Source organism: Lotus japonicus, chromosome 5, assembly GCF_012489685.1.
Source record: "Lotus japonicus ecotype B-129 chromosome 5, LjGifu_v1.2".
Lineage (NCBI taxonomy): Eukaryota > Viridiplantae > Streptophyta > Magnoliopsida > Fabales > Fabaceae > Lotus > Lotus japonicus.
In genome coordinates this window covers 49,618,935-49,689,221 of record NC_080045.1, presented here as the reverse complement: position 1 = coordinate 49,689,221, position 70,287 = coordinate 49,618,935, and the positions used below count along the sequence as shown (strand labels likewise).

At 35.2% G+C, this 70,287-nt stretch overlaps 5 protein-coding genes, 1 long non-coding RNA gene and 1 other non-coding gene across 9 annotated transcripts; 3 read left to right on the top strand and 4 right to left on the bottom strand.

Moving 5' to 3' along the window:
• Positions 1-5,263: 5,263 nt before the first annotated feature.
• LOC130721422 (transcription factor bHLH157) lies at positions 5,264-10,151 on the bottom strand. The gene is made up of 10 exons (XM_057572223.1): positions 9,799-10,151; positions 9,456-9,545; positions 8,887-8,983; positions 8,736-8,777; positions 8,483-8,542; positions 6,751-8,244; positions 6,478-6,579; positions 6,120-6,251; positions 5,910-6,035; positions 5,264-5,782 (listed from the first exon to the last, which is right to left on the bottom strand). The coding sequence occupies exons 1-10, from the start codon at positions 9,915-9,917 to the stop codon at positions 5,654-5,656; spliced, it is 2,391 nt and encodes a 796-aa protein (XP_057428206.1). The 5' UTR covers positions 9,918-10,151; the 3' UTR covers positions 5,264-5,653.
• A 14,672-nt stretch (positions 10,152-24,823) lies between these two features.
• LOC130720180 (dof zinc finger protein DOF4.6-like) lies at positions 24,824-26,701 on the bottom strand. Of its 2 annotated transcripts, none has more exons than XM_057570803.1 (2): positions 26,482-26,701; positions 24,824-25,991 (listed from the first exon to the last, which is right to left on the bottom strand). In XM_057570803.1, the coding sequence occupies exons 1-2, from the start codon at positions 26,503-26,505 to the stop codon at positions 25,155-25,157; spliced, it is 861 nt and encodes a 286-aa protein (XP_057426786.1). In that variant the 5' UTR covers positions 26,506-26,701; the 3' UTR covers positions 24,824-25,154. The 2 variants fall into 2 exon arrangements, with proteins under 2 accessions (XP_057426786.1, XP_057426787.1); XM_057570804.1 differs by lacking the exon at positions 26,482-26,701 and adding an exon at positions 26,117-26,390.
• A 2,338-nt stretch (positions 26,702-29,039) lies between these two features.
• TRNAF-GAA (transfer RNA phenylalanine (anticodon GAA)) lies at positions 29,040-29,112 on the bottom strand. The gene has a single exon. It is a non-coding gene; the product is annotated as a tRNA-Phe (tRNA).
• An 18,534-nt stretch (positions 29,113-47,646) lies between these two features.
• On the top strand, positions 47,647-56,625 carry LOC130718085 (uncharacterized). 2 transcript variants are annotated; one of them, XM_057568547.1, is made up of 13 exons: positions 47,647-47,889; positions 48,699-48,756; positions 49,195-49,466; positions 49,548-49,622; positions 49,707-49,765; positions 49,899-50,034; positions 50,748-50,844; positions 50,946-51,012; positions 52,528-52,626; positions 53,375-53,464; positions 54,593-54,747; positions 55,796-55,897; positions 56,041-56,625. In XM_057568547.1, the coding sequence occupies exons 3-13, from the start codon at positions 49,214-49,216 to the stop codon at positions 56,180-56,182; spliced, it is 1,275 nt and encodes a 424-aa protein (XP_057424530.1). In that variant the 5' UTR covers positions 47,647-47,889; positions 48,699-48,756; positions 49,195-49,213; the 3' UTR covers positions 56,183-56,625. The 2 variants fall into 2 exon arrangements, with proteins under 2 accessions (XP_057424530.1, XP_057424528.1); XM_057568545.1 differs by having other exon boundaries at positions 47,648-47,889; positions 49,198-49,466.
• Positions 56,626-57,826: 1,201 nt separating this feature from the next.
• Positions 57,827-60,041, top strand: LOC130719159 (probable pectinesterase/pectinesterase inhibitor 21). Its single transcript, XM_057569800.1, has 2 exons — positions 57,827-59,008; positions 59,205-60,041. Exons 1-2 carry the CDS (start codon positions 57,994-57,996, stop codon positions 59,942-59,944), a joined length of 1,755 nt encoding a protein of 584 aa, XP_057425783.1. The 5' UTR covers positions 57,827-57,993; the 3' UTR covers positions 59,945-60,041.
• A 526-nt stretch (positions 60,042-60,567) lies between these two features.
• LOC130721256 (uncharacterized) lies at positions 60,568-62,534 on the bottom strand. Its single transcript, XM_057572024.1, has 4 exons — positions 62,287-62,534; positions 62,074-62,206; positions 61,878-61,992; positions 60,568-60,922 (listed from the first exon to the last, which is right to left on the bottom strand). Exons 1-4 carry the CDS (start codon positions 62,457-62,459, stop codon positions 60,861-60,863), a joined length of 483 nt encoding a protein of 160 aa, XP_057428007.1. The 5' UTR covers positions 62,460-62,534; the 3' UTR covers positions 60,568-60,860.
• Positions 62,535-66,851: 4,317 nt separating this feature from the next.
• Positions 66,852-68,336, top strand: LOC130718683 (uncharacterized). Its single transcript, XR_009012761.1, has 3 exons — positions 66,852-67,604; positions 67,833-67,863; positions 67,992-68,336. It is a non-coding gene; the product is annotated as an uncharacterized LOC130718683 (long non-coding RNA).
• The last annotated feature ends 1,951 nt before the right edge of the window (positions 68,337-70,287 follow it).

Genomic DNA, 70,287 nt, shown 5'->3' with positions numbered 1-70,287 from the left:
GCCTCATGGCATTATCGTTTGCCTGTGCTGTTACCGCTTGGGCTTGCGCTGTTACCGCTTGGGCCATAGTGGCCATCATCTCAGCTAGCTGGTTATTATTCACCATATTCTGTTAAAGGAAGCAAACAGTCAGTACTTATCATAAGATAGCATCTAGCATCACTATACAATATGAGTAAGCAATAACTTCAATCAATTTTTAAGCGAAAAATCGCTTGCAGACAATCAATTTTCACTCTTTGCAGAGTCACACAACCTAGCACAGAAGACCTATTCCCCAACAACTCCCGAAAGACTCGACCGTGCTCTGATACCACAATGTAACACCCCGATTTCGGTGGCGTCACTTTAGTAACCAAAAGTAAACTTAATGCGGAAAAAACGTGAATATTTTTTTTTGATAATAACTAAGACGAGACTGAATTAAATAAAACCCAACAATAACAAAATCAGAACTAATATATAATACATAAACAGCCCCCGCTGTAGTACTAACCTCGTCACGAGTAAACCTCCAGTGACGGAAAGAAAAGTGTAGCGCCCGAAGGCAATATGTACAGACTGAAAATAAAGGTGAAGTGTCCGCAACACCATCCCTCAAAACTGAAAATCAGCTGGCCCATCGGCCTGAAGCAAGACCTCCTAAGTCCAACCAACTCTCTGTGGTTCCTGTTAAGAAACCACACAAAAGCTATAGGTGGGAAGCTACCCTGTCCCAAAAGAAACAAATGATGTTCAGAGCTAAGACTCTACTCCTACACTAATCCCATCTTGAGGAGCTCACACCAGCACCAAAACCTACATGCTAGCATGATCGTCGTCCGAATTCGAAATCCAGAACGACCTAGTCTATGTACACCATCCGTCATCCTCTCGCTACCGCGACGCGCTCCTGTTCCAGCATCCCAACCTAGTTTCCCCCGAAGGGTAAACCATGGTGAACCAGTCCGCAATACTCATCTGACAAAAGGCGTTGTCCGCCAAAACACACACAGAAGACGCGAGGGTCAACTCTAAAGAACTATGTAGATAATAAACCCAATAGGTACAAATAATATATAGCCACTTAGGCTTATAACTAGAGATATCATTCCTAGGGTTGCATGTTCCACCAAATCATAATGACAATAATAACATTTAGCATGTTCCAAGTAAGTTTATCAAATAGCAACCACACTCATCAACTAAGTCAGTATGCATGTTGCGTGATATGTATGCAGGTTAACCCAGTCAACCAATATGCAATCCGGAAACGGATGGGCATCAAAACGGATCAATCCTAGCACCAGCAACGGTGGGACCATTTCTGCCCGCGTGCCTCTTACACCAAGCAAAGGTATGGACAACAACGAGTCAATCCTAGCACCAGCAACGGTGGGACCATTTCCGCTCGCGTGCCTCTGGGATGGACATCAACGGATCAATCCTAGCACCAGCAACGGTGGGACCATTTCCGCCCGCGTGTCTCTTACACCAAACCAAGGTAGCCAGATCAGCCGTAACCCGTAGGTCTGCCATTTCGGTCTGCTACAAGAGACGTCTACAAACGCTCTTTCACGGCATTCCGGGTCTTATGACCATTTTGGAAACCGACGAGGTCCAGAGTACGTCCTGTGTTAATACCTCATTAATGTTGCATGTATGCAAAATGATTAGTCAAACAACGTCTCCGTCCTCACTCGACACGTCGCCACGTGTTCTAGGGAAGTTAAAGTCTCTAAAAGCTTACCCTAAGGTAAAGTCGATTCTGCGACAAAAGACACACTTCACAACACACATCGCTGCTCCAACAGCACAAGAGTATCACATACTCGGGAACTAACGGTTCCCCGGACTTATCCCCAGGATAGCCCAACAACATCGCTGCTCCAACAGCACAACAACCAACGCTGCTCCAACAGCACAACAACAACAGACTCAACACTTGGATCCGACGACACTTCTCGTTTTCCAAACTATGATTTTCATCCAAAGCCTCCTTTCGAGATTATTACCCTTACTTAAAGATTTAGAGGTTGTTTAATGTCTTATGAATTTTCTTTTCAAAATAATATCATTTTTAGTCTTATCGCAATTCCTATAAGTTCTCGGGATCTTCGAATCCCCAAATGACTCCAGAGAATGTCTCGATCCATAAACCCTATACAAGGCCCGAACCTCGTTCGTCCTATCAAACTTTCTCAAAACTCTCAAAATAAAATCGGCATGACCTGCCCGCTATTCTCACCATTCAGAATCTCAGATTTTCAGTGTAAAGCATATTTAAATCATCACAATCAACAACATGTCATATATCAATAAATCGCATCATAAACACTTAGCACTTAGCATATAAAGCATGCACCACACATCCTAGATTACCCACATAGCACATAGCATGTAAGTCAATCTTCAAAAGCATTCAGTAGATGAATCATCTACATTGTCAGCCGAAGCCTCAGAAAACATTTTCAATCACACACAATCTCAGTGCATAAACAGTAAACAATGTCGAAATATCGACCCTAAGCATTAACTAGAGATTCAGTGAGAAGCCCTCACCTGAAAGTTCTCCAGAATGATCAACTAGTGCTTCCTCGCACTCAAAGTGTTGCTCCTCGGGAAATTCCTCAAAAGTTCCTTTAAAACAAAATCACAGAAATACTATCAGAATCTATCGAAAACTAAGTTATCGATACGTACTAAGGTTACCCGAAGTAATCTATACTCTAAGGTACGATAATCTAGCGCGAAAAACAAGTTTTCGGAAAAAGGAAATTTCTTCCTCCCCCTTAATAGGGCTCGGCCACTTTGGCTAATTATGGGGCTCGATTTTTCTTCGATCAAACTTGGTTCCTATGCTTTCATAAGCCGTAACTAAGGGTATTCTGAACTCGGAAAAATTATCGGATCAAAAACTGTCGCAGGGGTATTTTGGTCATGATTTTTAACTTAGGATTTTCAAAACTGAAATCCCAAAAATAAAATTTTGCAGGGACGTTACTAACGACGTTTATGACAACTAATCCTACTAACACTAAGCTAAGGCGATAGTTTACAGCCTAAAGGTTGGAACTTTACTCAAAAACTACATAAATGGGTATTTTAGGTTCAAATTGATTCCGGCGGAATTCCGGCGACATAACGGAAAATCTAATCCGGCAGAAGTGATCTTGGGCATACATAGAAGAGGTTTAGAATCAGAAATGAAAGATTCAGGATAGTTTTGCAAAAACCCATAAACTATCCACTCAGAAAACTCTACAGAAAAGCTATGGAAAAAGCGATCGGAGGTAAGGATTAGCGACTATACCTCGAAACCTTGAAGTAGCAACTGATTGATCGACGATCAAGCAAACGATGAAGAAAAACTCTTCTTCCTTCTTCCTTGTTCTTGGCCGCGGTTTAGAGGAGAGAAAATGGAGGAAAATTGTGTTTTTTCTTCCTTTATTTGCTATATATAGAAGGTGGAAATTCGCGGGAAAATGAAAGTTTCGCGAATCCGATTTTTCCGGCGTCATTCTCCATGAATTGTAAGATAGGTTTTGGCAAAGGAATTCCTAAGCTAAGAAGATGTCTCCTTGTATTTTTGGCAACTAATGCAAAGTCGGTGCAAAGTCGGTGTAAAACTATTTTACCCGATAAGTTGCTTTTTGCATCGAATGTCGGAATGGAAAACTTCCTTCTGAAGAAAGATTGAAATCATCAAGAGAAATGGGTGTACGCGTGTGGAATATTCATTTGAAGCTCTGAATAGATAAAGTCCTCAAAGTCGGGAAATTCTAGGGTTTTGAAATACCAGGGATTCGGTTTCGGCAAACTTCCGATGATTGGAATCGGACGTTCGTAGATCCTAGAGTTTCGCCTCGAAACGATTGTTATATATGGAAGAAGAGAAATTCTAACATTTCTCTGAAGATTTTTGGAATTAACTGCCAGCGTGCCTAAAAGTGAAAATTAGCTATATACTAGGGTTTCTGACCTAGGTTTAAGCGTATAACGATCGTGCTATAACTTTTATCGACTTCGATACGATCCTTTGACTTTTCCTGAACTTCCTCCTTCATAAATTTATTTCATTTAATAAACTTTCGTTCAGGTTTCCCTTCACATTACATCAACCCTAATCGTGAATAAGAAGTTTATTCACTTAACATAAGCCTAAAACTCGGGCCTTACAGTGTTCGTCCCACTTTGTGCAGCAGTTAGGCTTCGCGTCAGCGTCGTTGTTGCTGCTAATTGCCGAACATGGAGAAGAGACGTTCAGCTCTCTCTTTGTATATCTTCTATCATGTGACAAGTAGGTATTTAACATATTTAATTTTCTAATCTCTTCTTCTTTGTGCATCCAAGTAAGATATTTACTTATTTGACTTATTAGTACATATAATGTACTAATTAGTAGTACAAAAGTAACAGTAGTCATGATTTTCATGTAACCACCCCAATATAAATTTGAAGTGAAAGTTAGGGTATTTTGTGAATGTTAGCCGAAGTGATATGATTAATTTCGCGTAGCGGATGGGAAGGGTTAAGCGTGAAGGGGACAGGGTTCAAAACTTGTGGATGTGAGTAAGTTATTTGTAAAGCTAGATTATCATTTTGAACTTATTAGATTTAAATAGTTCAACTATTATTTTTAAGTATATTTTTGATTCACTTTGAAGATTGATATATATTTCCTACTATATGTCTTAGTATTTTAGAGTTCATATTATTTAGATTTGGAGTTAAATAAATTAATTGAATAAATGTGATAAATTGAATAACTGCTCGTCCGTGCATCGCACGGAGACGGGCTAAAGTCCTAGTATATAATTAAAAATACTTTGTTATGTTCTAATGACAAGGAATTACAAACCTCATGTACATATATAAATAATATTCTTTATCAACAAAGTCTAGCATAATTGGTAGATATGTGAATTTCTTATACATTAGTACAAAGTTCAATCCCGTATTAGAAAAATTTGTTGGAAGATATCAACTCACTTAATATGATCTCCGAAACTGAAGAAGATTAATCTTATGGCGCCATGAGCTATCTTAGGAAATCAAAGATAAATAATATTTCTTTCCACACATATGATGGCGCGAGCGATTCTCAAATGTTAACTTTTCCCTATAACCTTGTCAAAATCCTTGACTTGGTTCGTCAATTTGTCAACCACTATCTATAGCTGGTTTCAGAGATTTTTATGGATTTCTTCAGTACACCCGGGAAAGCAAAACCCCTTCGTGGATTTGCTAGTATTTGTCCAACTATTCTATTCAATCATTCATGTCCAAACCAATCTTCTATTTGGAAATATTATTATTATAAAATGAAACAAAGTGAACATTGGAGCTATTAATAGTTAGCCCAATTGAATTATCTGGTTCACTCCATTAACATGTCTTGCATTTCACAAGCATTCACCCAACACTGATCATCAGCAATTTCATAATGATTTTGCACCTAACTTAGGCAGTAACTTAGACACAACATCATCTATAGTTTTTGCTAATTAGGTGTATCCTAATCTAGTATCATCTATGTACAATCGGATCCTGTTTCTAAAACCTGAAGAAATGGGTGGTGATCTTCTTTTACACTTCCAGAACATCCATTACATGCTCAAGATATCTCTGAAATCAATCAAGAGCCTCTGTCATAACCGTGTCCGGTACCGGGTTAAGAAAAGATTGTACCAATAACATTACTATGCTGATTAGCAGAATCAACACCAGAGCTGTTTGTTTGCTGTAGAAGATGGAGAAGGGACCAAAATACATCTATCCTTGACACATTATGACTGTTTGCCTGTTGCACAAAATAACCAGAAGAATTATTGGAAAAAGAGTAGAAAAATGAAAAGAGAGAAAATTGCATTTTCATATGCACCATTTAAATGTTATACATGAATATTGTAGTCAAATATTCGATTTACCTCGACAATAAAGCGTGACCATTGTTTGTTCTTCTTCAATTCCATCTTTCCCTTCAAGATATTGAGCCCAAATCCCTTAATTATGTCAACAATCTCAAGGAAGAAACCCTGCTCCTCACAAAGCATCTGCAACAGAACAATTTCAATGAATTTCTCAGTGCCAATATGTGTAAAGATGCAATTTTTTTAATTATGTTCTTAGTTTCTTACCTCTATAAGCATATGCCCAGGTTGGCTCATGTCCTCAACTATGATTGGGCACACCATAGTTTGATTTGCCACTTCAAATACACATGTAACACCACTATCATTTGGAACCTCTTCATTTTCCTGGTTAATGAGCTAAACATCCAAACAAGTCCAATCATTTCTGGTACTGACTACTGATGACGATTTTAAGAATGTTTCAATTGAAGAAAAAAAATTGTGCAAAAATTGTTGTGAAGTCAAAATTATGGTGGACAGAAGCAACTTCTTTTATCTTTTGCTTCTGTCCACCGTGGCACCGTGATGTTGACTTTATCGTGATTTTCAAACGAGTTTCCAAACATGCAGTTCGATTAGGTACCTTTGGCTCATGGGGTTCTTGTAGCTTGTCTGCATAATTGATGACACTTCTTAAGAAAACCATGTATCTAATGGTGCGGTCTAGCAACGAATCAATGCTGCACTGTTAAATCAAGAAAACATTTTTCAATGTCTTATTCTCAAAACTGTCTCTTAAGCAAACAAATTTGCAGCTAAGGTTGTGCATGAAACTATGTCACATAAATAGAGGAAATATTAGTTTGTGCTTATAATGACCATTCCCCTAGAAAGACATTAATGGTTTTATTCTTACCTTTCCACCACTGGGGATGATTCCTCTCAGCTCTTTGATACAGTCTTGGATCTGCTGGCGATCTTTTGGTCGTGGCCGAGTACTCTCCTTTGGCCTAGCCCCTCTCCTAGTGGGCTTCGTGTGTTCCTTCGGCTTTTGGAGGGAGACAGGAACATCTTTCCCAATATGAATGCTATGCCTATCATCACTCAACATGCCTACTTGTGATTTTAGGAATGTATCTTTCTTGCCTAAAAGACTGCTGCTTGAATTTTCCAAGTCAGAAACTGGCTGCATCAAGTTTGCTCTAACCTCATTCCCAGCAAGATTTGCAAAACTCATTGGATTTCTATTCATTGCTGAAAGTTCTACTAACTGCCTCTTATTGGATGATAATCCATACCCAAAATCTGAACTGTTATAAGGATTGGAACTTGATTCACCCCTCAAAAGCTCTTCAATTCCTAACTCTGAGAATAATCTCTTCCCGTTGCTACTCATTGTACCTATGTTCATTTCTGATAGGCATTGAGAAAAGCTAGAATCAGGAGCAGCATTGACCATTGGTGTTATTATATTTCCCCACCATTGATCAGCTTGATCAAAGCTCAAATCAAGTTCCATGTTATCCAAGAGGTTATTTTCAGAACTATGTGTAACCGCAGATGTTTCTTTCCCGATCGAGTTGATTGTAGAGGCGAAGGAATTATTCCCAGTTAGGCATGCCACTGGAATATCACTTGAACTACTTCCAACCATAGAAGAAGACGGGTTAAATTCTATTGATTCAGAAAGGGTTGCAGAAGGAGCAAACCACTGGAAAAGATCATCCATGGAACTGAACTTCAAAAACTCTTCTGACATATCAACTGGCTCTAAATTCTCAGAGAATTCATGTAAGGTATCAGAACTCAATGGGAAATTAACATCAGCCACAACAATAGATTTAGAAGAATGTTGGTTATTCAGTGAGGTCAATGCTGAATCTTGAACTGGAAGTTGGATACTAGAAAATGCATTTTCTTCTGCAAAACACACATCTATAACTTCTTGTGGTCCTATTTCAGGTGCCAATTGTTGCTCCAACAAATCAAAAGAGGATATTTCACCACTCCATGAATCAAAACAAGGGTTTTTGTCAATTAAGCTGTTCAAAAGCACATCATTAATCTCTTCAATGGGATCATTCAATAGGTCACTAAGATAAGAAGAATCTCCTTGCCATGAAGTCATCATCCCTTCTTCCCCAATCTTCAATTGGGAAGTGAAAGGGTCATTGGAACTTGCAGAAGAATAAACTTTGCTCAATTCATTGAAGTGTTCATCATGAGGATATTGGAGATTCCAATCATGTGAATTTTCAGTTGAAATGGAATCAAGCAAACCATGTAGATCAAAATTTTCAAATTCCAGTGATAAAACTTCATTTCCTAACATATCATCAGGCACATCCTTATCATCTATCTCCATTAGCAGGCTTTGTGTTTGCTCCAAAAAATCCACTGTCTCAAAAATCTGTAGAAATGAAAGTATTTTGATCCTTTAGCACATTACCATATAATTAAGTATGTAAATAATTGAAATCTAAGATTTTCTCCAAACATTATTTTTTTAGCGCATGTGTTGTATTGTGATTAGAGAACAATAAAACTGCATATATAGAACTGCACCTAATTTTTCTCCTAAAAAAATGTAAATAGCACAAAGCTATTTTTGCATGATGTCATAAATTATGTTCTTTGTCAATACAAACCTTCTTTTTGGATCCAAACTGTACCACCCCACATGCTTTTACAGGTATGACCACAATTGTCTGCAAATCAGAACCGTTCATCAATATACATTGCTCAAGCTTTGAAGAAGAAAGAGAATAAAAAAAAACACACTTTATATGGTCCTATAGACACTTATTACGCGTGATCTCAGTGACTTTAACCAAAATAATTATTTTAGAGCATATGAATAAATGTTGGAACCTCAAATATGAAATACCATTATAGTAGTACCTTTATCCCATTGGAGAATTGTTGATGCAATCCAGAATCATCCTAAAGAAAGAAAGAAAAATGGTTCTTAAGTGATAAGTGGACTTTCACAAGAGGAGTTGAAAATTGAAATTAAGGGACCAACTCAACAGTTTAAATGTTAAAGCAATACCTCAGTAGTATTCTGCCCAGTAAAATTCCATTCTTGGGTTTGACTATCTGAGTGCACCCAACTGTGCTTGCCACTAAAAGCTGCTTCACCAACAATTCTAGATAGGACATTATAATTAGTGTCTTATACTCAATTCTACTTGATTAAAATCAATTCTAATTTCTAACTAGTAAAACGATGTATGGATGTACCACTAAAGGGTCAAAAATCAATTATACTTGCCTCAATAAATAGTGATTTCTGTGTGAAACATAATGAAATCTAAGAATTTAGGATTTTACAATTGAATTTCGTAGAATTACCCTGAAAACCCACTTTTTCCAAAGGTATCCGAACATAAAACGCATCATTTTAACTCACGTTTAATATGCAGTTTTAGCATAATCAATTTTGTCCGGAATTATTTCAATGCTGATCAAATGCACACTTAATCCCTTTCCCTTTCATTTAAATTTTGCACACTTGAAATTAATCCATTGGGTGAAAGAAGCATTTGGCAAAATCTTAAAAACTCTCTTTATCTGACAGGTTTAGTAAAAACAACAAGAAGTTAGTTTGAGCATGCATACCCTTCACCCAGCAAATGCATTTGTGGAAGCACGTGTGCAATATCTTCTCCCAATTCCTCTTCATAGTATGCTTCTTCCATGATCAGCATCCTGTGGGAATTTCAAACATGTAATCTAAGGTGAGAAAGATCAAATGAGGGAAGAAAAAAGGTTCCCACTTTCCAGAAATGTGATTCTTTGATTCTCATAATAGCATGTTTGGATCAACTTCTTAAGCAATCAATTATGAAACTTAGAAGTTACTCACACAACGGACTCCAGAATCAATTGTAGAAGGTTTTCCAATCATGCACTAAAAAGAGATTGATACAATTGAAGAAGAAAAGGAAAAACATAAGCTTACAAAGAATTCCGCGGATGAAAACGCCAGAAAACTGCATAAGACCAGCCATGTTCATAAGAACAAAGAGTCTTTAGCTTATTCCTTAGAGTACTATGAGACACTTCCATTGTCATTGTCATTTTAACACCAACTAAATGGTTATCTATACATCAATGAGAAAACAGTGTTGTTCAACTACACTCAATATATCTTGAGTACAGAAAATAATTGGTGAATTGAAACAAGCTATGAGAAATGTCAAGTGTGAAAGCAGAACAGAACAGAACACAAATGGTGTCTAAGGAAGAAAAAGGAAAGACAAGTTCTGACTGAACAGAAATGTTGTAAGGTTTTGGCCTCTTCTCACTTCCAATCAAATCTAAATGCACTTAGTATTTATTTACTATTGGCCTTTCCTTCTTTAAGGACAAAAATACCAAAATCCACTACTCTTTGCACTTCCCTAGCTTCCAATTCCCAACACAGCTTACGACATCAACTTCCCCACCACTGGTCCCACTACCACATAGAACAATCACTGCCTTCAAATATTCGGGAGCTTCACTTTTATTCCTTGTGTCAGCCCTAATTATTGTCCATAATTTCAAAATATTCACATTCATTGCAGAAAGATATAATAATAGTAATTATAAAAAAAAGATATAATAATAAATAAGTAAATATAACTGATTTGTTTTCTCCTTCGTAATATACCAATATAAATGGGATTATTAATGTAGTATGAATTTAAGATTTACTTATATGATGATAAGAAAGTGAGGCTCTAGCAGCTTTTCACTGCATCATGTTATTGTTATCAATTATCATTTTCTTATCGATCAGTATACTGATTATTTTCATCAGACTTCATAATACTCAGCTCTTAATTAATAAGTTATTAATAAATATGTGAATAAAATGGAAAAGTTTTTTTATACGGAAACTAAATGCAGAAAAAGGCGTGGTTATCAATTTATTTATGATTTATTAAGCAAATTCGCATGTATGGGAGCATTGAAAGTTCAGATGAGAAGAAATATTTTCTAATTTATGCTAATGATTCTGTTATAATTCTTCATAACTTATAAGTTATAACAATTGATGGTAATAGTTAAAAAATTATGACCATTGAGCTTGAGTATCCAATATATTCTCACATGGTTAAATGTGGTGTATAAATGTTGTTATGTATGTATTGTTGTTATGTCGGTGAAAATATAAAGAATTAAGTCTTGAAAAAAAAAACTTGCAAAATTGAAGTCTTTATATTTTCACCGACATAAGATATACTCCCATTTCATAACAATATCCTAGAAAGAAATAAAATATGAAACGTAATTCATTAAAGAATATTTACTTATCCATATATATGCATCAGCACAAAAGAGACTACAACTACAAGAAACAAAATTAATTATGAGTAACAGAGTGCCTCTCTTGACAAAATTACCCCAAGAACAAACCAAGTTGAGAGCCCTAAACATTTATAGAAACTGCAAGACGTGAATGACACTAAACTTTAAGAAAAATAAGGAAATACTAATTTAATCATTCATTATCATATATATATATATATAAACACCAAAAATTCATCATGATTTCTGTATATTGGGTGGGTTCGGGTATCACTATATACAGAACCCAAACTCAAATCTATAGTTTTAAACATCTGGTAAACTCAAACCAAACCTAATCAAAAGCGGGTTTCACTTGTGAAATTAGGTTTGAGTTCAAGCGGGCACCTATGGGTACAGATTAAATAGCCATGGCCTAGTAAATCAGAAAAGCAACATCAGACCCGGTGAGAGAAAGATAGTGCAAGGACCCTACTAGGTTGCGATACAAATACAATGAGACATCATAGTCAGAAGAGTCAGGTTGAGGAGCCGATGAAAAATTAAGGGGGCATAGGAGTTGAAACTGACTTAAAATCAGTCATGTTGGCTCAATCAAGAAGTTGTCTTAGGTAGTGATGATATTGTGTAAGTAACATACCATTAGATGTAGGAAAATGGTTAGGAAAGCTAAAACCCCTAAGAGTTAAGTGAAAATAGCAGCAAGTGAGGACTTAAATTTGTTAAGAAAAGGAATATAAATATGATTACTCGTAAGAAGAAAAACATCTACATATGTTCATAAAAAAGTAAGCAACAACCATTTTTGTATATGGACAATGAACAGTCAGAATTTAATGTAATGTGAAAGTGCCATATCTCTCTGTTATATTTAGCGATACCATTTAAATTAGTATAGTAGAATTAATTTAAAGGTTTCATTTGTTACTTACTACTAGTATTAATCAAGACTAGTGGCAATTGTATATTACTTGGAATCCTACTCATGTTTGCGGCCTATCGAAATTAATTTTCTACTACAACAATTGTCAACGACAGTCAAAAAGAATATTGGTGCGGAAGAGTGCAAATGATCCGCACCAATTTGGAGGAACTAAACATATATATTGATATTAGAATTTGGGACCATAACTGTACTCAACTCAAAAACTAACTCAAAAGTTGAGGATTATTCTATCATTTATAAACACTTGTTTGACTATATCTCTAGCAAATGTGAGACTTTTAACACACTTCTCACACACCAGGCTGGATATCTAGAGCATGGAAAACATCAACGGGTAACCCAAATTTGGGAGGTCTCTACAACAAATAGATCTAGGATAGACTCTGATACCACATTAAAACTAGAGGGACCTAACTCAACCCAATTGCTAGCTCAAGAGTTGAGGGTTGCTCTACCATTTATAACACTTGTTTGGTTATATCTCTAGCCAATTGAGACTTCTAACACACTCCTCACACCTAGGGCTGTACATCTGGAGCGTGGAATGAACATTAACGGGTGCCGAAATTTGAGAGCTCTCCAGACCAAATGGATCTAAGATAGACTCTGATACCATATTAGAATTAGGGCGCCTAACTAGACTCAAAAGCTAGCTCAAAAGTTGAAGGTTGTTCTACCCTTTATAAACACTTGTTTGGTCATATCTCTAGTCAATGTGGACTTCTAACATATTGGGTGGCTCCTAATTATAATTATCAACCCACCAATTATTTCAAAAGCTTAAGATGTTAGCAAGGATTAATGAATGATTTTATATTATATTTCTAACACGCCCCTCACGCAAGAGCTTTTTGAGCTTGAAGTGTGGATAAATTCATTGACTCACCTACCATGTGCTGAAATTCAACTTTTATTAAGAATTGAGGGCCGCAAGAATCAAACTCTAGACCTTTTAGTCATAGAGGCTATGATCTATGTTAAATAATCAATTGTTCCAAAAACTTGAGTTGTTAGGTAAGAGTCATGAATGATTTTATAGCATTATATTTCTAACAATAATGATCAATGCTCAAATGTTTACCCTTTAGGTGGAAATTTCAACGATTGACTAAGAAGACATGAATCACAGCTGGAAAAGTGTCTGGTTAGGACAAATAAAAAATTTGTTGACTTTGTAAAGAAGGGTCTCCATGATTAATTCACGAAATGCTAATCATAAAAAGAAATTAGAATCAATCTACAAATGTCTGGAGAGACATTGGAGAAGCATTTATGGTTAATTACTGTTCATGTTATTTTGTCTACGTACCTTTTGATTTATTTGTTAATCGATCGAGTTTAAGTGAGTTACATGCATAACATATTAGCCCAACTTTATGTTCTTTGTTTTTTTACTAAAGTAGAAAAGTCAGTAATTTAGTTTTAGATTTGGCTTCAGCAAAATAAAATGTACCTTTTTTTTTATGCCATGGTTCAATATATGATTAATTTGCTCAGAACTTTTCAAGTCAATTTGATGGTGGTTGTCCAAGATTATTAGAGTAGAGTCTCAGTGACAACAGGATGATGAATGCCCACATATATGGAGAATCTTGAGTAGCCATGTATTATAATGGTATGATGCAGATAATTTACAGTATATATATATATATATATATATATATGTGTGTGTGTGTGTGTATGTTACATTAACATAAGTATAACAATTGCTTAACAAAAAAAAACATAAGTATATCAATTCCTATTATAAGATATTCAGAATCCTTCATAGTACTAATTAATTAACTAGTAAATAGGAAAAGAAAATGGATTGACCAGTTGCAAGCTAGTGTTCAATCTTGAGTGAGGAGTGATGGGAAAAGAGAAATGCTTCTTGTTTGGGTGAAACAAAGCAGCATCAGGACTTGGAAGTTGCGGTGGGAAAGTGGGGGAGGTAAGCTTTTGTGTCTCACTTTTGTGGACAATATTATGAAGAGATGTAAATCACTAAAGCCTGTGTTTATGTCGTGAAGGAGCAGGGTAGGGTGGACCTGTCATTCTCAGCTTTGGCTCCTACCTCAGTGAAACTGTGAGATTCCCTTCTTCCACTATAGGATTTAGTTTTTCTTGAAAATAATTTATTACTAGTATTGTGTTGTGTCATGCATGATTGGTATTATAAAAGACACGATTCAAGAAATTAAATTTACAAAATTGCTTACAAAAATAATGATAGAAAAAAAATAGCATCAAAATTATTTAATTTTTAATATCTTATTTAGCACGATCGTTCCGAAACTATTTTCACTAGCTATCTTTCACAAACAATTATCCTGTGTAGTTTTAACTCACAAATTAACAATAATAATTAATCAAATTAAATTTAAAATTGTCTTTAATTATAAGGGAGATTGAATGTTAAGAAACTTACTTATTGCAATGACAAGATTTTATGATCAAATTTTATCAAGTTTTTATAATAATAGAGATTGAGATAATGATTTTGAAATTGTATCAAATTGTTGTTGTCAAAATTTACCATCATTATAAAAATTTGAAATATTTATGACCTAAAATGATATCCTGAATTATCATTTTACTAAAATTATTTTTGAAATGAATAAAATGAGTAAAATTATTTTTGACATTATCAAATTACTAATTTTAGTAAGAAAAATGAGTAAAGTTAAACCAAACAAAGACTAGTAAAGTGCCACCTATATGTAGAGCTTGCCACATTTTGAGTTTGATTTATTATTATAATAGTTATTTTCGGTGTGGTAGTGTTTGACCCAGCTTCTTTTTTACTTTTAAGTTACTTTTAACATAAGTTGGGCCAAACACAATTTTAAAAAAACTCTAAAATTTTAAGTAACTTATTTTTTATAACACAAAATAGAAAAAAGTAACTTTTTAGAAAAAAGTTATGGAGAGGAACTTTTAACTTATAAGCAGCTTATCTCTCATCTAGGGTTGGCAATGGGCCCCGTGGGTGCGGGTTTAGCCATTCTCACACCCGAACTTAACACCTAAACCCAAACCCAAACTCAAACCCAAACCTAATATGGGTGCAAAAGTTAAACTCAAACCCAAAACCTGATGTGAGCACCGAACTCGCAAAAAACTCAAATACCCGATCCGGAAACAACATGAACATAAGCTGATTAAACCTTATCATCTTTCCAATAAAAATGAAAAATTATAGTTCATAAACATAACCTGATAAATAACATAATCCATGGATTTATAAACATCTCAATTCTAAATGTCTAATTAAACTTCGTTCTTCAATATTCTTCTAATTAAACCTCCCAGTCGAAGTCTTCAACAAACAACAACAACCACAAATAATATAACAAAATAACAAAAACAACCACAAATTCGGGTTTTGGTGCGGGTTTAATCAATCACACACCCAAACCCAAACAAGTTTTAAAATCCGGGTGAAACCCAAACCCACCCAAACCCTAAAAAAATCGAGTTTCGTCCGAAATTTCGGGTTGAGTTTGGGTTGGGCCCCATGAGTTTGGGTTTTCTTGCCATCTCTACTCTCATCTGTCTTATTTCCTATATTTCGTGATTTTCTCAAGTCTGCATCTTCTTCGTTCCAGAAAAAAGGAAGGTCGCCATGGACGGCAACGTCAAGGTCGCCCATGACTACTCGAGATGAAGTCATCATCTTCTCAAGGATGAGCGATCTTCTCCTTGTCCCAGGTTGAGGAACGCACAGGGGCATCAAAAGTGTTATGCATCTGCAATCTCAGAGAGGAGATCATGTCCCCTCCATATATACACTCCAGATCAGAATCTAATATCTCCGGAATCTAATTTAATTTCACATTCGATGGAGCAAACTACCATGAAGCAAATTAAAGAAATTGGGTTTTCTGCATATTTTGACAAAAACTAACTATGCTTATTCTCTATCAATCCTCCTTGGTGTAAATTGCATTTTATGGGGTTTTTTCGGATTTTACACTCTGTGTCTTTCTGGGTATTGTAGACTCACTGTATGATAAAATGTTTCAACCACTTGTGTTGTAAGGTGGGATATAATCCTGGGCACTAAACTCTTGAATGGCTTCTATTTATGGTTTGGGTGACAACTGTAACACTAGGACGTGGTTGGATGTTGTCCTCACTGGGTTGTTTATCCCTGTGATGGTATATTGTGTTGTTTCTTCCTTTTTTATGAAGTCCAATTTGTATCAGCTTTGATAGGCTAGAGATGGGAATACGTGGAGCGGTGGGTGAATTCATGTTGGATCTATTAATTTTGGCTTCATCTTATAGATTCTGGCTTGAAATCATTCTCCAAGAAAGCACCACCTCGCAGCAAAGATTTATTCACTGGAAGTGTTGTATGAACAATTCTCCAATGGAAATGAAGAAATCTTTGTGCATATGCCTTGTTTTAATAAGTTCCTTTTCCTTAAAACAATCCCAGAGTAAAGAATCAAAGTATAAAATCAATTTCTTAAACAAAAGTTTCACCAAACAGATTTTAACTTAAAAGTAACTTTTATGGAATTTTTAAACAAACAACTTATACTTTTTTTTAAAGCTCTTATTTTAAACTTTTACTGAAAAGTAACTTTTAAGTCATAAAAAAGCTGGGCCAAACGCTAGGGGCTATTATACTACCATCTTTATATTCACTTACGATTGGTGTTTTTAAACAATTTAATTAAATATTTATTCAATATACGCCTATTGTATAAAAGAGTAAAATACGTTTATGTTAAAACACTAAGAAAACATAGTTGTGGACTTGTGGTTGTTTTAGTGTTTAGGGTTGATTATAACCACCGTTAAAAATACTTAGTGTGACGCTAATGATTAGTATTAGTTAATTGCCAACTGTCAATATAACCGCTACTAAACTTAAAGTCGATTATATTGCAACTCCATTTAGTGGAGCCACTCGCTGTAAATCCAAATCTTATAGATTTCCTTTTTTAAACATTACTAGCGGTTGAAACCGCAGCTATTGTAAACCATTTTTTTTTAGATATAGCAGCGGTTTAATGAGCTGCTAACTACGAGCTCTTTTATTAGTTAAACAAACGTTTAGAAGCACGAACCAAATTACACAATGTCAATTTTTCGTAAAATTTTAGTATGCAATTCATGTTACTGAGCATGTAATTAATTTAATTTTGATATATTATATCTGTGGTTTTAGCTTCTCGGTTGTCAGACATAGTGTACTCTTAGGTGAAGTTTATTGTGCTCATTTCCACTTTATTTGTGAAGATTGCATCTGCTTTGTTGATCTAGTGATTTCATGAGAACTTATGATTTATCTACTAATTTATTAGTGGAGAATTTTATTAGACTAGGTCTCGTGGTTTCTTTCAGCGTTTTTCCACATTAATAATTTCGATATCTTTTGCTTTGATTTTCTATGCTTCTGTGCGTATTGATGTTACCTAAACTATTTGAACCTATTTTAACTGCGGAGGAGGGAAATAGATCTAAGTTCTTCCGCTCTTTGTTGTTATTATTGTTGTTTACAATCTTTCCCCAACATAAACTCTCCCACCGTGGAACTAGATGCGGAGGGATCGGGGTGGCTCACCGGTGTCCCCGCGCCCCTCATCTTTTCGATTTTCATTTGGATATTATGCATATTTTTCTTATGGCACCGGTCATAATATTAATATATTATCATGTAATACAATTCGAATAGCACCAGGTGGCCCAGCGGTAGACACACGAATAATTTTCCTACCAGTCCCAAGTTTGAATCTTATGCCATTCAATTTTCATTTTTGAAAACAAAAAACACTGTCAAAATTTAAAAACGCTACTTGTAGGAATGAACCCCCAACACCTAGGGCTTCCTCAATTTGTCTCACCACTAAGCTAGGCATGGCTACATAGTTTCAATTGACGATATATTATATTTATACCTATAAATAATATCATAAAGAAACCTGCCTTCTCTTTTAATATTTATTCTCACTTTCAGTTTTAACAAACTTATAATTGGTTACTATTTATTATAGTCAAACTAATTATATATTTCTTCTACTAACGATGTGTTTGTTTGTGATGTATGACTCATCCTAATTACTTTTGCCCAGCTGGTGGTTTTTTTTTTGTCGAACCAGCTGGTGGCTATAAAAATAAGGAAGATACAGTTTGTTTTTTTTTTGGTAAGAAGAGTAGTTTCGTTCATTCATTCAAATGAGTAAACAAACAAACAAAACAAAGGTGTTGAGCCAAGCCCACACACAAGGAGCGTCCACATAGTTGTTTTATTTGATTTTAAAATCTGATGTATGGAAATGACCCGCATCGGCCTAGTAAGGCAATTGAAAGAGTTGAGGATCTTAGCCCAGCAGCTCAGAAGAAAAGAAAAATAAAAATGTTCAATATTTCATGTGACAACATTTTTTTTTAGGTAAGCAAAAATGGTATAAATAATGAAGTACAATGGACACATGAATGAACCGATCTCGCACCCGAACAAGAGGTATTCCGAGGCTGTATAGGTATGGGACTATACAGTCAAGGAGGGCATAAAGGATTTGATTGGCAAGATGATCTTATATTTCTATTACCCAGTGCTCATCGCCCATGATTATGGCTTTGGTTTGTGGTGGTTGATTTCGTGTATCTGCTTTTGACTGCATTTCCCATATTTATAGAGATAAATTAGAGATTTATTAACCACATATCGACATTGACTTATGAAAAATACTAGCAATAATTATTCAACCGATGTAAAGCTTAAAATTCATGTGAAGTCCACTAAAAATATAAACAAGCTCACCTAAAAATTAAGTAGAACTCACATGGATTTTTACTAATAAATTAAAGAATATTAGAAAAAGTATGTTAAAATGAATGATGCTAGCATTTCTATGGATTGATTTATTAAGTCCGGATTCTTTCTCCACAAGATCTGTATAGAAAAATACAACTTTAGCTGACATTATGTTAAAGTTGTATAAATAAATCATTGATACGAATACGACTTTTCTTTGAAATATTAGGATAAATTAAGGTCCCGTTTGGAAGAGCTTATTTGAGCTTATCTGATAGCATAGACTCTTATGTCAGTGTTTGGGAGAGCTTATGCAAACAGCTTATGACCTATCATAAGCTGTTTTGAGCTTATTTTTATAAGCTACTCAGGATAGCTTATGAAAAAGAGTTTATGCTTATATATAGCTTATTTACGATTTATTTCAAAAAAAATTAAAATAACTTATGAATAAGCGTTTATGACCATAAGAGTTTAATTAAGCTGTGTTTCCAAACGGGGCCTAATTTCAAACTATACAAAAAAGTTTTTTCAAAGTAATATTGGAGGGGACTATGCTCACTTCGTTGAGTTGTGTTTGCACTATCGATCATTCCATATAATAAAACTTCTGCTTTCTGAAAACAAAATTCGTTTAGTAATGTGGATGAAGTACTCCGTGCATATATTTCCATCTTCTCGCATTTAGTAATTAGGTTGTCGGTATTGATGGTGGGTACCTGCAAAAAACTCTCACATTCAAGTCAACAAATTAAAGTTAAGGCCTTAAGGGAGAAATAAAAAATTAGGGTTATAGAAGCTAACTAATGTACTTGAAGAGTGTTTGTGACACCTAGGACCAACGAGGGCAGGGTGTGAGATTGTCAGTGCAATGAGATGGCACAGACAATGACGGCGCCTGACAAGGCTTCTATGCGAAGGGACACATGAATAATTGATCTCGCACCCAAATGAGAAGTATTTTGTTTTAAGGTTGTATAGATATGAGACTATACAGCTAAGGAGGGCATAAAAGATTTGATTGATATTATTCATGACAAAACAATGAATCTTCTTTTTGGGAGCCCAACTCATAAAAACTCTAAAAGTGTGCTTTCCTTGAACAATATTGGAATGGGTGACCTTCTGGAAAGTTTTTTCGATGTAGCACGACTGACCCATCTGAATCCGTTTCAGACCCCAAAAAAAATAATATTTTAGTATTTCAGTAATTTTATTTATTTTCGTTCAGGTTTATCTATTTTAACTAGGATCTTATCTATTTTCGATTACGATCTTATTTATTTTCGTTTAGGATTTTATCTATTTTGGTTAGGATCTTATTTAATTTCGGTTAGTATCTTTTTATTTCGATAGGATTTTATTTATTTTAGTAGTAGGATTTATTTATTTTCTTATTTAAGCAATTGTAAGGTATAGCCATAATCAGTTTATGAATTATAATAAAACTTGAGAGTTTTTTCTTTTATGGTGGATTCAAGAGTTTAGCGCTTGCTAATCCTTATTATTCTTAGAATTAGCGCTTGCATGCAGCCGGAAGCACAATAAGGATTAGCAAGCGCTAATCCTAAGAATAATATAAGGATTAGCAAGCGTTGATAAACTCTGAAATCCACCAGAAAAGGAGAAAAACTCTGGAATTCACCGAAAATTAGAAAACTCTCAAGTTTTATTATAATTCATAAACTGATTATGATTATACCTTAGAATTGCTTAAATAGGAAAATAAAGAAATCTTAATACTAAAATAAATAAAATTACTATCGAAATAAAAAGATCCTAACCGAAATTTAATAAGATCCAAAACAAAATAAATAAGATCCTAATCGAAAATAGATAAGATCCTAACTAAAATAGATAAAATCCTAAACAAAAATAAATAAAATTACTAAAATACTAAGATATTGTTTTTGGGTCAAAAACAAATTTGGATGGGCCAACCGTGCTACATCATTTCCTCAGAAAACACGTGAGTGAGGAAAAAAGTGTTAGAAAAACACATGAGACACTTGCAGCAATTACAATCTTTCCATGATCAGACCATGAAATTAGCAAACAAGTCATCTTAAGATTAACAACTTACGCCTCTATGCTCTGTTCCTCACATAGTTGCGAAATGCAATAAATGCAATGCAGGCATTTTTTACCTTTTGTGCATCACTAGAAACCTAAATTTGTTTTGAAACTTCAATTATTTAACCTATACCTGAGCTACAAGGCAAGCTTTGAAATTTTTTATATAAACGAGAATGGGGGACGTTACCAATTTCATGGAATAACATAGTGATTGAACTAGAGTTGCAGCAATCAATGACGAAGAACAAGTTCTAGCGCTCACCAAGAGATTAGAAGAAGCGAAGGTCTACCAGAGAAGTGTTAAGGCTCACGAACAAAGGGGATGAAATGGTGGGGAGAGGGAGGTTGTGAGAAGCTATTATTGAAATTGTGACTCATGAGTGCAGAGAGAAAAACGACTATTTTTTGGTTAAAAGAGAGAAAAACGACTTGTGTGAATGAATTCATTGTGTCTCCGTATGATAGCTCAAGTGGTAGGAGCTGAGGGACATATGGTTCAATTTATCTTTCCAATGTATAAAAAAAAAAATTCATTGTAACTAAAGATAATTAAGAATGAATACAATGATTGTTTTTTGGTTGCTCTTTTAGTGGCTAAAGAAAGTTTTTGAATGGACCGTGGCCCATGTTCCAATTTATTTAAAGGGATTGTCTAAACACTTATTTTTGGAGCAGCACAGCAACGTTTTTGCTTTTCCTAAAGAAGAAGTTGCAATGCTGCAAACAATGAAGAGAACTTCAATATGTATTTTATGTTGACGAGCTCGTTATTTCAATATTTTAACTAGTTTTTACCTTTTATGTAGTATTGGTTATTTGCCCTTTTGTTGGATCACTATGATTTTCCTAGTTTCAGCTTTTCCTAGTTTTTACCTAGTTTAACTAGTTTTTGCTTTTCCTAGTTTTTACCTTTGTGATAAATGGACTCCTAATTTTTTTTTTGGCTATGTCGAGGCTCGAGAAATATTTAAGATAGCCAATTACTTTCAACTTGAATGTTTTTTTTTGCAAGAGAGATTACAACTTGTGAATCACAGTGAGATTAGGTCTTGCAAGAATAATATCATCAAGAGCAGTGCTATATGACACGACAGATTTTGTCGTGTCATGCACGAAACAAGTTTGCTGGCAGTTTTGAACCGCCAGAAACGCATAAGTGTCACAAATTGCAAAAACCTGATTCACAATTTTGGTGGTTTTGACATTACAAGCGGTTTATCGCCACAAAATGACTTTGTGCATCGATCACACAACAGGATGCCTGTCGTGTACTTTAGCATTTTCCTATCATCAAACATAGACAATTATAAGGACCAAGGAATCACTAGTCTCTATGGATAATAATGGGGAATCTTTTGTTTCCTCCCTAATACTTACGGTATCAGATTAAGAAGAGTAGTTGCGAGCGATAAGAGAGTTGTCTTGACTTTTAGAGAAAAAATTTACTACTTGAGAGTTAGGTAGGTTGAAGAACTAGTAGTTGATTACGTTTTCTTAGTTGTGGGGTAAGTGGAGTAGGAGATCTCAACACCAATAACTTAAAGAATCTAAATCGCCGCGGGCAAATCAACAACCACAATGCAACAAGAGGTTTTTTCAAATGTCGAATCAAAGGGCTCGCGAGTACATGCATGGCAAGTGGCCACAGAGCACCAAAGAAGAAGGGGAGGTTCTAGACATTGATGAGTTGACCTGACCAAGTTCTCACATGCCAGGCGAGCATATACTAACATCAAAACAAGAAAGACTTTATATGCTTACTTGCTAGAACCATCGTTCATGCTTGTAAGGCTTCACTCAATTAAAAATTGCTCAAGTCTTGGGGTTGTGTCCTATTTGGGATTCCGCTCTATCAGTTGGTCATTCCGCTGTAAATAGCCTGGAGAATCCTCTCCTCGAACTATGTCAAAATTCCTTCGCCATTAAAGTGTCAAGGAAAGGAGGAGACAAATCTCTAACGTCTGGCCCAAGATGGAGGAACGACTACTTCACCATGGCTGAAGAAGTAAAGGCCTGCCATAGCTAACCCTTCTTAATTCTTTTTCTACATAAAGAAATCTAAAACTTAAGCACACACTGAAATACACATCAAAGCTAGCTGGAGAGGTTTGTGGTGACCGACTAACCATCTAACTTCTTAGACTTTTCCGTTAACAATGTCTAAAGCTTAAAAAAGGAAATGTTGATAAACACCAAAGTGTAGACATTTAAATAAGAAAAGAATAGAAATACAATATGAATGTGATATATAATGTGGCGATAAGAAAATAAAGATAAAAGAATGTGGTGTATCTAAAGTGTGAACTAATTACATGTCAATTTATCATAACTGATTTAAAAAACCATCTAATAATTTAAAATTAAAGTGGCTTACAGCAGCGCAAAATAAGAAGAAAAAGACAACAAGTTTATAAGTGAAAAGAGTGGGTCATGGAGTTGAAAGAGTGGACTGTACATGGATCGATCAATTAACCTAGTGGGACTGAGTGTCTGTGTATCATTTCTTATTTAGCACACATGCCTAGAGGGAATGTTTGCGGACCCCTCACAAGCAAGAAAATCATAATAACACATGTGTCAGATCCTTGTCAATCTTTCTTTTTTTTTCCATCTTTGAATCAGGATGATAGACAAAGGAAGAAGAGGTGGTACGTAAGCAATGATAATTGGTTCGCGATAATGGTGGCAATGTGTGTGAGAGACAATGAGTGACTCTAGACCCCACTCTTTTTTTTTTTTTCCCACTCAACACTCTCAAGTCTCAAGTCTCAAGTCTCAATTATAAAAGAGAAAATGGTAAATTGGTCTCTAAAAATAATTGGTGCTCACAAGTTCGTGATCACTACCTAAGGAATCATAATTTTTTTTTTTATAATGGCGAACGTATTAGCGCTAAACATTGTTATTTTCAAAGATCTATTTCACTTTTTTCTTCTTTTTAAGATAACGCACAGCTGATAATTTTCAATACTTTAAGATTTGATTTTTAGGGTATGTTTAAAGTATACGCCTTAAAAAATTCAATTATCTATTACTTGTATTATTGTACCACACCTTATTAATACACTTTATTATGCATTACAAAACTCATCTTACTATACTATGTGTTATTATGGAAACTATAGTAGGTAAGCTTTATTGGTTGAGGCAGCTTTATAGTCTAAAGTTATAATGGCTATAATAAAATCAACATTTATCTTCAACACTACTTTATTGCAATGTCACGTGAAGATATCAGAAATCTCACCTGGCTTTTATTCCCCTCCAGCTAGTACTGGTAGTAATTTGCTAGCTAGCTAGCTTCATGGTGACATGCTTTTCTTGCTGCAATTAACTGACACCCCGAAACATGGCACAAAAAGAAAGGAAGAGGGAATGGTGGATATGTATATAAAACAAGGAAAATCATAGTCCATAGATCACATAGATTCACACACTCCTAACAAACTGATATACCAATTTATACAATATAGTATTCTTCAACATTTTATACACATTTCTCGAATCTGGTACTAGCTAGAAAACCAAACAATAAATTGATGATGGCACACTATATTGTAGTAGCCTGCTTCTCCGATAGAAGAAATTATCTTCACAACAACAATAACAAGAACAAAAAGTCTCATCTAACCACTAAGTGAGCTCATCAACCGTATGAATTACAGTACATCATTAAACTCAGAACATAAACTAAATTAGGAGGGAAGAAAAAACTAAGTATATAACAATAACAACGAAATCTATTACCTAACAGTAAAATTTGTTATATGGATTTATTGAGCTCGGGTCGATCACAAATCAGATTAGGGGGCTAGAAAAAATTAAGTGCACATGTAATATAAATTTATAAGGGCAATAACTAATTAACCTGACCCCCTTCTACTTCTAGCTTGCTACTTGTCAACCCTTAAAAAATGGGGTTAAACTTGATATCTCTTCTTTCTTTACACATTATAAAATGCAATCTGAGTACAGAATTTGAAACCTGCTGAAAATAAGCTTCATTTCGAAATCCCCACTGCTCATGAAATGAAAAGGAGCTAGATATATAGGAAACTCATGTATAATTCATGGCCTTCAGCTGTTAGCTAGCTAGTTAATTATGAAGAAATCCAAACCAGTGATGGAGTCCCCAAAAGGAACTCATTAAACCCATAAAAAAGGTTCAAAAGTAAAATTCACAAAATATTAATAGAACACAAGAGTAATTAAGAAACTAAATATTTTATGACTTTCCTTTCTTTAATTACCATGATCCACCACCACCTAACATTCCACTCCAATACCCAGCTGAATCTCCTTGTTGCACCTCCTTATCATTATTGTGATCCATTCTTGCTGTGGTGCTAGACACCTGTTTCAAATCCTCAAACGGGAACAAAACCCTCCCAGTACTTGTATCTTGAACATGACCCTGAAAACTTGCATAATCACTTCCATTCCCATCTAGAGTGAAATTCAGGGTTGGCTTAAAATCATGCATAGGAAACCCACAAGTAGTGTAAACAGTGTTTGGATCAGCTGAAACTGGTACAGGCATGAAAGAATATTGCAAACCCCTAGAACTTGAAGAAGAAGAAGTGATCCCAGTAAGAAGCCCCAATGCTGAAAGGTGAGAAGTTGAAGATGTAGTAGTTGAACAAAAAGAAGTGTTGTTGTTTTGATGAACCAATTCAGAGATTTTTGGGAACCCCAAATTCAGATCTTGGCCATCATTGAAAATCTTAGGGTTTGGAGTGCAAGTTGGTGTGACCAGATCAGGAAGATTCTTATTACTGGTTGTTGAAGGTGTAGAAATAACAGAATTAGATCTGTGCTTGTTCTTCCTTGATCCACCTCCTACTGGGATGTTTCGGAGGGACCCGCCTTCAGTCCAGTACCTTCTGCAAGTCTTGCAGAAGTACCTGGGCTGAGTGAGGCTATAGTTGTTGTAGTAGCAGAACTTGGTGTTGATTGAGTGACACCTTGGACAGTTCACAGCTTCTTCTTTCTGTGGCCTTGCCTTCTTGATCTCCAGCATGGATTCAGGCTTTGGACATGTGTTTGTCACCACAATACCTTCAATTGGCTTCATCACAATTTCCTTCAAATATTCCAAACAAATATGAATTTTAAATGAATGAAATTATTTAGACCCTATGGTGTAATATCAATTGTAACTTGTAAAAGAAAAAACAACAGATCAAACAGGCTAGTTAACTGCTTTACATTTTTCAGGAGCAAGAGGTGAGAAGCTATGTATGAATATAATTGTGATTTTTTTTAATGAAAAAGAGGAGCAGAATAAAGATGAAATTGAAACTTGTTTAAGTTCTTTATGGAAAGAGCAAATGAAAAAGTCAGAAAGTGAAAGGCATATACATGTCTTTTTTTTATAAGCAAAAAAAAAGTGAAAGGCATATACATGTTAATTGATAGGTTTTGATTTGTGGACATGCATCACTTGCACCAGGATCCAAATAAAGGAGATAGAAAGTATCCAAAAGGTATCATCATGTAATTAAGATGAAGTTATGAAAATTGAAGCAATAGAGATGGGAAAATGGTAAGAAGAAATAAGCTTAATTAATCACCTGTGGCCACTGAGCAGTGTCCATGGATTGATGAAGATGAATAGGATCAAAGGATGGAAGATGAAGGCAACGCAGGCTATGTGTACTTGAATGAAGTTGAAGCAGTGAATGAGAGAGAAATGATGGAATCTTTTGTATTTTAGTTGAGACACGTTTGCTGAAGCAGGAAAAGGGAATGTTTTTTGAGAGGCTAGTGAGTGTAGGGCGGTCTATGTGAATGAATGGTTCACCTTTTCCAACTTTATCATTTTAATAGAGTAGAAAATAATAGATAGAAGATGGGGGCCGGGGTTAATATATAATAAAAGTAGTTTTATTTTTTCTCTATATTAAATATAATTTTTTTATTCAAGACATATATATAACTATTTTTCGAATGGATGATTGATGACATCTATTAAAAATAAAAAATATATATTAAAGAATAAATTTCATGTAGCGATACTTATCGGTTACTTATGGCCTTGTGGGAATATATGTATACAAAATGAAACCTATTTACGGTCAAATATCCTTCACTAAAACATCTTTTCAATTTAGCAACATTAGTTTATGCAACAGATAAAAAGTGTTGTCTAAAAATGCGTTATAAATTACCTCGTGTTAGTCGTGTATACTACTATTTAGAGTTTATTTTAGGTAACACATTTTTCATGACAATTAAATAAGTGTTACGTATCTAATAATATTGATATTACATGATAATTGTTGTCTTTTTTCACACAATATCTTACATTTTTTCAGTATTACCATATAAAGTAAGAGAAACTATTACAAAAGATAATTAGTAACATCAAAACATGAGACCGTGGAAACTATTGCGTAACGTTTAGAAAAAAATTTCATGTCTATGATTACATTTTTGAACTGTTTCGAAAAGAAAAAAATTGTAGTGTCTTTTAAGACAATTTTTTTGTGTTCTATGTTAAAATTTTGTTCATTCATGGCTAAAATTAATTTACATAACAGTTTTTCTAAGTAATGAATCAATATTATTTATTGTCACTTGTGGGGATGCTAACATGTATTTGTGAATCGAATGAAAGCGTCATACACGACTGATATTTAAACACACATTAGATACATGAATTTTCTCATTAATTACTGTTTGAACCATACAACAACAAAATAAAAACTAACTCAATGGTGAGTAAGTTAAATTAATCGGTTGTGTCAGGTAAATCTAGTTTCACTTGATTCATTTCACAACCATTGTCACTGGAGCATTCATTGCGAGAACATTACAAGAAAAAAGCTCATTAGCGTTGGTCAAGGCAAAAACCGACGCTATATATAGCCAATTTAGCGTCGGCGTTATTATTGGGGGTGACATTAAAAGAGTTGAATCTAACACCTAGCACCAGTTAAATGAGTCAACGCTAGATTTCGAGTCAGCTAAACCGATGCAACACGCTTGTTGGCATCAGTGACGGATTCAGAATTTGATCTTGTGAGTGCTGTATATACATATAAATACATAACAAAAAAAACTAACATATACTATTAGAAGTTTTAAAGCACATTATAATTGTTCCCTATGAGTTTTCAAAACTCTGTATAATTTTTTCATTCTCAACACTATCAAATACATCTTTCTCTATATAAGTAACTAAACAATCATTTAACCATTCATCTCCCATTACGATTTCCTATCCGATTCTTGATGATATTCATAGCGGAGAAAGCTCTTTCAACTGTTATCGTGCTATTCATCAAATATAAATGGAAGTAGAAGCTCAATACCTTTAATTGCTGGATGAGTGGAAGAAAAAAAGAAAATGTTAGGGTTTCTTCTTTCTCTACTTTGTTTAGTTTGTTGTATGATGTCGAGTGTTGAATGAAAGAAGGAAAATAGTTGAGGATTTGGGTTATTTTGAGAGCCATGGTATAACCATTGGACAAAAGAATGAGAGTGAAAGAATGGTGTAATATCTGATGGACATTACTCAAGATTCAAGATTAGACTTTGTGGTGGTGGTTCGTGATGATGATGGACATGGAGAATGGGGAGGGATTCATCGATGAAGAAGATGAACAGATTATTTTTTTGGAAGAAAACAAATTAAGTTTTATTTTTTAAAGAGAAAACAGATTAAGTTTTTTTTTGAAACAAACAGATTAAGTTGTTTTACCCCAATTTGAATATCATAAAACAAACATTTAACTGGTGGTCGAGGGAAAAGAGGAGGGAGGGACCAAGGGAGTGGGTGAGGAGGAGGGTGGCGGAAGAAGATGCTTAAGGAGAGGGTGAGGGTAAGGGTGGTGGAGGAGGAGGGAGTGACTGAGAGGAGGGACATATAAGGAATATGCACTGACGGTGTAAAAAGTTTTACACCATCATTCAATCACAACCTTCCATTTTCTATTTTAGATATTATTAAATTCAAAATTAATTGTGAGATAATAAAATGGAGGGATGTGATTGAATGATGGTGTAAAACTTATTTACATCGTCGGTGCATAGAAATTAATCTCTTTTTCAATTATGGTTTTAAATTCTTTAGAGTATCAAAATCAAATATTGAAAAAAGTTAATACTCTATTTAATGGAAAAAACATGCGGTGAGCGTGGATCGAACACGCGACCTTCAGATCTTCAGTCTGACGCTCTCCCAACTGAGCTATCCCCGCGATGTTAATTTGGACCATGTTTTAAGTTTTGTTCGTTATATATTGATTTATATATATGATTTAATAATATATAAATATGTTTATGTTGGTTAGTTATGATCTTCATGAAAAAAATCATTGAGAAGTGATAGGAATAACAAGGGTCTGTTTGTTTCCCGTTTTCAAAACAGTTTTCAGTTTTTAAAAACTGAAAACTTGTTTCGTACGACCTGTTTTCAAAAACTGTTTTTGAAAACAGTTCTCATTTTCAGTTTTTAAAACTAAAAAACTAAAACAGCTAAAAGATGTTTTCAGTTCCAATTTTCTAAATGTTGGAAAACATGTCATTCAACCTGTATTCTTCTTCTGAAAACTGTTTTTAAAAATTGTTTATGAAAACTATTTTAAAAACTGAAAATTAAAACTGCAATCAAACAGGCCCCAAGTTTTTACTTTTTTGGGTGTTAATTACTTGATGACGAATTTGTCACCGATATTAATTATTAGCAATTTTATAATTATAAAGAATTTTATTCTTATAAATTATCAGGAGTTATGAAATATTCAGAACACATGAAGGTGACATGGTGGCAATCGGGCGTCACATGATGAGCGGTAGAAGGGCAGCGACGCACAATGAAGCAACATTGCGGCAAAGAGGTCAGGGGGTTAAGGAAGGCGAGTCTGGTGGTCGAGGGAAAAGAGGAGGGAGGGACCGAGGGAGTGGGTGAGGAGGAGGGTGGCGGAAGAAGATGCTTAAGGAGAGGGTGAGGGTAAGGGTGGTGGAGGAGGAGGGAGTGACTGAGAGGAGGGACATATAAGGAATATGAGGTGGACAAACAACCTTTAGAAGAGACCAAATTAGCGTCAGCATCAGGGCTGATACTAAATTTTGACGCTAAAATGCTCATTTCTTGTAGTGAATGGACAATGTCATTCATGTTTCGTTGATAGATTTACGGACGACCAAAACTAACGAAAAAATTAAAGGTCGATGACTATATTGACAATTGCAGCCGTGAGTGAAGGTTATTGGCAATCTTTCCCCCATCCTTACCGATAACCATTGGTAAATGGTTTTTATTTCTTGGGAGAAATGATGTTTTTTAATGGCCAGGCCGTTGGTAATTGTGGGAATTACCTATGGATGTGAGGTCGTCGGCAAAAAGCAAGTTTATTCGAGGTTCTTGAGAAATAACATATATAAAACTTGACCAGTTAAATACTATTCTTAAGGTCTTTTACCAACGGTTTCATTAAATCATATAGACCTCATTTCAATTTGATGAGATCGATCTACATAAATTTTAACTAATAAAAGAAACTATCTTAAAAAATGAGTTATAAATTGAATGTTGCTAGTATTTATCCTATGAAGAATAGATGGTTCTACCTACAGTGGGACTAATTGAAAATTGAACCACCGTGGTCCAATTTACTCACACCATTGGATTTAATATTTTTAAATTACAATGGTTAAGATTAATTGATATTAAAACATTTCATTTGTTAAATATATATTAATTTACCCAAACACCCCTACCATATCCACCACCATCTTCAACATGTCCAGTAATACTGATTAGTAGAATTGATCTTCTTCCCTAAATAAGCTTCAGCTGTTTCTTCAGGGCTAAACACTTTTTTTTTCTGAGAAGGAGAAAATCATGGTTATGATGATGGAAGGAGATGCTGGAAGGAAGGAGAAGGAGAAAGATGGAAAAAAAAATTGAGAAAGGGATATTTTTGTAATTCAATTGCATAATAGTAATTGGACCACGGTGGTCCAATTTTCAACTAATCTCACGGTAAGCGCAGCCAGAATAGATACTCAGGATCTCATACAAGAAAATATATGTATTATTACGTACACACCTGAACTTGTGATGAACAAATCCTTTTCTATGCCTGTCATGAATGAAACTTGCAGCAAATAGGAAGAGTTCTTGCCTCATTTGAAGACCAAAAATTTGTTGTTTTCCTAACCTAGGTAGTAGTGTTATTAGTGAATGTTCTTCTGTGGGCCAAAATCCATGAGTGGATTATGGAAGTTACTAATTACAAGTATTCACATGCGTAGCAGTTCCATTATTCACGAATCACATGGCGCAGGTATATATGTCAATGATACGTTATATATATACGAGTATAGTGCCCACTGCCAAGGGTGTCTGTCATGTTGTGCAAATGAAAAAGAAATGCAACTCTTGAAATGGACCAAGGGTTTGTTGAGCAACAGTTTACTAGCTACTTGTAATCATTGCCTTTGATTGATCAATTGGGACCACTCCACCTACAGGCTACAACACCGTGTCCGTGAAACATATATAGGCCCCGGGAAAGATGATGAGCGGCAGGAGTGGAGAGCGATTGCAGGAAAAAAATTGATGGGTTGATGAATTTAAAACAATAATGGGGTATATTAGAATTAGTTGAAAATATAGAGTTGGTGCATATTAGAATTAACAAAATACATGGGCTAACTTAATATTGAATTTATTTTTAAAATGTTACTTGGTACTAACAGGTGATAGCAAGGAAAAAATTACTTACACAAAGTTTTTTTTTTTTTCGCTTATTAAAGGCCCCAGGCAATGGGTCAAAATTATGAGAAGCCTAAAAATCCGTTAAATATCAGGTTGGCTATTCAATGAATTACTACCATATTTTACTTAACTAAATTACGTTTATAGGGTATGAATACGAACATATAAGTACATAATAAATATAAAGATGAATATTCAAGTTACTACTCATGTAAATATGAGGAAGTTAAGGATGCAAGTTATTTTTATAAACGCAGATGCATATATCATATAAGTATTATAGTACTCTACTCAGACCCTATCATTATCATCCGACTACACGCATGCATTTTTTACCTCATGAAATTTGCAACTGCCTAACAGTCTGCAACAGCGCTTTGGTAGCTAGAAGTAGCAATTGCTCAATCTCAACATTATTATGCTTTCGTTTTTTTTTTCATTGGCACATAGCATTATTCTTCGGGTTATCGTCCAATATTTTCATTTACGAAATGTGGGCCTTGAATTGGGTTTGTTAGTCATACTGGGTCAGGCCTTTAAACATGCCTTAATAAAATGCCAGTTTTCAGTAGTAGCGCTTTTGACAAAAACCAAACCTATGTAACAAGAAGTAATGCAAGATTCACTAGACCCACTAGTTTCGACCTAAAAATAAAACATCCCCCTTTAAGTTTCAACTTTTTTTAAAATGAACTTCCATTAAATAATTAAACTGGCATAGACGCCAAAATATCTCAGGTCTCACAGGGCCACAATTTTGGAGGACAATCTTCCACTCAAACTACATTGTTGAGGTAAGATGCATATTCTTAGCCAAGAAGTCAGCAGCAGTATTGCCCCTTTACGTAAAAAAAAAAAAGAAGATCAATCTGATAAAAAAAAGCATGAAAATCTCTAATAACCAAAAATAAATAGAAGAGCCCTCCCGCTTCCTCCAAGTCTGTAACAAAAGAAGACAGTCTGTTTCAAATACCACGGATTGGAAACCAAGCTAAATCGCCAACTTCATCGCCCAACGAAGACAAAGAGCTTCCGCTAAAATGGGAGATAATGTAACGCCCCAATTTCTCAACTGAGGAATCACATTAGTAACCTAACAAAGTCTAAGGACTATTCTGCAATCCCTAAAATGATTGGGTATTTTTTTTTTTAAATGAAAAGACTAAATACCATAGGGTTGGAAACGTTACATAACTTTATTTAAATAACCTGTTTCCCGACATAATAATATACATAACATAGAGTAGTTCCCAACACCATAAACGGGGTTCCAAAATAAGTACGCTCACTTAGACAAGTGGCGAAAATAAGGTTTAAACAACAGAGTTTTCAGATGGAGGAAGAAACTCAGACATAGTCCACCAAAAAGGGAGAAGCAACTGCTTCATCCACCTTTACTCGACCGCCCACAGTCACGGTCTCCAACTCGAACAGCTAAGCTTCGGCGGAAGGATCTCCATCGCCTAATAGCGTTAAGGGCCCAAACAGCAAATAGCAAATAGAAAGGGTTAACTCCATGCCATTATCACGTATAAAAGGGAAAAACATGCTATTCAAATTTAAGTGCATATCATGGCACATAAACTAGCAACTTAATTCAAGATAGATGACGACATATATTCAACGATATAGATTTAAATCAACTATCAACAACCTCAACAATATTTCTACTCAGATATCAACAACTTAACAACATATATGTTAATTCAGGTATCAACAACTTAACAATGTAACATTTATTCAGACATCAACTTAACAACATATAATAGCTCAGATATCCACAACCTCCACAGTATAGAATCAAATCATGTGACAATAATCTCAACAATATAACATCAAATCAAATAACAACAACCTCAATCTATATCATCTAATCAGATGTCAACAAAACCAACAATATGGGTTAATCAATGACATCTCGTAAGACAGGACAATGATAGGACCACACCTCCTCATCGTCACTTATTGCGCCACACAAGACGGGACAACCAGGTGAACACAATCACCTGACCGCCACTTATACGCCTGACAAGACGGGACAACCAAGTGAACACAATCACCTGACTGCCACTTATTGCGCCACACAAGGCGAGACATTCGGGTGGACACAACCACCTCATTGCCGCTTATCCACACAAGGCAGAACAACCAGGTGAACACAATCACCTGACCGCCACTTATACGCCTCACAAGACGGGACAACCAAGTGAACACAATCACCTGACCGCCACTTATTGCGCCACACAAGGCGGGACATTCGGGTGGACACAACCACCTCATTGCCACTTATCGCCATACAAGGCGGAACAACCAGGTGAACACAATCACCTGACCGCCACTTATACGCCTCACAAGACGGGACAACCAATTGAACACAATCACCTGACCGCCACTTATTGCGCCACACAAGGCGGGACATTCGGGTGGACACAACCACCTTATTGGCGCTTATCGCCACACAAGGCGGAACAACCAGGTGAACACAATCACCTGATCGCCTCTTAGGCTTAGGCCCTAAATGCCAAGCCAGTCAACAACACTGCCCAAACCAATTATTAATTCGGAGTAACCACATGTTATTCCTATTATCAACGAACATGAATCAATTCAATTGCATACCAACTCAGTTCAATGACATAAACCAGTAAACGACCGAAGCCTCTCAGAAAACAGAGACACACGTCTCAATAAGTTCACTCGGCCGAAGCCTCCAGAAAACATTTTCCCTGTTCAACATAATAATCATAATCATCTGCCAATCAATATAAACATCTTCATCTCAAACGCATGCAGTGCGATAAAAGCATGCAAGACTCAAAGACACTCTAAAACCGAGTTACCCTTACCTTCGTGAGTAGAAGTCGTGCATGGAAGTTGTGAACCTAGAACAAGGAAATACAATCATCAACACAAGCCTCACTAGAAACAACACTATCTAATAACACTAATCGAAATCGTAAAGAAAGCTTTTAAAGCTTCAGAGTTCCTATTTAAGCACAAATTGACAATGGAGACTTCGTTCGCTAAAACAAGCATAACTCGAGCTACAGAACTCGGAATGACACGAAACCAACCCCAAAATTTCGACAATTGAAAGACCTACGTAATGGCTCAGGTCATAGAGACCCAAAAATTATTTTTGAACACGGTACCCTAACAAATAGGTTTCGGCCACTCTCAAAAATAGGGTTTTCGAACTTTTTCTTCGATCTAAATCAATTCATAGGTATTCTTAGGCGATATCTAGGCCAGGGAAACTCTCAGAAAAATTATCGGGTCGAAAACTGTCGCAGGGGTATTTTGGTCAATATTTTTAGCTCAGAAACTCAAAATCAGAATTTCGAAAAACAAATTAGATGGGGTCGACACCAACGACGATTATGACGACTAATCCTACTAACGCTAAGTTCAGTCGAGAGTTTTTGACTCAAAAAGCGGAACATTTGTCAGAAATGGGTATTTTGAGCAGAATTGAAGTTCGGCGGCGATTCGACGAGATTCGGCGAAATGTAATCCGCTAAACATGCTCAGGGGCACGCAGGGAATAAGTTTAGACAGAGAAATCAAGTTATTTGGACAGTTTTACAAAAAGCTCAAAACTTTGAGCACAGAAAAACATAGAGAAAAGCGACAGAATTTACGATCAGAGGTAAGGAAAAGCATCAGTACCTCGAGGGCTACGCGTAGCAACGAACTGTGGGACGATCAGGCAAGAATTGGCGAAAAACTCTTCTCCTCCTCCTTCCTCCTTGGCCGCGGGTTTGGGTGTGTGTGTGTTGGTGAGATTTTTGTTTTCTTTTTCATTTTTCAAGCTATTTATAGAAAATGGAAAATGCAGAAAAATGAAAATTTCGCGATTCCGATTTCTCCTGTGCCATCCTCTGTGAATTCTAAGATAGGTTCTGACGACAGAATTCCATAACTCAAAATAGGTTTCTTGGAATTAAGGCAAACGATCCAAAGTCGGTGTAAATCTATTTTACCCGAAAAACTACTTTTTGCAGTTGATGTCGGATGAGAAAACTTCTTTCTGAAGAAAGATTAGAAACATCGAAGGAAATAGGTGTACGCGTGTGGAATCTTCGTTTGAAGCTCCGAATAGAAAAAGTCTTCATCAACCGTTTATTCTAGGTTTCTTGAGCTATCAGGGTTTTAGTTTCGGCAAACCTCCGAGAACTAGAATCGGACGTTCGTACATCCCAGGGTTTCGTATCGAAACGCTTGTCAAGGAAAGGAATAAGAGAAATTCTTATATTCCTCTGAATATTTTTGAATATCGTTTCTACAGTGCTTTAAGAGCAGATTAGCCATTTTCTAACGTTTTTGCCCTAAGGCGGAAGTGAATAAGACTCGTGCTATAACCTATAACGTCTATATAACTATTCTTAGTCATTCCCTGAACTTTCTTTCCCCTTATACTAATTCGAACATCAACATAAGTCGAGTTTTCTCTCACGCTTAAACAGAAACTTATGCGTGAGGTGGAAATTAATTAATTTATTTTAATTCTAAAATTCTAGGTCTTACAGATAACACCACCATGGGATACAAAGAAGCTGAAGCCATAATCTCACCAACTTTGTCGCGAGCCACCATGCCAAAATCAACAATTTTATTCTGCCCAACAAATGCATCTGTGTTAACTTTTATTCCTCCTCTCGTTGGCCTCACCAACCGAGCTTTAACCTCCTCCCTCACACCCTCCGAACCTGTCGCCAACACTGGACAAGAGAGGGACTGGGCGCGATTCAACACTGCTGCCGCTAAGAAGCCTCGACCCTCAAACGCCACCTTGTTCCTAGCTTCCCAAACTAAATAAATTAAGCCTTGAACCGCAATTCCACCTACATCAAGGTCTCGTAGCACCCGTAACATGAAACACTCCCTCACATCAACACGCACACACAGGTAAGATGCCAACCAGCACCCTCGGATCGCATCACATCCCACCAAAAGATGATCAACAAACTCCTTCTCAAACCCACAGAATAAGCACGTCAGATCCTAATCCACAATACATCATCAGGGAGCTTCTCAGATTGGGAGATCAGTTATGCAAGCCCTCAATGCCACTTCCTTCCACATGGATGTGAGGGAGCCTTCCAAAATTTACGCCATAATGTAACATCTATGGACACATCACTAGAGCCTGATGGTGCTGCCTAGACCTCCAACCGAGTGATGAATTCGTAGCCAGACTTGGTGTTGTATCCTCCATCTGCGTTCTCTGCCCCAAAAAAAAAAGAATCATCTCCTCATTGCATTGATAAAGGCATTGCCATGATTGCACTTGCTATGGCTGGGTAGAAAACCCACTCAATAAGTTCCCAATTCCATCATTGACCCAATGGTAAGAGCAAGTCACTCACCTTCTCAAGTTTGCGATCCTCAACCACGTCGTGGCGATAAAAAATCGGAGGTCCCTTTGGCAGCCAATTGCCCCTCCATAAATTAATTTGTTCTCCATTTCCTACCCTCCAACACCCACCTTTCTAAAACATCCAAGCAATTTCATAATGCTTGCCTAGGCATAGCTGGAGCAATACTTGGCCTTTTTTCCCCCCAAACATCGATTTGGACGGAAAATAGACCGCCTTAAACACGCGACTAAGAAGCTGAGGTTGGGGAATTGTTTATTCTCCACCAATTTTTTCCAACCAAAGTTAAATTAAAAGATTTGAAACTTCTAAATCTGAGACTCCCCTCATCTTTGGTTTGACAAATTTTTTCCTTTTTAACCCAATGGAACCACATCTGTCAACATCCCCTCCCCCAAAAAAATTAGCAATCATGCTCTCAATCTGAGCACACAAGCAATCTGGCAAAAGGAAATGTACCAAACAAGAATATAGAAAAAGCCTCAGAAAAAGTTTAATTATAGAAAAAGTTTAATTTTTTTTTAAATAATTAATTATTTTTAGAAAAGTTTAATTTTTTCAGACAAAGAGACATACATAATTTTAATTTTTTAGATATTTTTTATAAAAAGCGGAAACTAATTTGTATTTATTTACAATCATAAAAGTCACTTTTTTACTTAAGTATGATTAATGTCTTTTCTACTATGTACTCATTATTTAAAAAAACTATTCAAAATAGCTTCCAATTATATAATAAAAAGATAATTATTTTAGAAAAAATTAAAATTTATTAAAAGGAGTGACCGAATACCTAAAACATTCTTTAAATAAGGACCAATTAAGAAAACAAATTATGTGTCTTGAGAAAATAGCTAATCTCAAAGGTGATACAAAGTTTAAGGGCAGCAATCAAAAATAATTATCATGTTCATGGGGGAGAGACAGAATTAAGAAAACATTGTAAGGGAAAGCAAAGAGATATCAATTTAAAGGGGGCTTAGAAAAAATTGATCAAGAGATAATTAATGAAGGGGGCAAAACATAAATTGAAAGACTACAACAATCAAGATTATAAACCTTCTCCATTTTTTAAAAATTGTTAAGTTTTGTCATTAAAAAATGAGTTTAATCTGTCGTGGATAATTTCAAAATATGTCTAGTTGAACATGACAAAGTCTCGTACCTAACAGCTTGCAAGTTTAAACCTTGATAAAGCATAAATTGAAAGACTACACTCAAGATTAGACCATATACAATGGTTAAACAAAAAATGTTTTGTTTACCCCTTTTCTACCCACCTTTTTCTCTTCCCAACACTCCACATCATCTTCTCTCTCTAATTCAACACTCTCTCAACAATTACCCACTCCAATGGTTTTACTTAACTCTCAACACCCTACCCCACCACTCACCACTCACCCTACCCCACCACTTTTTTATTTCACATTTTTATTTAATTTTATATTTTTGTTTTTATAATTACATAAAATTACAATTATCGATTTAAATTAAATTAAAACAATAAACACTTAACAATTTAATTTTTTTTAAAATATAGACTATAATTTTTTTTTTCTTAACAAATACTAATAGATAGATAAATAAGATGGTGAGAGAGATAATAAGAGGGTGAAAAACTTGGTTTTTTTTTTCTGTGTCCAAATCAAACGAACCAAGTCTCTATTTATAGAGAAAAAAAATCATGAATTTTGGTATAATTTTTTTTTTCAGAAAATTTTTTTTGATGAAATAATTGAGTTCAAAAGATAAGGGTAAAAGAAATCCGGAGCCACGAATCAGAAGCTGACACGTGGCAAAAAAAAAGGTTTCTCTTTCCTGCAGACAAGGCGCAAATGTTTTCTTCACACCTCATTTTGAGGTGGAAGGAGGTGGAGGAGGAAAGAGATAGGAAGAAAAGAAAAAGTAGGAGAGAGAAAGTATGAGATGTGATAGATAATAAGAGGAGAGAGGTAGAAACAAAAATAGGTGGAAATGAAGTGTTTAAAAGATGAGGCGCGTGTCGTGCACGCGCCAGCGGTGGCCACTGGCCTCGCGCCACGTGGCACACCGCAGGCTGTCCAACTTTGTTGAAAATGTTCAACATTTTTCCTCTCTCTCATCACTCTCAACAAACTTCAACAACCACTACAACCTATCAACAAAATTCAACAATTTTCAACGCCCAATTCATCTATCCATTGTAAATGGTCTTATAAACCTTCTCCTTTTTTTAAAATTGTTAAGTTTTGTCATTAAAAAATGAGTTTAATCTGTCGTGGATAATCTCAAAATATGTCTAGTTGAACATGACAAAGTATCGTACCTGACAGCTTGCAAGTTTGAACCTTGATAATTCTTTTATGGTGAAGTAGATATAAGTCTGTTATAAATGCTTTTGGAACCCGATAACTTTCTCTGCCTTAAACGAGAGTATCATTCTCTCACCCACAAATCCATTGTAACTAAAAAAATCTATCATGGATAAAAAAAATTGATTTTAAATATACATTGAAATCGGACACATAATATGATTACCAAAATTTTCAGGAGGTGATGATGACTAAAATGAGATATTTTTCAAAACTTAGGATTGTCTCAATGATTATACAACGACTAAAAACTTATTTAATCCATGAAAAAAATAAAGAAAGGGTTTACAATACAAAGTCATATATATAAATATTATCTCCACGTGTCACACATTTGGACCATTGGACATGCCCACAATCTGTTTCATTCATCCACACACAACAAGTGTTCAATCCACATGTTGTCATATGACTGGTTCTACAACTCTTAAGACGGCTAGAGTACACGCTGTCCGTCCCCATCAGTTTTCCTTCATCGGTAATTCAAACCTTGTGCCACCGTCCAGCTTGTCACTCACGGCCGAGCCGTACATCATCATGTGCACGTGGAACACTTAGCAGCGTTGGACGGTGAGGCCATACCTATATACACCTAGCAGCAATCCAAATTGCAACATTATTATAATTTCTTTATCAATATATATCAACTTCATTCAGTACTATTGAAGAAGCTAGCTGCAAATAAAAACAATTTAGATTGATAAGAACAAGTCATAAAACAAATTATGTTTAAAAGCAAACATTTGGCACCTACTCCATGCCATGCATTCTTATATATAACAATAGGGTCTCTCAAATAAAAGATGATGTCTTCCAAGAACAAAATAAATAATGGATCCTGTAGTTAATTCACCAGCTTCTTAATTACCATAAAAATTATGAGTCACTTGTTTAAAATAATTAATACTCACTTGTGATAAATTATACATGTGAGTGAGATTATTCTCATGAGAGTGATCTGTCGAAGCCGATCATGTTACCTCGAAAGATGTTAATAGCGAAGGCAAGAGTGAAACTCCGGCTAAAAAGGGCTTTATCCAATGGGGTAAATACAATAGGTAGGGGCCGAGTTCTGTCTACGAGCCCGGGAGGGGTCCTTGCGAGATGCCTAAGCTAGTGACTGGGGAGTTTGGGGAAAAACTCTGAGACATGGAGAATAGAATGTGTGCCTGACTCTATTTGAGAGGGGGCTTTGTACCCGGGCGAGTATGGAACATTGGATCTTCCTGAGCTACCAACTATTCTCAATGATCCAACAGTCAGGGATTCTTTGCTAGTGTGGTCTAGGTCATAGAGTCAATGATGAGATTGGTGAGGTGATAAGGGTCTTCCAACCCGGGAGGTCTGGCTGATCCAGTCCAATTGCTCTCGAGTTTGGTCGGCTGGAGGTGGTCGTCCCTAAGTTAACCATGTGCAAAGGCAACGTGTTCGACTCAGGGGTGATCGACAGAGGTCAGAGGAGTCCCTTGAAACAGAGAGAAAATTAATAAACTCTAAATCTTGCATATATTCATACGATTGAGTTCTTTAAGTTTGCAAAATAGTGTGAAGTACTTCAAATCATTACTATTTGGCTCGGACCTATTCTAAAAAGTCGAGACAAATTGATCGGCGGCTCGATCATTTTTTCAACCCATTATTGAATTATAAATCACCATGAGTGATGGAAATACACTATATAATTGTTGGGAAATCCAATATTTTAAAATTATATTTAAGATGTCCGGAAAAGTAGAAAGAATAAAGCAAGCTATTGAAAGCATAAGAGAAAGAGCTAGAATATGCCTTTTGTTCATAGCGCTTCAATAAGACATAGCAGTAGCACGTTGACGGTAAACAATGCACCAAATAGGCTCCCAGGAAAGAGAGGTGGGTCGCAACAGACACGGTTAACTATCGAGTCTTTCCTAGCCGAAATCTTTAACAAAACAACACTTTCACAATATTAATCTTCTTCAACACCTTCATAATATCACACTTCTTTTCGGATGATAGAAGATCAGATACTGCTGCAACCATAAATCATACTAAGAATGTGAAATATCATGAAACCAGAGGCTTGTGATACCGATGTTAACAAATGACACAGCTGGAAAAATAAAATAAGTACAATCAAAACACAAGAATATAATGTGGAAAAACTCCAAAACTGGAGAAAAATCCACAACCATTTTCTAAATCAACAACAAGAGAGTAAAGGCTATGTGGAAGTTTTTACAACATATACACTTCTATCAAGCTCACCCCAATACACTCACAAAGTAAATATTTAAACTACGCTAGATATACGTACCCTTAAAGATTTACTGACTAGTGTATCTACGAACAAAGAACTTAGGTCCAATATATAGCTTTGACCTCCCTCTTGCTTCACCATACTAGATAATATGAGACTGGTCTCTAATAGCTCTTTTTTACCTCCTTCGTTTGACATACTACCAGATGTGAGATTTTCTCAACCATTACGATCAACCCCACAGATTATTCTCCACTCAAGATGTCAAAAGGTGCAAATTAATTACTCGGGAGAACCCCAAAGGAGGAGAAAACCCTCCTTGTTAGGTAAAGAAATATGAATGCACTATTACAAAAAATTAAAAAAGTAGTAGTTAACATAGATCAACGACAACAGGGACAACTGTCGAAAAGCAATGCATTGTCTTTAACAAGCTTGTGTGTAGGCATTTTGGGGCCTAAGACAAAAATGCTAAAAATGACTTTCTTTTAACAAGAATCTTATCATATAAATTATCAACTTTTATATTAATCTTCTAGTTTTATACTTTCTATTTCTCATTTTCTCTTCAAAGAATAAGAATAAAATAATAATAAACAAATATAAATAAAATAGTACTACAAAATAAATAAAAAATGATGAAAAATCCTAGAATACTAGAATACAATGAATGAAACAATTAGAGATTTAACAACACTTTGATATCAAGGCAAGGTAGAAACAATGGATTTTTTTTTATATAACAAAACATCCTTCATATTCAAATTCATAATAATTTACATGTTTCTTAAAGTGAAAGTTGAATGCTTAACGTGGGTGTTCTCCTCTAAAGGGTTATTGAGTGAAGAAACAATGAGTGGAGTGAAAACTTGTAAAATAACTCTAGATATATAAGTTATGAAAAAAACTAACAATTATGAGTAAACACAAATTAATGTTTCAATTTTGAGAGAGTAAAAATAATATATATTTTATATATTAGTGTTTTAGAAAATGTAAATTTTTTAATACAAAACACTACTACTAATAACGGTTAAGGTTGCGCTTCCCACTTCTCACTTTACATCAAATGCAGGAGCAGATTAATTAGGGATTTATTATTTTTAGTATTTTTTAAATACATTTAGGATCTATTTTGTTTTTTTAATTAAGTTAGGATAAATTTGTTAGGATTTGTTATTTTTATTTACTTTCTCATGGAGGTTAGAATATTTTTGGATCTTATTTATTTATTTGGTTAGGAACTTATTTATTTTAAATTATGATCTTTTATTTTCCATTAGGATCTTTTAGGATATTATTTATTTTTCTGTTAGGATATTTTATTTTCCTATTTAAGCACCTGTAAGACATAACCTATTCAGTTTTTAGATTGATAATAAAATTCAAGAGTTTTCTCTTATTCTCCGGTGGATTCCAGTTTCTTTTCTAGGGTTTTAGTGTTGGCTAATTCCCCTTCTAGTGAATTCCAAAAACCCTTTCTTTTATGATTTGTGCTTGTAATCCTAGTACGACTTCCACTATATCAACATGCTCGTATTATAATTAATATGACATGATTTTCACTGTTTCCCAAAACTACACAATGCATGTACTAATTGTTTTGGGGCTAAAGCAATTCAAAGACCTAAGGAAATTGCCTTAGGTCATATACGACCCTGGTCTTTAAAACTGAAAAAAAGTAGTGGTTACTGACTGCTTGACCTGTGAACTCCAAAGAAATATGAATTCATGGTTTTATATTATATGTCCCTGAGGGTTAGTTCAAGTGGTAAGAGCTAGGTGACATAAGAGTTAGAGAGGGGAAGGTCCGGGTTCGAATCCTGGAAGAGAAATTTGAAGGATTAAACTACGAGGCAATCCACTCTATTCGAAAGCCATATAATCCTAGGAATATTTATCTGTTGTCTGGGCTGTCAACTTGTCGTAGAAACTAATATGGTTTGTACAAGTTTGTGCACCGCTGGTTCTCTATCACCTTTCAATTTCTTCTAGTCCCAAGTCCCTAAAGATAGTGACCACTATAATCTTACACTTAAAGACTGAGCTCATGATAAAAATATATGAGCTCATATTAATATAGCTCAGGTGTTGTATTTTTGTATTGTATCATAAAGTTGTGAAGAGTGTTCGACACCATAAGTGCTTCCTTTTGCGTAAAAGTATAATTACTTAAAAACTCTTTAAATTAATAATTATTAATTTATCGATAAATTAATAACTCTCTAAATTAATAAATTTCTCCGGTCCTGACATTATTAATTTAAAGAGTTTCTACTTAAAGAGTTTCTACTGTATTATATTGTAGTAGGATCTATCAAAACAGTTCTTATCAATTGAAGGACAAACAAGATACACACTTACACACACAGCAACCAAAAGTTGGCACATGTAGACCCCATGCTGGACCACTTACTTACATGTACTTTTCAAGATGGGATGCTACTCCGCTGTTAAATGATATTCAAATTTTGACATGAATTATATATATTGGGGAATTCTATCACAGCTTGTCGCTTTTGAAAAAACTGGCTAACATCAAGAAACAGCTGGTCTTGACAACAATAGTAACTAAAGGTGTTTGCGGATTAGGTTAGTTTAATTTTGAAGAAAAAATTGTCCAATTCAATCTCATCAATTTTGTTATTTTATCATCCTTACACTCAAAGGATCAAATTCAGCCTGGTCCCTCGATCAACCTAGCTTCTGTCTTAGCCCCTCATAAAGGGAGCCTTGTAAGAGTTGGGGATTTGATATAATGGGTTGAATGATGGAAGAACTAAATTTTCCGATCCAAATGGCAAAGAAGTTTCTATACTTATACCTTTTCTTGTTGGTGGGGCAACCGTCCCTTGAACTACCAAAGGAAAAAAAGGGTATCCATGTGGTCATGCCATTGTAGATGTTCGTCAGAGAAAGCCTAGCTCCATATTAAAATTTATCTTCTACTATTCATGATTTATACAGTAGTGAGGAGGATGAGTGAGTAAGAGTCTACAAACATCTATTTATAACTTACCGACAGTTTAACCGTATGTAAGATACCAACTTTTTCCAAGATGTTTATAAGTTATCCATGATAAAATTTCTAAAAGCCCTCTAAGTTATCGGTCGATGAGAATTTCAAATTTTGAAAATATCAACGGCTTTGAAGGGAACTAATTTTCCAATTTAGATAAGTCCGCCAAGGTTTGACAACAATTTCAATTTTTAAAATTACCGATAACCACCGAAAATTTGGTGGTAAGTACTAATCCTGCAAAAATGTAATTTACCGCCAAGTTATCGACGTTGACCCAAGTCATTGATCGTCAATGACAATGAGTTTTGCGATAGTTTTCAGGACATTGATAAAAATTAAACCGTTAGTATAGTGTGTTTTCTTGTAGTTATAACATCCACCTCCACCTCCTCCTTCACCACTGCTAGTCTGCCACCAGGTAACTCCACCATACTTCCACCAGATAATGTTGATAGAAAATGGGTTACAAAGATGGGTAACTATTGTGAATTACAAAATTAACAATAACTTTTTAAAACCGGAAACCACAAAAAACTTAAATTTAACTATAAATTTTGTATTTGTATAACAATACAAAATGATGTTTTGTATTTGTATTTTCTTCATGAGAGGGTTGCTCTCACATGGGGTTCTTTTTTATTCAATAAAATTCTTTTGATTCCAATTTTTTTTTTTTAAATTTCGAAATATAAAACTAAAAACTACTTTAAACAGGTCTAATATAATAAAGAGTTAATGATCAAATTAGTTTCTGAGTTTGTAAACGTCATTTTTTCTCAGAGGAACTAAAATCAAACTCGCTTACAAACTCAGGGACTAATTTGACCATTAACCCCATAATAAATTACTAAAAAACTATAATCAACTCATTGGAATCAAAGTGTGATCAACTAGGAAGAGAGATGAAAGTAATGTGACTAAAAATGTGCGATGGACACTTTAGATTCACCGGTTGACATGAGTAATGTGACTTAAATTTTGATTCATGCATTTTCTTCCAGGAAGAAATAGCAGGATATCTGAGAGTGGCATTACTACTCAGAAGTCAGAACATACATGCACCCAAGTAGGGGTTTGGGGAAGTGGTGGGCAAAAGTTATACGATTCTTGTATGTTGGCCATTCTCATTATTTCATCATATAGCCATGAAAGGGAAATATGGATATCATTTCTACCAAGGTGTGTCAGATAACATCCAAAGATATATTAGAAACATTTTTTTGAAAGGCTTACACACCCTTCAACCTCTCCACCTGATCCCTCCGGCCATGACAATGAACAAGGACAAAATCATCCTCCTCCACGGGGGCGTATTTAGGGAGGGGCTGGCAGGGATAACAACCCCCAAGAATTTCGAAAAGTATACTAACTGTATGTATTATTTTGTAGTCTTAGACTTCGACCCCGCAAAGTTTTGTTCTAGTAAATTGATGTGTTTTGAATTTTTTTTTATGTTACATGTGATGATGGAAATATTAGGAATCAGTGGTACTCTTTATCGGTCCTTACAACGACGTTATTAAAATATGTTTAATATTTGAATCTTGGGTCAACAACTAAATATCTTCTTCAAGAGTCGAGAGACAATAGTTGGACGCGAGTAAACAACTATTGGATAGTGTTATAAGTTATAACGTTATGTGATGCTCATCAAATTGAAGTTTCTGACGTAAAAACCCCTTAGTTTGTGGGTAATAGTCATCATAAGAAATAAGATGGTGGTCTGAAATATCATTATAAAATAAATGTATTTTATTCCGCAATTGATTTGCAATTATCTGAATTAAATAGAAGATTTCATGCCCCATAGATTATTTTTCTGAGATGGGAAAAAAAAATTTCTCGCTTCAGCTAAAACTTATCATTCCGATGTTTCGCGAGACCTAAATTTAGAATAAATGTCTAGTTTATCCAAGTTTTACCAGATTTTAGTTGAAACTAGAAAACACTTGTTGATATTTGACACTTTCGATTTCAACAACATCTACAAAGCGATACTTTTTCTACCATAAAAGTTGTTAAGACTTGGCTTCGCAGCAAGATTAAAGATGACCTTCTCGAAAATTTATTAGTAATATATTGAGATAAATTTTTGTAAAAATCACAGTTGATACAATAATAGATAAATTTAGTACTATGAAAGAACGAAATATTGTATTTAAATGACTTTTTTATTATTTGAAGTTTATATAATATTCATTGACAATTTTTTTAATTTTTATTTCGGCCCCGCAACAAAAAAATCCTGGATACGCCCCTGCTCCTCCACCAACCTGTGAAGAGGGTGGTGATGATGAAGGGTTTGGGGCGGGAACTAGGTTACAGGGTGTTGCGCCACATTTTGTGGAAAAAGTTTTGCCGATAATGTTGTTGAGAATTTTAAAATTTGAAATTACTGTCTAATGCAGACTTTAAAAAAATTCAAAATTAGATACCGAAAGTCATTTGGTAACCCATAAATATCGTGAAAATGTCGTTAGTAAGCTACCGGTGGTTAAACCCGTCGGTAACATATGTCACTACAAGAAAATAATGAATTACCAAATTTTTTACCGACGATCTAAAAATCATCATATTAACGACGGTTAGGTCGTCGACAACATGACTTTTTTTAAAAAATATTAACTTACAGACAGAAAAATCGTCAGTAATTGAAATTGTCGCCTACCAATAATGTCGCAGACTTTACAAAATTCAAAAAAAATATTACTAACGGTTTTACCGACAGAAAAAGTCGTCGATATTTTCAAAATTTGTTAATGCCACTCATTAAGTATTACGAAGAGAAAAATGGACATAAATTTCAATATGAAAAGTTTCTTGTAAATTATTAATATATAATTAGAGGATCCTATGGTAGTAGGATCATATTCAAAAGCATAAATGACAAAAAGATTATATAATTAGTTTTTTATCGGAAAATATATATAATTAGTTTAATAACAACCAATTTAATTTACTTTGAGAAAAACAAAACAAAAAATTAAAAATAATTATTAAAACTCTGTTTCCGAATAAGACTGTCTGTCTCTGTCTCTGTCTTTGGCTTCTGTTCTCGTCTCTCCAAAGGAATTGCTTACAATCTCACATTCTTTCCAATTCTGGTTTTTGCTTCTGCGATCTTCATCTTCACCCTCACTGTGCTCATGGCCACTTCTCTTTTGCTTCATCCAGGGTTCATCATCTCTTTCTCAATTGGATTGCAATTCAATTAGCTCACACTGCTTGCTTTGCTCTCAGTTGCTGCCACTCCTATCTATTCAGGGTAAGACCCATTATCATCATCATGTGATTCCCAATTGGAAGTGTCTAGTTCATGAGTAGATTTTTTTCTAATTTTTGTTTATCAAAACAAAAGTTTGGTTTTTTCTTTCTGGGTTTGGTGTTGCTTTTGAATTTGGATTGTACCTTTATGGAAAATGGAAAATCAACTTAACCCAGTTCAACTTTATATTGAAATAATCAGAAAGTTTTGTTTTTTTTTCTGGGTGTTTCTGTATTGAAGATAGATTAACAATCAACATAACCCAGTTAAACTTAGTATTTGCAGGATCAAAAAGGTAACTTTTTTTTTCATCATTAGCTTCTAAATGTTTTGAACTTGAAACTTGAGTTACTATTTCTGGAACATTATTGGGTTTCTAAATTAATGATAAGATAATGCAATTGTTGCTTGTTGTCTGAATTTCTTTGGAAATCCTTTACTCTAAAGTTGTAATTCTCTTTCTTTTTGCATAAATTCTGATGGTTTCTTCTTCACTTTTATGATCCAAAACCTTTTGCTTGAAGCTACTTTATCTTGAGGAAGCTTTCATTCTTGTTGAGTCTGAATTGTTGCCAGTGTAAGGTTTATGTGGTTGGTGTAAGGGGGTGCACGGGGAAAGCTACTTTTTAGTTTTATCTCCATTCATGCATGTTGTAATCTTTTGAAAATCCTTTTAATCTTGTTAGTACAATGAAATGTTGACACGGACCGCAGTTGTCATGTCTCATCCCATTCTTGTGATGTAGTTGCTTTTTTGTCTATGTCATATTGTCATTCTATACCTTAAAGTCTCTCCTTGTCAATTTCAGGTGCAGAGGATAGCAGAACTTTTGGCCTGACCAGAGAACTGCCAGGACAAAGGACAAGGTTAGTTGGATAATTCTTTGGTGCTATTTTTAATTATGGCTTAAGATAAAGAAGTCAAGATCATTTATGCTGCTAGAAAAGGTCCAAATGGAAAAACCAGAAAATTAATGTTTCTGAGTGCTGAATAAAATATATATCAATTTTAAACTAATGTGGAGAGTCTCGTGAGTAACCTTGTACTACCTCTTCTTTTTTGGTTGACATTTAATTAGTCATGTCAATAGCTTTTTAGCGTTGATTTTCCTGCAAGTTGTAAGTGTTCTCTAAAGTCTGAACTTTAACTGATGAATCATTGTCAGAGGAATATATTTGCGGAACTATTATCCCCACTTTGTTCTTAAGTTTGTGCAGCTTGATGTCAGAGACTATAGAAACTCGGTTGTATGCACAGAAACACAAAATTCTTGGAGTTGATTAACTGTATTTTCTTTGTATCAGCAGGTGTAGTATTCAGGACATGGGGTGCATTGTGTCCTCTCAAAAGGATTCTGGGGGAAATAGAAGGAAGCCAGGGAGTATTGGAGAAGTTTCTGTAAATGTTCCCGGTCTAAGAATTCCTAAACCTGTTGATTTTGCTCACTCACTTGGTGACTGCTTGTCCAAGAGTTTAGTGGAACGCCTATCAGCACTTAGAACTCGTATAGTTGTAATGGCCGGCCAAGAAGGTCCTACAATTACAAGAACAAAAAGAAAAAGTGCCACCCAGCATGGTAAGTGTTAGCAAGGATGAATCATTTTTTAATAAGTAACTTGCGCTAATTTAATGATGCATCACCCAATTTCATCCTCAGGTGGTTCAACACTGGCTGATCTTCTGCAAGCTCTTGAAGACTACTTGCCAGTACTTTTGGGATTAGTCAAAGATGGTAAAGCATGCTTTTTTCTATTCATACTTGATGTATGTTCCCTCCTCAACATGTCCTGATTAATTCCTTGTCTTTGTTTTGCAGGAAGCCATTTGCAATTCAAAGTACAATTTGTTTGGGTGAATCAGGAGGATGATGCAGAGGTAGTTCCCATTTTGGTAATGAATACAGATGTTTTATGTTTTAATATTTATTTCTGTACACAAGAATACTGACCATTTTTTCTCTCCTCTCCACTTTTCCGCCCTTTTTGGTGCTATTGACACTTTTTTGCAGGAAACAGCTATGTCTAATGCTTGGTACGAAGTGTTGTCAGTTTTGCACTTGATGGCAATGCTATTGTTATCACAGGCTAATTTATTACTTCTTCCAAGAACATCCTCTGATGGTTATCAGCCAAAAGTAACAGAAGGTGAGTAATACTGAGTTTTTTGGTAGTTGTCAAAATATTCCTTGTTGCTTGCCCCAAAATTTTATTGCTTATTATACCCAACAACCAAAATACATTTTATCGTAGGATAGTACTTTGGGCCTCCAATTGACTCCCCCCCCCCCCCCCCAACTGATTGAGGTTTTGAAGATTAACTAAAGCTAAACGTAGAATATCCTTGAGGTTTTCTATTAATCTTGTTCTTCTGTGTTTATGATTATTTTACTACATGGAACATTTACTGATTATTTAAATTACCATTATATTTGATTCACTGTCAAAAAATATGACAAAATGTGTTTTAATTACCAGTAATTTTTAATTTGCCTCATTTATTCGTGAACTTTGAAGAAAGATAACCGTACTTCCCTTTTTGTTGCTCTTTGTCTTCTCATGTTTGGTGGATCCTTCCATTAAGTAGACCTAACACACGTGCATTGCGTGTGCTGTACATAATTCTCTTCATATCTGCATTTTAGATTGGAAATTTTATCTTGCCTTAAACAGAAGAATACAAAGTGTACTGTTTTTTCTTTTCAAGTCTTGGTTATATAATGCGGTAGCTGATTAACTGGAAAACATATTCTGCTGTCTTATATAATACTTCTATTTCTGACAGTGTTGCTTCATTGATTCCCCTATTATGTTTTCCTACTTTGAAGTTTGAACTTTTGGTGATTACTAATTACTAACAGAAAACAGACGAGCTTCTGTTGATATCTTCTTAAAGTCAGCTGGGTATCTGGACTGTGCTGTCAAGCATGTTCTCCCACAGTTGCCTGAAGAGCTCAGGTATATGAATATAAACAATGAATTGACTATCACACTGCTGTGTAGTCTAAACAATGTTCTCTTTTTTTATTTCTCTTCTCACTGTTGGTTATGGGTTTTAGGAGAAATTTACCAGTGGACCTTGCAGAAGGAGTTCTTCGAGCACTCTGTCTACAAGCATTGGGACAGGTATTAATGTTTTCTATTTCATGGAGTTACCAGATGAATTTCCTCGCATCTTGTAGTTCATTCTGCATGCTTAAATAGGAAGATACACAGCAGAGAATTAAAACTGAAAACCTATCATATTTAATGGCTAACCTAAAACCAATGGGTCATGTAACTTTATTCAAGGTGGAAGCTTCTTGTTTACTATTCTTGTCACGAATTTATGTTGAACATTAAGTTAACGACTACTAGAAATCACTTTGCTGGGGGTTTATTTATGTATCTAATCTAATAATTGACACCGGACTTAGGCCTAACTTAACCTGAAAAGCCAGTTTAATGGATGGAGATTGCCCAAGTCACTGCTAGTGGTACTAAGCCCATATACCCAAACAGTGAGATCTTTGTACACCAACCTCACACCTAGGACTGGAATCTAGGCCATGAAGTTTGCAAGATTGGACATATGCGAGTGGGCTAACATTAGGGTCGGGACAACCCCTGATATCATATCATAATACAACTTCTTCAAAACTTAAGTTGTTAGGTGAATGCACGTAACTGGCTTTACACCTTTTATATCTATGACATGGTCATTCAAAAGCTTTCTATGCTTAAAACATGGGAAATGCATAAGGTCCTGAAATTTAAGTTTTATTTAAAAGAAAAAGATGGCGGCAAGGATTAAACTGTTGATACATTGTCATGGCCATGGAGGCTTTGGTACTTATAAACCAACAGGCCATCCCCACTTTAAAATTGATTTCTTCATGTTTAAATCTGTCAGATTGGTTTTTATGCATTCCCCCTCATATGAAAGCCCACTATGCATCACATACTGTTAGAAACTACTCTATAGTCTAATACTAAGCTTTCAACGACGTTTCTAGGGTAGTTTAGTCGTCAAATGTTGACTGTGGACATAGGACCAGTTTTAAAGTGGACATCGCCTGCTGCTTAATAAAGTTTAGGTCTAAAGCTAAAGCCCAATTGTCAGACTAGTTTTGTCTTACTTTTTTTTTGTTCTTTTATGAAGATAAAACTGATATTAGAAGAAAGAGGGATAATGAGCCCAGATTTTCACATGCATAGTGCCAGATACATTCTAAAATGACCTGAGAGCCATTCAAATAGAAACTCTTATAGTCGAATTCTTTTAGTTCCACTGGTATGTAAAATGTTCATTTTATTCGAGGGTGAAAATTAAAGCTATAAAGGGATTAAAAGGGGACATTGTCCGATAGCTGCAGTTATCTTGATTTAAGTTTAAAGTCCTATATTTTGTCTTAATAAACATATTAACCATGGTTTTTTAGTCTAAAGGTGTATCTTTTCTATTAGAGAATGTTTGTGATTCAATACCATCAGACTTGTGCATATGTGACTATCCCATTTGTGGTGGCCGAATCCCATGTCAATTGGTACCAATGTTACATAGAAAACTGGAGAAGGGGAACAAAATGATAGAAACCTTCATTCACTCTCTCTCATATCTATTTTTGGGTAAAATTGTTATTCATATCAATATTTTAATAGGGTGTAGATATCCAACTTGGAATGGCAATTGATAGTGCCAAAGCCACACTTGCTGTGAAGCGTAGACTTGCATGTGAGATGGTGAAATATTGGCAACAGGTACAAATGTAAAATTTATTATCGTTATAATACCAGACATTGATAGGCATATGTAATGAGATTTTGGGAACTGTCATATTTTACTGCTGGTGCATTCTTCTGAATGCTTTTAGAACTCTGAAGTCTGAACCTCAAACTTTAATTTTTGGTATAAATTTTCAAATTTAATTTAATATCTGTAGGATTAAAGAGAAGCTTGTTTGAATTATATAAGTATTAATAATTTAAAATGTAGGCTGAAATGCACTTTTGGACCCCCAAGTTTACATTTTTTGCGATTGTTGACCCTGGTCTTATTTTTCTACGAAACGAGACCCTCTCCAGGCAATTTGTATGCAGAAGATGGCTGGTCTTTTTGCCTGGAGAGGGTCTCGGTTCGTAGAAAAATAAGATCAGGGTCAACAATCGCAAAAAAATGTAAACTTGGGGGTCCAAAAGTGCATTTAAGCCTAAAATGTAGTGAGGATCATTGTGTCCTGTTGTGAAATCTTTTTCTGGATTTGTATTGCGTAAGTTTTTTCAGTATGACCTCTGTTCTGTGGATGAATTTGTTGGTTTCCACTAGTCTTGGTTATTTCTCAATTGATGCCTTGTTTTATCCCAGATCTCTGATGGGATCTCTAACTTGTTCCGTTGGTTTTATATTTACAACATTTATTTCCGCAGGAAAATCCTTGTTTCAATTCTGTATATGCTGTATGTGCATTAGTAAGTTAACCTTACTTTGTTTATACCGTTTACTTTTCAGGCTCAAGATAATATAATGAACCTTCCTTTAGCTAATGGTTGGGGGAAGAAACATATACTTTATGTTAAATGGAAACATGTTGAAGCAAAGGTTTGTGTTTTTTCTGCCTTCTGGTTATTTGCATCTTGCTATTTAATACTCCCTCCGTTCCTAATTATAAGACCTAATACAAAAAATAGCGCTTATTAAGAAAGTATTAAATGTGTCTAATTAGTGTATTGGTTTTTTAAAAATGCATACATTCTTCCATATTTACCCTTTGTCATTTTCTCTCACTAATTAATGATAGGTGGTAATTAAAACTTTGAAATTGAAAACACACAATTAATGTGAGGGGTATATATGGAAGAGTATAATACTTTTTGCTAGATTATTGTAAAAGGTCTTATATTTAGGAACATGAAAAATCTAAAACTAGGTCTTATAATTAGGAACGGAGGGAGTATGTGTTATTGTATAGTAGTATGAGTTGAATGGATTTTCCTTGTTTACTGATTGCATTATGCCAATAAATGTTGGAGTATAAATTGATTGATATAATGCATTGTCCAAGATAAAATATGGAGCTGGTAACTTGAGAAATTGTGAGATTAAATTTCTATGTTTATTATGAGACCATGTTTAGTTGGAAGTGTCTTTAGGGAGATTTAGTTAATTGATCATGACTCATCTGCTTTTGTATAGTGACTGAAAACTAAAATACTTGGTCCAGCTGATGCTGATGTTTTCATTGAAGAGTTGAAGAGGATGATTAAATATTTTCTAAATTCTAATGATTAATGATCCACAATTACCTTCCCTGGGCCATATTTTACAATTGCTAGCTTTTCTCACATTCTAGGTACAGACCCGAACCTGGTAAATGAATTAGGGACCCTAGAATTATCATGTGTTATGCTGTTCAATTATATCATTAGTTTTCTTCTTTTCTCTTCTGTCATTGACTTGGTAGTGGGTTTCAACTTGGTTAATGAAGTGCTCAGCTGTTCCCATTTCTAGACTCTGACAATAATATGCTGAAATCATTTGATTTATTCTTATTTTATATGCCCTTAATCCTAGTTGATGAGACCTAAGTCTAACTACCACCATAAGCCTATATAGTTTCTTTTGCTTTCATCATATTGATGTAAAGTTCAGGAATTGAGTATAGAAGATGCATTCAACTGAAGCAACTGATGTAGATTAATTAATATGTTTATTGTATTGATTTACCAGTCTGCGGCATATTACTATCATGGTATGATTCTTGATGAGGGAAATACAGAGAAATCTCAAGGGATGGCTGTAGCTGCTCTGGAAGCAGCTGACGATTATTTCAAAGAAAGTAAGAAGCTGTGTGAGGCATTCAATGTGGCACCCCCATTATCAAGGTAATCCATTATATTCCCCGGTGCTCACTAATGTGATAGCATCCTTAGTTATATTTAGCCTGTCTCGAACTGGCACTGAGTGCATGTTAGATGTGTGCCAATTTGCTGTTAACTATGCTGTCTTTTCTGTTTACTGCATAAATGTACTAGGAAGAAGCATGGATGTCAAGATAATAAAAGGAATAGTAAATAGTTAGAAGAATTGGAATGCACATGATGCCTGTGTGAATGAAGATGGGTTAATGAACTTAGTCTCATGCCTCATCCTTTTGAGAGAACAGCAAGTCTTCTCATGACAATTTTGACATCTCAATTTCTTATGCCTTTAGAAAATGAAAGGTATTATATTATACTAAAATTGCTTAGCAGGTGATATACCTGTTTCAAGCTCTGAGCAACTAATTGATTAATGCTAAACTTGGGTCGTTGGTGAACTTTAGTTTGTGACTGATGTCTAAATCTATGTGCATAGCTCAACTAAATATTTGCTTTTACTTTAGTAATGTTTTTGACTTAGATAGTTCAGTATGTTTTGGTTTCGGATAGCTTGATTCTTGAGTTTCTACCTGTATCTTGCACTGTGAAATATTGGTAGTTGTTTCTCCTCTGAAAGGAATGTAAAATAATAATGAAGAATAAAGTTTGGAAACTGCAGTTTAATCTCAAGTTACTTTGCATATATACAACAAGCTTACGATATTTTGGCATGAACTTTTGTTATGTTTCTTTAGTTTAATATATTTAGGGAAAATAATTAGGGTTCTCAAGGAAATTGTCCATACCCTTTTCCTCTCCCTTAAATGTAATGCAACACCTTAGGAATTGCTGAAATCATATAACCTTGTAAAGTTGAATAGTTTTCTTCACCGGTTTCTTGTCCAAAGAAAAGATCAACATTAAGTGAGACATGTAATATACATATGCTCAACTCTTTGTCATGAACATGCCCTATTTTTTCAAGTTCATTTTTCATGCACCATTCTAGTTCCATATTTTTTGTGGTGATATGCTTTATTATGGTCATCTAACTGGCTTATTCATGGTACAGAAATCCACCACTTTGGGGTACAATGAAATATCTCTCTGAGAAAATTCCTAAGGATACCTCGAGCAAGGTTCGAGTAAACCGTGATCTTTACTCTCATGAGAGGTAAACTTTACAGAGTGCAAGATTTAGTGGTTGCCTGAACAACTGTAATTTCAACATTGATAATTATTCTTTCTCAATGAGAAGAAGTAAAGAAGTACAAGGAGTAACTAATTTATGCATGTTCTTGCTAATGTTTTTTACAGAATCATGGAGACAGCACCAACATTGCCTGATTTTGCCTTGGCTTTGAAACCAGATGAGTATCAACTTCCTCCAGTGAGTCCCTCTTGGACCGAAAACGTGAAAGGGGGGCTAACTGGCGCCGCCAACCATCTCAAAGGATGACAAATGATTAAAAAAAAAAACTTGCCAATTTGCAGACCTCAGAGCTGTCATCTTAGCTGTGGAAGAAGGAGAAGGAAATGAACTTATTTCCATCTTTTTTCTCTGCCTTATGCTTTTGTTTTTGCTTTTATAAATTGATTGCCTTCTTTCCTCCACAACATTTGGAAGCAGCAACTGGAAATAGAGCTGCAAGTTGTGTTCGATTGATCTGTCTAAAGAAAGGGGTTCCTTTGCCAATACCCAAATCCTTCCATTTGTTAAACCAAGTTGTATAAGTGATTGTGTGTAGAATTAACATGAGCTATGCAGAGAAAGAATGATTTCCTTCAAGTGTCAAAATTCGAAGGACTTTGAAATGCAAGGGGAATATATGATACTTTAACATATGATACACTCGACAATTTTGAATTTTCATATGATAGTGTGCTCCATTACATTTTCAATGCTAGGTTCTTAGTTCTTATTACTATTCATGTGGGCACGTACTGTCACATGTGCTTAAGCAACTCTCAAGCAATTTTGCTCCAACCATAGTTCTTAATTCTTAGTTCTTAGTCTTATTCATTTGGTTCCACAAACCACATTATTTATATTTTTTATTTTCATAAAGCAATAAAATAAAACTCATAAAGTAATAAAGAACTTTGGATGAGAGAGAAAAAATATTATTTTATAATAAGAACTCAAAAATAAAACTTCTTATTTAAGAATTGAGTTCTTATTTTTTTTTTTGGACGAAATTCTTATTTTTAAGAACTAAAAACTTCACGTCAGCCCCTCCAATGGTTAATAACTCAGTTCTTAGTTCTTAACTCAGAACTAAGAACTAAGAACCTTGCATTGGAGATGCTCTAAGTCATAATGTTTAGAAAACCAGACAAGTCATTAGGTCATTGAACCAATGAACCATGGTTGAACATGTAATTATTAAATATGAAAATTTAATATTGTATAACATTTAAAAATTTTATTTTTGGCACACAATATATTTAATAACAAATTTACATAAAATGTTAAGAAATTAACTTCTTAATTTTTTTGTGGTTACATGAGGAAAATTAACTTTTAAATTGGCATAAAGTTATTATATTGTATATTTTATAAGAAGAAAAATGAATAATAAATAGATAAAAATAATAATAATTTAAGTATGTGAGCATTTTACTTCACATTAGGCTTTTATTTGAGTAGTTGTTTAAATCACTTGATGTGGGTAACTTTACTTAAGGCTAATGGATTTATTCCATATTTTATTGTATACTACCAATATATGTTAATATTAGTGTCAAGAAATTAATTCCTCTCAAATAAAATTGAGTTTTGTAGATGAAAAAAATATGTTCAGACAACTTTTTATGTTTAATAACCTCGAGTCAAACATGAATTGGTTGTATAATGTGCATATCTTGCAAACAACAAGTATTTGAAAAACAAAATTGATTACCATACCGTGTGGCTTGTGTGTTTCGTGTTTGCTTGAAATAGATTGATTTCCTGTCCTCTGATAATTAGTTATACTTAATTAACCATTTCAATTTTTAGAAAAGACAAAATAAATTTACCTTTTTATGTTTCATGAACTTAGAAATCCAGCATACAATATTTCAAAAACAAATCAGAAATGTTGGCAATATATTCCGTGTTTCCGTGTTTCATCTTTTTTAGCAAAGATAGTTGTATGTTTGCTGAATCATGTCATGGTGTTAAACAACATGCTCATTACATATAAATAACAACATTTGCTGCTTGTTAATCATCAACTAAATATTAATTAATTTACAACAGGAGTTTCTTAACTCTCAATATTCAAAATGGCTGGGGGAGATGCAGAGAAGGGGAAAAGATTCGCCATCATTGGTGTGTCAGCCTTGTTATTGGTGGCTATGGTTGTGGCTGTCATAGCTGGCGTGAGCCATGATCATGAGTATGACAATGATATAGAAGACAACAGGAAGCACATTGCAACAACTTTAAATGCAGTGCAAACCATTTGCCATCCCACTGATTACAAGGAGGAATGTGAGGAAAGCCTGATAGCAGAGGCAGGAAACACCACTGACCCAAAAGAGCTTATTAAAATTGCATTTGACATTACAATTAAGAAGATTGGTGACAAACTTGAGGAAACAAATTTGTTACATGAGGTTGAGAATGAGCCTAGAGCCAAGATGGCACTTGACACATGCAAACAACTCATGAATCTTTCAATTGAGGAGTTAACAAGGTCATTTGATGGAATAAAAGAGTTTGATCTCATGAATTTGGAGAAAATCCTCATGAATGTTAAGGTTTGGCTTAGCAGCGCGGTCACATACCAAGATACATGCTTGGATGGGTTTGAGAACACAACTAGCAATGCTGGTATGAAGATGAGGGACCTATTAACAACAAGCATTCACATGAGTAGCAATGCCCTTGCTATTGTCTCTGACCTTGCCGATACCGTCTCGGATTTCAATGTCACAAAGTTAACCGGACGTCGCCTCCTCCATCAGGATGATTCTGAGACTCCCTCATGGGTTGATCATGACCATCGCAGACTCTTTGATTCAAAGAAAAATATATTCAAACACAAGCCTAATGTGACTGTAGCCATTGATGGAAGTGGAGATTTCAAGACCATCAATGAGTCATTGAAGAAAGTTCCTGACCATAATGAAAATCCTTTTGTGATTTACATCAAGGAGGGTGTTTACCAAGAATATCTTGAAGTTACCAAGCATATGACCCATGTCGTGTTTGTGGGTGATGGTAGCAAAAAGACACGAATTACTGGCAACAAAAACTTCATAGATGGGATTAACACCTATAGAACCGCCACTGTTGGTATGTCCCTTTCTAATTATATAACTATAACTACTACACTTCTAGCTTGTCAACATTTACTCAAGATTGATAATTTTGAATTAGCATTTTCTTTTAAGCTTAAATGAAATAAAAAATACATTTTTAAAATTGTAAACTAAAGATAAGAAATTTTTATGTATGAATTGTAAATTAATGAAATATATGTTTTATGCAGCTATTCAAGGAGATCATTTTACTGCCATCAATATTGGTTTTGAAAACTCTGCTGGACCCCAAAAGCATCAAGCAGTAGCATTGAGGGTTCAATCAGACAAGTCCTTGTTCTACAATTGTTCAATGGATGGTTATCAAGATACACTTTATGCACACACAATGCGTCAATTCTACCGTGATTGTACCATTTCAGGTACCATTGACTTTGTCTTTGGTAATGGGCTAGCTGTTTTCCAGAACTGCACTTTTGTGGTCCGAAAGCCTATGAAAAACCAGCAGTGCATTGTGACTGCACAAGGCAGGAAAGAAAGGCAACAACCAACAGGAATAATCATCCAAGGGGGTTCCATTGTGTCTGACCCTGAGTTCTACCCAGTGAGGTTCGACAACAAGGCCTACCTCGCTCGTCCATGGAAGAATTTCTCCAGAACTATTATCATGGACACCTTTATTGATGATTTGATTCAACCTGATGGTTACTTACCATGGCAAGGATTGGATGGACCTTCCGGCATGAACACCTGCTTTTATGCTGAGTACCACAACACTGGCCCTGGTTCAGACAAATCAAAACGTGTGAATTGGGCTGGGATCTGGAACCTCAATTCAGAAGCTGCACATTGGTTCTCTGCATCCAAATTCTTCCATGGAGATGACTGGATTCGGGCTACTGGGATTCCTTACTTCCATGGCATTCCCGACCATCATAGGCATAAGAAGACATTACTTAATTGGTTATAGGAATGACTTGTGCTCAAGAGAGTCATGCACCAAATTTATTCCTGTGTAATTCAATTCTTTCTCTCATTTTAATTCCATTTATTAATTTTGACATGGGTTATTATATCATTTATGTTCTTGGGAATACAAAGACTTGCAATTGACGATGAAAAGACTATACAACGCTATACCACATTTTAATTATCATTACACATACAGCATCAATATTTGCTATCATATTTTTGTAATAAGAAAATTATATTACACAAATAGAATAATGATATAATTCATAGGAGTATAATGAAATACAAAAGACAACATATAATTACGAAGATCACACCAAACATTGACAATAAATTGAAGGGCCTACTTTTGTGCAACTTACTAATATGTGTCGATACAATATTTTCTTCTTAGGTACAAGCTTTCAGTCCAAAATATTTTGATTCACATCACTAGTAAAAGAAAAAAGAATGCTTTAAAGAAGAAACAACCGCTAGTTTCATGACAACTTCCAAGACCCAAACCCAGAAGTCACTCTGTGTAGGGTAGTATTGCCTGAAAGATTATAAATCCCTTAAATCAGTAATTAACCAATTTTTTTAATGTCAGCACTACTACTCAAGAAATATTAAAAACAAATAAACAAAGCAAAGCAAAATCTTTACATCTCGGCTACTTGAGCAATGTTTATATGTAACAAAATTTTAATACACCTATCAAGATCCAGGAATATTTGACCTCTAAATCATGTCTAATACGTACCCTCATTCTAGGTCATTGAAAGAGAAGTGGATTATACAACACTCACGATAGACTGCAATGTCACAAAGACTGGCATGTTAGAACCCAATTTAGTTTGAGTTAAGCAGATTAATTGGGATATGAATTTTTAACATATCACTTCAATATCTCAGTTGCTACAACAATTTGCAATCTAATCTAATGTGCCATTTGTATCATCTCCCTCAGCCAACTCCTTTTGCTTCTCTTGTTCCACTGTAAAAAACATAAGCAAGTCATTGTAAATTTGTAATGTCCCCACATTCATGGTACAAAAGCAATTCAAAACATATGTGTAGTTTTTACAAACTAGTAAGATATTACTGATGGGGAAATCTTTATAGAGAAGTTCCCTCATCCAAGTAACCAAATATAATCTGCATGGCCTAGATATGAAAATCTAGTCAGCAGATACAGAAGAACCTGTGAGATTTCAAATTGATAACTATACTAACATTTCATCTGTCACAAAAGTTTCATACGATTCACTAGCATCTAATTGAAAAATATACAGATAAAATGCTGAAAGTCATTTATTTAATAGTTCAAGTGTGGCTTTCTCTAGAAAATTGAGATAAATATTGACCAAGATATATTAAGCTTAAAGCAAAAATGCAATTTGATTTTTCCGTTAGTTTCAAACCTTTTATTCATCAGTCCACAGCTAAACCTAAATGGGTTATCCGCTAAGAATTACAGTAGAGCAGTTTATGTATACAAAAATCAAAATTTAATACGTAATTTTAGTATTGCCCTATACATTACAAAAACATAATCAATTTTTTTTACACTGTTCCAATGCCTACCATAAATTGCCTGTATAAAACACATGTAAGAACTTCAAATATGAACATCAGGGGTCATGGTTTTTGGCAAAAAGTAACTTCATTATTTTTCTATTCTCCCTACTTTCCTTCAGTTATGTAATTCCTTAGTAGTCTTCATGCATGTTTGGAAATCTTTCTACAATTGATTCGGCAGCCAAAAACAATTCTAGGGAGAAACTTCTGTGAGTAGCTTCTGGGTCGCGTAATTGATTCAAACGCGCTGTTCCTAGTTTAGGAGACTTAAATAGTCCATAATCCAATTTACCAGAACAATTGAGTTACCAGTTATCTAAACATCAATGCAAGATCATCAAGCAAATGTGAACTAGACAGTAAGAACTTACCCATGAGCTGATAGAGCGCCTTCTGAGTTCGCTTCTCAAGCTTATCAAGCTTCTTCTGCACATCTCGGCGCAGGTCCCAGTTAGGTTTCTTAGGAGCAATATTCAGAAAAGGGTCCTAAAACATAAAAATACCAAATTAGAATCAAACAAGGGTGATCACAAGAAAGAAGCTGAAGCTGAAGCTGAATCCATTTACCTCCTGGGGATGAGGCTCAGGCGCAGAAGCAGCAACAGGGTCTTCAAACTTCGGTAACACTGCAGGGGCAAGCTTCCCTTCCTGAAGATGCTTATCATGTGGAACATAGTTGCGGAACTTCATGCTCAGATTTCTGCAATGAAAATTGAAATTAGTGTCGAAATTGTCAATTGAATTCAGAAAATCAATGAAATTGCAACTGCAACTGCATACTCTTGTTCTTCTTGTGGTGATTCATCTCGATCATCGTTGCCATTTGCGGCTGCAGATTCAGGTTCGGTTCCAGCTTCAGGAGCATTCGATAATTCTTGAGCTGCTCTCAATGCTGCCAATCTTTCACGACGGGACGCGACGGTTTGCTCAATCGATTCTTCTTCGCTACCCATCTCTTTGCCTCCAATTTCAAGTTTCTTCCGTTCTGTTGTTATTCAGAGAAACCCTAATCCCCAATATATTCACTCCAATCAAAAGTTTGTTTCAATTTCTGTATTTTAAAAAATGTGAATAAATTAGATTTTTCAAATAAATAGTAGCTTTTAGCCCCGAGAATAATTTTTTTAAAGGGGTCCTAATAATAATTTAAATACATTCATTTTCAACATATTTATACCCACTGTTAAAAAAAAAAACATATTTATACTCAAGAGGAGTTAACTCAGTTCGCAATTTAGATTGAGTGTGTGGGAAGAGCTCTTGGGTTCGTTCCCCACACAATACACTCTAGTACGTAATGTCTTGTTTTATCTTTAGAACGGGCTTTGTAATCAAATTGAGGGGTTTAAAAGTAAATTTTATTGGGGTGGTGATACATCTAAACGTAGTCTTCATTGAGCTACTTGGGACAAATTATGTCGTTCCAAGGATGATAGGGGATTGGGTTTTAGGGAATTTAAGTCTTCTAATGTGGCCCTTGTGGTGAAGAACTCGTGGAGAATTTATAATTTTTCATATTCTCTATTTAGCCGGTAGTTTAAGGTTGTGTACTTCCCAAGTGGAAGCATTTTGGGTGCTAAAAAAGGCTATCGCCCTAGCTATACATGCGTGGTCAAGTATTTTGAAGTCTAGCTGGGTTTTTGAAAGAGGTGGGAGATGGAGGATTGGTGACAGAGAGGCTGTTGAAATTTGGGTGGATAATTGGCTTCCCCATGGATCACCTCTGGTTTATCATGAGGATTTGGCTTCTAAATTTCAATTAAAAATGTGGATAATTTACTGGAACAAGGCAAGTGGAATGTGTCTCTTATTGATCTGGTTTTTAATCCTGCAATTGCAGCTTACATTCTGGCGGATCCGCTACCAGTTCGGAGGTGTGATGATAAGCTATTTTGGCCGGACACTTCTGATGGGTGGTACTCTTCAAAATCGGGTTACGAGTTATTCAAAGGTTGCAACAGGGGGAGACAGCTTCCCCGTCTTCTTCCTCTTTGCTTCCAGTTATTGTGTGGCGTGTCATATGGAGGTCCACGACCCTTCCCCGATGTAAGAAAGTTATGTGGTGAGCTTGCTCTAGTTTCTTACCGGTTCGTGCTGTGCTTAGGTGGAGGGCCTTGGACGTTGATCCTTCTTGCCCTTAGTGTGGCGTTGATGATGAGACTGCATGTCATGTGGTATTATGTTGTCTGACAATCGCTCGGGTGTGGTTTGCAAGCTTGGGACTTCGTTTTTCTAGAGTGGATACGTTCCACGACTTGGTGTTGCTGCTCCTTGCGGGGGTGGATTCATATATGGTAGAGAGGGTTATTACCTTGGTGTACGTTGTTTGGGAGGCTCAGAATGCTCTTGTGTTCGACAATAGGGGCCTTGAGGTGGATCTTGTGATGGCTCAGCCTGAGGCGCTGCATTCGTTGCCACGTCCAGTCGTCTTGCCCTGGACAACAGTGGAGAAGCCAGCAGGATGGAGGAGACCGGTTGCGGGGTAGATAAAGATTAATTTGGACATGTCTGTTCGTAGATCTGTTGCGGGTTTTGGGATGTTAGCGAGGGATGTTGATAGAGAGATTATGGCAGCTACTACTCTTTCCCCAAACTTGATGCAGTCGGTTGGTTTAGCACTTTAGCTGAGGCTCTTTGTCTTCGGTGGGCTATGCTTCTTGCAATTGATCTTGGGTTCCGGACAGTATGCTTTGAAATTGATTCCTTGCAGCTATATCAGTGGTGGAGCCGACGTACCAGAGACAATTCTTATCCTAATTTAATTATTAGTGATTGTCGTTCCCTTTATTTTTAGCTTTTGCTTTTGGATGTTTTATATGTTCTTCGTTTTGGCAATTGTGTCGCCGACTTTTTAGCTCGGAGTGCCTCCTCTTGTTGTGTTTGGATTGAGGAGGGACCTCCTGGACTTGATGTTATTGTTTTCTCTAGTGCTTTGGCCTCTGTGCTAGTTTGATTTAATATATTTAAACAGCTTTTAAAAAAAAACATATTTATCCTGAGGAAGCTATGAGCGAGAGTTTGAATCTTGTTTGGCGGCAGCCTCTCGCAAATTTTTTTCAAGGTTAACATTGATGGTAACTTCGGAGAGGCGGAGCGGTGTATGGGCTCGTGTGGGACCATGAGGGGCGTTGGATCTTTGGCTTTGCGTTGTATGGGGTTTGGGGGTAGGCGCTGTGTTCGGAGGCTCATACGATGAGGGACATATTCTCCTTGGCGTGTAGTAGAGGATACAAGAAAATGTTTAATCAAACCTGTTACCTTCACTAGAGGATGGAAATAATGTGAGTTTATCTCTGATTTTTTAATGATATACGGTTATTGTTAGCTAAGAAGTGGACAATCTTCACTATCTGGGTTCATTGCGATTTGCGATAGGGTGATATATATACATGAATGAGATGTATCGCATGAGAAAACTCTACTTGTATGAGAATGATAAGAATAATTTTTAGCCTTTAGATTAAAATAGATGGTTGAGATTAAAACACTCTATTAAAAGAGTCACGCGGCTACATTCCAACTTAATTGTTCTTCTTCGGCCTTTGCTCCTTTCTGTTTCCACCTGCTACCAGTACTCGATTGACATGGGCAGATATTCGACGTTCTCCCGTCGCCACCCATTCCCACCTGAAACCAACGCCATGAATTTTCACCACCGTTGTTTATGCCCACTTTTATGCATGTAAAAGTAGTCATTTGACCAATCAGTCAATACCTCATTCTTTGCCAAGGTTGATTAAATCAAGTTGTGAATTTATCAGCATCTTCCTTTTGTGTAATTGATGTCATGATTGCAATAGCTCTAGCAAATGGTGATGGAAAACTTTCAAATTGATATTGTTGTTCAGTATTTATTTGCTTTTTGTTGATGAACTCCACAACCAGTTTCATTGAAGAAATGTGGGAAATGTTGTTTGGTATTGCATGGTGGTTTAACGGTGGCAAGTCAGATGATGAGATTTGTACGCTGATTTTGGATGTGCACCGGATGGAGAGCGTGATAGGTTGATGGCACGTCTGAAAAATGGCAAGCCACTGCATTGAAAGGTTTTCTAAGGGATGAAGCACGTGACTCTTTTAATAGAGTGTTTTAATCTCAACCATCTATTTTAATCTAAAGGCACAAAATTATTCTTATCATTTTCATATAAATTGAGCTTTCTCGTGTGATATATCTCACACATATATATTGGATAATTGGATTCAAGATATTTTATTTTTCTTATCAATATCAAACTTTATAACCATTAGTAGGAGATTTTGATTACAACTTTCTGATTTATTTCAACAGAATAGTTGCTATTGATTAGCAAAATTCTCACATGGGATATCAATCATATCGTATTCTTATTTTTATACTATAAACTATTTTTAAAACTAAGAAAAAGTAACTCCTATTTGTGGCACCATCTCATGCTTTGTTTTCTTTGATTTTTTTTTCTCTCATACTATTTTTTAGTAAGTAGGTGATGTCATATTTTATTTTTTTTTGAATGTTTTGGAATTTAAAAATTCAATTTTTTCCTCATAATTAATTCTGATTTTTAGATATTATTTACTCTCATAATTAATAATGTAATTCAAAAATTATTTTCCTTAAATCATGATACAAATTGTTACAATCAATAAGTAATTGATTTAAATCTTTATTATTATAGAATGTTATTAAACTTTCACCTGACATTCGGGCCTTTTTATTATTAACTTTAATATCAATTAAATTTAATAAATTAAAATAAAGTGAAAGGTTATATTTGAATCAAATGTTACATGTATGATGTTTTATTTGGTTCGGATTTCATTTGTGAAATCCAAATACAATAAGAGTTTAATGGATATACACTGACAGTGTAAAATAGTTTTACACAGACATCCAATTGAATTCCGCCAAATCAGAAAATATCTTATTCTTTTAATTAAAATTAAAGTCAAATGTAATTATCTCTCCTATGTGGCATGCTTTGATTGGATGACTGTGTAAAACTATTTTACACTATCAGTGCATATCCATTAAACTCATACAATAAACCAATAATATTTAATGGCTTTGATATTATATCTAGATAACCGACAACTTAATATGAAAACGTTTGGAGAAGATACATTATGTTGATATTTTTTTCATGTAAAATTCAAGTCACTATTTTAGTGTTTGGATATTTTCTTTGACAATGAGTTCTAGCTCGAAAATCAATTTTGGGATGAAACTATAAAACCTTAGCTTCAGCAATGGATAATAATCAATTGTAGGAGTAGGATTTCACAACCTTACCTTAGGAAAATCACTTTCCTAGTAATTGTATTATATATTTGAAAATTTACTACTTCATTTTCAACTCACTTTATCACAGTCAATTGTAACCAAATCAGTTATCACACTACTGATCCAAAAATGCAAAGAGGATAGGGTCACTGTGAATAAATTTGTTGAAAATCTAGTGACAGTGAACTGTTATGGACAGATCTGTGGCAGAATTAAAAATTTCATTCTTTTGGTTTACAAGCATTATAGATGTATTATGATGTTTCACATCTTAAAACACATCTGTAAAATATAAATTAGGTTCCTCATAACTAGTAACAGATTATTAGAAATATTGCAAATTTATCTAGGAAGTTACTTGTCATTCATCCAACCACTCTAACATTATATTGCTTTCTGCATTAGTTTTAAGATATTATGCCTCTTTTCTCTGAACTTTAAAGCAGGAAGCAACATCTACATGATGATGTTTATTTTATGTGTAAGCTAGTGTTTGCATAACTCTTACTTTAAAGTTACAGCAAGTTTTGCTCCAATTTGAACTTGTTTGAGTTTCTACGCATCTGATATATCTAATCATTTTTATCAATATAGTAGGATTCAGATAGTAAAAACTCAAAAGAGAAGAAGAAGTGATAGGAAAACAAAGGCATGGAGAGACCAATTCTTTCATCCCCATCTTCAGGGAGCCAAGTAGCATTGAGAAAATAGTTGGGGACTTTGAAAGAGAGCAACAACAGAACCAATATGCCTCAGCTACTAAGATTCAGAGCCAACTCTAAAGAACCAATATGCCTCAGCTACTAAAATCCAGGCTGTTTATAGAGGTTATATGGTAAGCTTTTATGTTTTTCTTGTGAATGCCTTGTTTTCTCAATTTAGGCCTTTAAAACAGTACCCTTAGAGACATGTTATGAAACTAAATTAGAAACCATACAATGAAAAGAAGTATTTAATATATTAAAAATCTACATAGCATTGTGATAGAATCCAGCAAAATCTGATAATGTTGATTATGTGTTGAATTTGTAAACTGACATGTCCTTATGCATTTAATATGCAGGATGCCCAAAGTGCCATAAATGATATGACAGGTTAGACATTTTATTATCTCCCATGCTGTTTGTTCCTTGCTTCTATAATCTTGAAATTCTTACATAATAATCTTCATGTTTTTTGTCTATCAATTAGATAATATGGTCTTTAAAAATTTAATTCTCAGGATATTAATATTTGGGGGAATGTTTATCCAATGCTTGTGGCTCTTCCTTACCTTCACCAAAGCAATGGTTGTGTTATTATCAATGCATCAATTGCAAGCCTTTACCAAGATGAGTTTATATGGTGTAAGTATAATAGTTTATGCATTAAGTTTGTCATTCTCTGTTTTCTTTATGATTCTCTGTTCTATTGCCTTTGGTACAACTTGGCTTAGGAATTTCCAAAGGCTAATGGGATTGGATTCAGATTGAAATCGTCTACAAGTGATATTTTTTAGTTAGCTACCAACTTATTTTTTCAAATTGGGTTGTTATTCATGCTATTGGGAAAAAAGCAAATTACCCTATATTTTGAGTTACTTTATGTAAGCTTTGTTATGTTGTTTTCTTGAATAAAGTAGTATTAAGTTTTATCTGATGCTTAGATATGTTTATGTTTGATATGTTTACATTATTTTGATGTTAATTGTTTTTGAAAACTTGTACAATTGCAGCGGTTAGAAGCCGCCGCTAAAAAACATTTTTTTTGTAGTGCTAATACCTATACCAACGGAAGAAGTCGTAGGTATATCTCGAAGTATTTTCCTACGGCTTCAAAACGGTCACTATAGGATATACCGACGAAAATTTATCCGTGGGTATAGCGAATTAAAAACCACGAAATGAGATGTCCGTCGGTAAAGGTTTTTTGGGTTATACCCACGGTTTTAAACCCTTTACCGACAGTTTTCTGCCGTTGGTATATGGCAAATTTGTTGTAGTGCCTATTTAAGAACCTTATGACAAAGAACACATAGTCAAGGTCAATCACCTCTAGATTCTCCGTCGGTTGCACAACTTAGCCATCCTAGTCCTCAACAGATTGGGACTAGTGTGTTTTCCAAGAAGCTTGACGATGACAGAATTCTTCCATGGCTTGCAAATCTCCTTGCAACCTCCGCAAAATGCTATGTTTCCTATAGTGTTGCGTTTCTCACACGAGATTTCAATCATCGAACAAAGAGGGTTATGCTCCTTCTTGGCATGCTCTCGACCTTGCTCCTCCTCATTGGACCACATAACATTCCCCTTAGAATCTGACTCAAAACATTCTGGTGGAACCTCTTCCTCATTCGTGGCTTCCCTTCCATTCACATCCAAGCAAATATCTTTGTAGGAGATCACCTTACGGGTCAACCAAACTTATGTTGCTACCATCGATGGAGCTCTTCCTTCTCATGTTCCCTTTTTCACCTTAAACTTACCCAACCTTGGCCTACCACCACCATCAACCTCAATGTTGCACGAGGTTGGACCTCCGACACCACTCATGAACACAACGTTTTCTCTCATGAATTAGAGTCCTTGATTTAATCTTTTTCGGTACAAGAGGAAGGCGATTTAATCTAGTGATAATATATGAATTATTGTATGAAAAAGATAGGAAACCTTTTAACCATGTAAATTAAAACTCAACTTCTGATCATATATTTCAATACAAACCGACAAAGAAACTTGAAACTAGCCACCATTTATCGGTAATTACATCTTCATCTTGTTTAATAGAAGGAGACATATACTATTATTTAAGCTGTATATTTAAATTAAAGCATTTAATTACAATTACCGAGATTCCAGTTAAACTTATAAGTCCAGCTTCTATTATCCCAGCTGTGATACACACCATCAGTTCTCACTGACCAATAAATCTTTTGATGGCTTCCCTCTGAGTGAGGATCATAGGCATAGAAAAGAATGCACTTACTACCCCAATACATTTGAACTTGTTTAGGATTAAAATTTCCGACTCTTGTGAAAGCTCTTCCTTGTGGTAACTTAGTCCCACCTGAGTCATGATCGTAAATGAATGACACTAGAGCTGCGCCAGGCGGCATATCATTGCTAATGGAGACGAACAATAAGTTGATTTTTGACTCATTTAATTCAAGTTTGGGTAGAGTTTCGAATTTTTTTACAGAATGTGCAAATGTTGAGCTGCTAAACAAACATACTGCAAAAATACTCAAAAGCGTAACATGAATTGAAGTAGACATCATGTTTGTTATCTTTTCACGACCTTATATTGGTTTTTCTGGTTTCTTACTTAGCACTCATACACACACATATATATATAGGGAGGTTGGGTTACCTGTGACAAATGTTAGTCATCCATTGGTTGAAATTTATTACCTGTCACACATATTTATAAATTATGTATACTAGCAAACTAATGATGATCAATATAATAAGGGTTGCGCATCATCCTCAATAACCATGTCCATGATTTTCTCAAGCTAATAAAGGGAAATTATAATTTCC

Coding starts and splice junctions, on each gene's coding strand:
- LOC130721422 (XM_057572223.1), bottom strand. CDS start 9,917: ATGACAATGACAATGGAAGTGTCTCATAGTACTCTAAGGAATAAGCTA. Junction 8,984..9,455: donor ATGCATTTGCTGGGTGAAGG/GTATGCATGCTC, acceptor TGTCCTATCTAG/AATTGTTGGTGAAGCAGCTT. Junction 8,778..8,886: donor CTGGGCAGAATACTACTGAG/GTATTGCTTTAA, acceptor TTCTTTCTTTAG/GATGATTCTGGATTGCATCA.
- LOC130719159 (XM_057569800.1), top strand. CDS start 57,994: ATGGCTGGGGGAGATGCAGAGAAGGGGAAAAGATTCGCCATCATTGGT. Junction 59,009..59,204: donor CTATAGAACCGCCACTGTTG/GTATGTCCCTTT, acceptor TGTTTTATGCAG/CTATTCAAGGAGATCATTTT.
- LOC130718085 (XM_057568547.1), top strand. CDS start 49,214: ATGGGGTGCATTGTGTCCTCTCAAAAGGATTCTGGGGGAAATAGAAGG. Junction 51,013..52,527: donor GTCTACAAGCATTGGGACAG/GTATTAATGTTT, acceptor ATATTTTAATAG/GGTGTAGATATCCAACTTGG. Junction 54,748..55,795: donor GTGGCACCCCCATTATCAAG/GTAATCCATTAT, acceptor TTCATGGTACAG/AAATCCACCACTTTGGGGTA.
- LOC130720180 (XM_057570803.1), bottom strand. CDS start 26,505: ATGGACACTGCTCAGTGGCCACAG. Junction 25,992..26,481: donor ACACTGCTCAGTGGCCACAG/GTGATTAATTAA, acceptor GAATATTTGAAG/GAAATTGTGATGAAGCCAAT.
- LOC130721256 (XM_057572024.1), bottom strand. CDS start 62,459: ATGGGTAGCGAAGAAGAATCGATTGAGCAAACCGTCGCGTCCCGTCGT. Junction 62,207..62,286: donor TCACCACAAGAAGAACAAGA/GTATGCAGTTGC, acceptor TTTTCATTGCAG/AAATCTGAGCATGAAGTTCC. Junction 61,993..62,073: donor CTGAGCCTCATCCCCAGGAG/GTAAATGGATTC, acceptor TTTATGTTTTAG/GACCCTTTTCTGAATATTGC.